The 59,474-nt window shown below is 40.6% G+C and overlaps 2 protein-coding genes across 2 annotated transcripts; one reads left to right on the top strand and one right to left on the bottom strand.

The window, feature by feature from the left end:
• The first annotated feature begins 12,791 nt into the window (after positions 1-12,791).
• LOC139459458 (uncharacterized) lies at positions 12,792-17,102 on the top strand. Its single transcript, XM_071240902.1, has 5 exons — positions 12,792-12,832; positions 13,201-13,325; positions 15,046-15,198; positions 16,736-16,782; positions 17,067-17,102. The coding sequence occupies exons 1-5, from the start codon at positions 12,792-12,794 to the stop codon at positions 17,100-17,102; spliced, it is 402 nt and encodes a 133-aa protein (XP_071097003.1).
• Positions 17,103-28,487: 11,385 nt separating this feature from the next.
• On the bottom strand, positions 28,488-56,058 carry LOC139459457 (integumentary mucin C.1-like). The gene is made up of 7 exons (XM_071240901.1): positions 55,762-56,058; positions 53,517-53,610; positions 50,075-50,929; positions 46,208-46,542; positions 30,858-30,951; positions 29,167-29,670; positions 28,488-28,844 (listed from the first exon to the last, which is right to left on the bottom strand). Exons 1-7 carry the CDS (start codon positions 56,056-56,058, stop codon positions 28,669-28,671), a joined length of 2,355 nt encoding a protein of 784 aa, XP_071097002.1. The 3' UTR covers positions 28,488-28,668.
• Between the last annotated feature and the right edge of the window lie 3,416 nt (positions 56,059-59,474).

Below are 59,474 nucleotides of genomic sequence, written 5' to 3'. Positions count from 1 at the left end.
AAGGACTGGTCTGCTTGGAGTCAGTATACTGTGTCTGGGTAGGATATGTATGCGGAATGGTATCTCAGGAGGCTGGCACTATAAAACCGGCATTAGTCCAGCCTTTTGTTCAGGTTGGACCCTACCCTTTTCGTTGAGGTTGACAATAAGCCGGTGCAAAGTAAATATTTCACCGGTTACTCCAACCTTGATTCTTTAAAATTGACCCTTGGAGCCCTTTGGAACCATTTTCGATTCAGATCCGCTTATAAAGTGAGCCGTGGTTCTGTAACAGAATATTCAACATCGACAATTCAAATATGTGTCAACGTTACGTATGTCACTTTGTCTCCTTTAACTTCACCTGTATTTGATGGTGAGAGAGGCATCCAGTAGATCCACTAATCACGAGAACTCACAAAAAACGTAATTGTGACCTTGATCTTTACTGTCAAACATTAATGCGCTCGGGTAAGTATCCGAGCGTGACCACCCAAGCAATGTAGTACGACCAACTTTAGGTAATCGCCACCTGTTGTAAGCTAAGGATTGCCACATTTGCATGTTAGTTGGGATATATTCATGAATTACTTTTAAAACCAGGTCTTTCAATACACTTCCTTCAGGGGGTCACGGGTGGCCCAGTCGTTTAACACGTTGCAATTCATATAGTTGAGTCCCTTAACCGTGCCAGTATCGAATGGTCGCGGGTTCGAATTCAAGATTCGCCCGGATTCTTAGTTTGTCAGCACGATAGGCGTACTTATGGGTTTCACCAACATGGTAGACAATTACCGACCTGCATCACTTCGGTGCCTTCCTCGAATAATAAACTGAACGTCGTGACATCACTAAAATTGTACCCACTCACTAACTCTGAAATGTGATACCTTATATATACACAACTACCAATGGAGTATTTCAATAATCTACCTGGTGTTTAATCTGGCTTTAACTGCCGTCAATGACTTTATGTCCATTGTCTCCACGGATAGGATATAATTTTACCAGTCCTCAAAGTTGCTTTCATAACAGTAAATTCATTTTAAAACGAAGTATTAAGTATTTGGGTTATGATACAAAGCGTAACAGTTTGCAATTACACAAATTATCCGGGAGCGCTGCGTGTAGTGTGATGTCCTTCGTGACCTAGGCCTGTGAGTGCATATTTGTAAAAGATTATCTATGTTGAAATATCACCCCACATAGCCCAGCATTTGACATGGGTTTGTTTGTGACTAATGATTAAGGCATTATCTCCAGGTCACAACTTTAGTCGGGAGGCAAAGTCACTCAGTAAACGTGGACAGAAGGACAACATGATTATGTTCACACGCCTGGAAACTGAAAGGATAAGTACAAAGTCACGCTATCTAGGAATAGTTGTTTTCTTTAACAAGCGGCAACATTTCAAATATTCAGAAAAAAATCAGTATTTTATAGCCGCTGTTATAGCGAAAGCGAAAGAGTCAACACTGTAGTAATTTAGCTGTTGCAGTTACTCTGAGGTGTGGAGTTATATACCTACACAGTAAGAGAAAGAGTCAACACTGACCATGACTGTTGCAGTTACTCTGAGGTGTGGAGTTATATACCTACACAGTAAGAGAAAGAGTCAACACTGACCATAGCTGTTGCAGTTACTCTGAGGTGTGGAGTTATATACTTACACAGTTAGAGAAAGAGTCAACACTGACCATAGCTGTTGCAGTTACTCTGAGGTGTGGAGTTATATACCTACACAGTAAGAGAAAGAGTCAACACTGACCATAGTTGTTGCAGTTACTCTGAGGTGTGGAGTTATATACTTACACAGTTAGAGAAAGAGTCAACACTGACCATAGCTGTTGCAGTTACTCTGAGGTGTGGAGTTATATACCTACACAGTAAGAGAAAGAGTCAACACTGACCATAGTTGTTGCAGTTACTCTGAGGTGTGAAGTTATATACCTACACAGTAAGAGAAAGAGTCAACACTGACCATAGCTGTTGCAGTTACTCTGAGGTGTGGAGTTATATACCTACACAGTAAGAGAAAGAGTCAACACTGAACATAGCTGTTGCAGTTACTCTGAGGTGTGAAGTTATATACCTACACAGTAAGAGAAAGAGTCAACACTGACCATAGCTGTTGCAGTTACTCTGAGGTGTGGAGTTATATACCTACATAGTTAGAGAAAGAGTCAACACTGACCATAGCTGTTGCAGTTACTCTGAGGTGTGGAGTTATATACCTACACAGTTAGAGAAAGAGTCAACACTGACCATAGCTGTTGCAGTTACTCTGAGGTGTGGAGTTATATACCTACACAGTTAGAGAAAGAGTCAACACTGACCATACACTACTGCCTAAAAGTTCATTCCCCTAACACGCGTTGAGAACGCGTGTAACACGCATGTGACACGGGTGCTCAACGGGTTGCACACGGGGTGAGCACCCGTTGGACACGGGTGTGCAACGGGTGTGCGTCGCGTGTGCAACCCGTTGCACACGCGTGTGCCACGCGTGTAACACGGGACCGGGTTCCAGTTGAAGTTGACAAATTTATCAAATGAATAGTGAGATAAAACAAAACAGTGAGATGTGAAATTTGAGTTAATGAGCGGCCATTGAGCTGTGCTCACCAGACCGTAAATACAAGGTCGGCCCATCTTAATTAGTGTTCGGTTGCTAGACTTTTATGGCATGAACCATTCCACTAGGGTCCAGTCTAGCCATTGTGGCTAGCCGACAGTAGAACAGTAGTGAATTTAGATGCGAGTTTATTGCTAGGGGAACCCCCGTGTTGACACGATTGTCGCGGGTTGGTAAATGTTCGCCATTAATAAAATGATTGTTTGTGGATTGCGAACATATTCATTTGCCCACACGAGTCATTCCATTTGATTGCAAATATAACGTTTTTCGTTCGCCAAATTTATGCTTTAGACAGTACAATTATGATATAGCCGTCACCACTACTAATGTCTCATTATTTCACGTAGGAATATGTCCCATTTCCCCACACCCCACTTTCTGTGATGTATTTTGAAAGAATAAAAAAAAGAAGGTTTTGTGTGGGACACTTTTATACTAATTATAAGAGGATGTTGTAAATGAATATGAACAGCCATGTTGTCTGACAGTTGATAGAATTTGAGATCTTCACAATCACCGGGTGTGACCATGTTGACAGAATCTCGTTAGGGTTTGTGATTTTTGCATTTGCCCAATGACCATGGTGAGTATTGCTGGGGATACCAAACGTAACAGTTTATTATTAGAGGTTGTGATAGGATATCTTTAGGATTTTAATCCTTCTTTGAGAGGCATTTAGAAGTTGGAGTACTACGTTAGGAGAAGATTTATGGGTGACTTTAATCCTTTCTTTCTCTGTGGGTAATCCTTTCATGTTGATTGGAGGAAGTCACTCAACCAGGTCATGACAGGTCGTGAGTTTACTCACTAACTACTGTGAGCGTTTTTGGCATGACATCTTTTCTTGTATAAACATAGAAACGATGCTCACTCACTCACTGTTAATCTTCAGCAGTTTGCTGGCAAAGTGGGGATAAACCTCAGTGTCAAAGACGATCAAATTTAGTTCGAATCCTTGTTTATATGTGACATCTCCCAAATGGGGACATTTTCATAAACTTGGCAAGTGATGATGAATTTTAATATTAATATTATTATAGTTTATGAAATTGTTAATAAAACTTTAATAAAATTGTGCTTCACTCTCACGAAAAATATATTGTCTGTAAGTAAATTTATATGTCACGTTACATCGGCATTTTTCAATGATATTGGGACTACATGAAACATGGCTGGTTTTACATTTCTGATACAGGTGCTTGACTGACTGAGTAGTTCATGATCAATAAGATATGTTTAAATCAGTCAAGTTTGCAACAATAGATGAATAAGTTGATACATTTGGACCGCAGTTACCGATTACCAACTTAAGACATAGAGACAGGGAGGAGATATATAACCAAACCTATGATCCTGTTGAGACAGTTGACAGTTAGAACGTTGGATTAAATGACAGTAACTAATTTGAACATTCCCCAGTTATATCATAAAATACATCATAACTCATAACAGTCCGAGAGAAAGCTTCCAGACTTATACTAGTATTGAAGGGACAATAGCTTTTGACAGTTTAAAAGTAAACTCACCTTAAGGTGCTTGGCAAGTCAAAACTTACCTCCCTGTATATGTTTTTTAGGTTTGACAGCAACTATGCTTGTAGATTTCATAGATAGACATGATTGGTTAGCTAGATGTTATTACAATAAGCGAAAATGGCTTAAAAGTCCACAGTTTGTTTAAAAGTACAAAAAGTGTGTTATAGATCTATCAACGTTTTCTTTTATTGAACATAATATTTGCACTATATTGCTGTAAGCTGTAAATAATCTAGCCTCCCCATGTACGTAACTTACATATATTTATGTATGACCAGAACAGCAAATAAAGTTCTGGTAGATAGGTACCTCGGAGATTTAACGTGCGCTTTCCGACTTTAGCCTATCTCGCACACGGGGAAGCACTTATACTATTAGGGTAAAAAAGCGTAATGATTAAATAAAGAAGTGCAAACACCCCCCCCCCCCCCCCCCCCCCCCCCAAAAAAAATAAAAATAAAAATTAAGTTAAGTCCTTGTAGTAGTCTCTTGGTCAGCTTCTCATCCTGGGGTCGGGATTCTGGTAGAGACTCTTGGCAAGGAGGGCGGCGGTATTGGCGACGAAGTGGTTTGAGGTCGGTACGCCACTACTCTGGAAGAAGTGGTACAAGTCTGTGTAGTTTGTGATGTCTTACTCGATGTCCTGTCCCCCCTTCTTGTGCACCATGACGAAAGGGACTCCTTGTTTGGCGTAGAGATATTCCTCTGGGGTGTTGATCTGGTCAACCTTGAGATCCGGCCGGGGCTTGTAGTGGTTGATCGGAATGTCTGATTTTTCCACTAGTAAATAAAGTTCTTTGGTATGACCTCTTTCATCCCTGCTGACGTTATCCTAATGTTCAATTTCAGTCTGCCTCACCAAGCGTAAGAAAGCATTGTACATGATAAACCACACTGATGCAATTTTATATATATATATTTGTAGATATGAAGCATTCTAGTTAATTGTGGATATACTGGGCAGACAGAATTGTGTTTATTTCCAGGCCATCCTGATCGTCGTTTACTACTATAAGGTGTATGGTTGGAGGCAAGATCAAAGGCGCCGCACAGCATTTATTAGATAACAGACGGGGTCGCCCGTTTCGCTTTGAACAACCACCCCACCTGTCTGTAGGAGTTATATAATCAGTGCGCAAATAACTGTGTCAAGTCCACTGCCGGGCTGATGCGGTGTCAGTGTCAGCGATGAACATGAATGCCCAAATTATAGACCTGTAGCACTCACAAGTTGCTTAGCCAAAATATTTGAAAAGTGTATATTCAATTCTCTGATAACAGCAAATATAACCTTAGAAAAAGATTCAACATACAAACAATCAAATGTAGAACACAGACCTATGCTTATTATCATTTCTTCTGGATATGATCAACCTGCGGAACCCTCTATCCGATGAAGTAACTAATGCTCGCTCATTAAAAGAAATCAAATCCTTAATTAATCGTTCTGTTGCAATTATTAATAATTTTGACTTCAAATATTTTCATAGCTCATGCCAAATTGTCCACTGTCGCCTTAGGCTCGGCTGCAGTGACTTAAACGCTGATAAGTTTAGACGACATGTATCAGACATACCAGACTGCACTTGTGGATATCACCTTGAAGATGCAATTCACTTTTTCTATAACTGTTAAGAAATACGATAATATCAGAAACACTGTGTATTTCTACACACATGGGTATGGTCTAAACATGATATTACATGGCATGAGTTAAGCAGTTCTACAAACATGACTCTTCTTAAATCAGTTCATGACATCATTGTCAAAAGCAAAAGGTTTGAGTAGCTTAATTTTATGCATGTAGTAAAGAAAACTGCATTACCTTATTTCACAGACACCACTTGCTTCAGTGTACTGGCTTCGTGTATTTCATTTGTGCATTTTGTATGTTTATGTTCATCACTCTCTTATATATATATATATCCAGCTGTTGTTAAGTTGTTACCTGGAGAGGTATTACATAAGCAGGTTTTGCTTGTTTACCGATCCAGATTTCTTTTGAAATAAAAATACGTTTAAGCCAACACAGCTAACCCTAAAACACATGATTGTAAACTATTCAAAAAGGAGCACTAATCTCTGGCTTCTTCTCGGGTGTCGAACTCAAACTCAAACTCATTTATTCTTAGAATAACATGACATACAATTATCTACAATTTTTATTATGTACAATTTAACAAAAATAATAAAAATAGGATACGTGGATACTAATACAATTTACCAATTGTATTGTACACATTGTTAAGGAATTTAGATAGGCCTTTTAGATTTCTTACACTGTTAGTGGTCATAATTTTCTTAAATGTTTGGAAACTTAAGATATTGCTTATTTAAGAGTTCATATCGCCGTTGGTGTAAAGCTTCACATTGGAATGAATAATGCAATTCATCTCCCACAGCGATAGAATCACGAGTGGACACTGGCTGTCTTCCCTGGGAATGTTCAGCCATCGACCAGTTTCAACTGGTAATCCTTGGTTAGAAAGTTCTGAATTTTAGTATTGGGAGAAATATTGATTTTAAGAGCAGTAGATATTTCGCAAATGAAGGTTGATTCTTCAGGTAATACGACCTTTGGATTTCCGCTTGGGCTTACTAGCTGCCGTGAGTCAATTTGCTCGTTAACGCAACCGAGCGTGACAAGAGATTTGGCTACCAGTCTGCAAGGACAGCTAAATAAACTTACGCATTTTTGAAAACTGATTGGTTACCCGTGATCTATGAAGATTTCAACAAAGGGCGCATGGTAATTAATTTCTTCAGCCTAAACAAACAGACAAATAACGGCGAAAGCTCATCGGATGTCGTTATTTGGAAATACCCCTGATTGTTACAGTTTGATAATAAAAAAAGTATCCCTGAGTGAAAGCATTTGCGGATTTCGGATTGCGTGGATGATACAATTACTACTCCCTTGTCATCCACATTTTCTGGTATAACCCTACACTTCTGTATTTGTCGTAATTCACATGCTGCTCAGTTAATGAATTTATATTATGTATACTCAGTTGTAGCACCACTCAGATTACCGGATGAAGGTTCAAATTTGGTCTTTCTTGTACCTGGGGTAATTATTTAATCTAAATCCAGGTTTGAAGTGAGGTGGAATGTGAATTATGCACGTGGCAGCCCAGCAAGAGATGTATGGTCAGTTGATTTACTTTTTTTGTAAATCAACTGATCATTCCCAGACATCCAAGGATCAACAGGAAATACGTTGATTGATTAATTACTGTTATCTTGCACAGTGGATATGTCAAAAGTAAGTGTTTACATGTGAAGGTAGGGTTACTAAACCTAGGGAATACACTCATATCATGGCGTGAAGTACAGATGTAAAAACAACATACTTTGTTCAAAGGGTAACCGATAATACACTGACTGGTTGTTCATTGTTATCTAACTCAATGTATGTTTTTAAGAACCGTGGACATTATAAAAATAGTTGTCACGTGGGCTTTCTCAGCTAACTTGGCACCTATGTGAAACAATTGAAACAAACTAAGTGATCAGTTAAGAAACAGACACGTGTTATAATATTCGATACATTTAAATAACGTTTAAAAACGATATATTTAAATATTTTAATATATTTCATATATATTCCAAATATTGTTTCCAAATAATTATTATTAAAGTATTTGATTCTCACATAGACATTTGACATCGAATGAGTATTTTTGTACAGCTGCAGACGCAATAGATATTGTTCCTTTATGTTGATATTCCCCGACACATTATAACTTTGGTAGGTTGTAATAATGATATTTGCATTTTGTTTTCATTCATTCGCTGCAGCTTTGAACAGAATCATTCTTGTTCCTTTCCGTTTGGTTGGGAAGTTTTCCGATGCGCGATAGACGTTGTTTTCACAAGTATTTTCTTTTGTAAGCGTGTATATGTTACAGTCAATGTGTAAAATATGATTCACTCAGGCAATTTATTAAATATCTAAATATTTCAGTCATTTTACAAATTGACTGAATAATCCATTCATTTATTTAACCGACTGACTAAAAATGATAAAGACGACCAAAAGAGCTTAAACACATCACAATATATTAATTATGCTAAGAAAAGAAGCCAAACAATACAGAACTGTACTTGGTGATGATATCAAACATAAACAAATATTTGGAATTCGTTATCATATTAATAAAGATGGACATATTTTTCAGTTAATTTGTAAAATAAACTGAATATTTAGGCGTTTAATACATTTCCTTAGTGAAATATGTTTACATTTTGAATGTAAACATATACACACGGTAAAATAAGCAATGTGCAGATGAAATATTTACTTTGTGTTGCAAGTCAAAATAGTGTACACGAACATCGCACAATTACCAAGCAAGTGACTTATCAAAACTGCATCACCATTACCGATGCTCCCCACAAATATACCTACATTTCAAAAACTGTATTTCATTTTTGTTGATCAGTGTGACCATATGTCCTTCTACTTTCAATAAAAATGCGCTTACGAATGGCGAGCACAGGTCGCGAACAAGTCTAGATTTCTGCTATATCATCCGGGTACTCACTGAGAAAATACAGTAATGCACAGGTAACAACTACTCCCGCGGAATTGCTTTAGATCAGTGCTCTTTTGTACGTTGAAATACTATACATTGTGAATGCCAAAATGATGTATCAAGGATCAAATAGAAGATACATTGACCGTTGCACTGGGAGTTTATTCAACAGACCGTGAAAATAACACTGCTGTATCTTATTATTTATTTTAGATGACGCAGTCAAAGCTCACTTCTCCTGGCGGCCATTATCGAACGGCCAGCTAAAACACAACCCCGCGCTTACGTCTACAGGTCTCTTCCTGTAGTACGGTAATTAGTATTCTCTCCCTCAAGTGTATCCTCAATGATATAACCCACCCTCATTAATTACATGCTGCTCTTTTCCAGCCTCACGGCTATGGAGCTGTGATAAAGAGTCCAAGTCATCATAAAGTAATTAGGGTCCAATAAAAACAATGCGCCGCCAAACCTCATACATATTATCACTGAAAGTCGTACTACAGACGGTTAATGTCAAATCACAATAAAAGCATTTCAATTGCAATAACATGTTCATGGACCATGTATTCTCTTAACACCATCGGATTTAGAAGCAATGGTCGTATAAAACAAAACACATCTATTTGATCACAACAGTATTCATGTTATTCCCACAAAATCACATAAAGAAAGGAGACATTAGGAAATACATGTGCATTATCATTTTTCGTCAGGATAACAAAATTTTCTCTCCTTGTTACCACCTCCAGGTTCAGCTTAAGATGGGTCCTCCTTTGGTCAAAAGTTTGTTCCCCCTCTAATGAGTGTGTCACGCGTTGCACACGAGTGGCGGACGGGGTGCACACCCGTGTGCAACGCGTTGCACACGGGTATCACACGCGTGACCAACCCGATGCACACTGGTTGCGTAACGCGTTGCCCATGCGTGTAAGGGGAATGAACTTCTAGGCAGTAGTGTAGCTGTTGCAGTTACTCTGAGGTGTGGAGTTATATACCTACACAGTAAGAGAATGAGTTAACAATGACTATAGCTGTTGCAGTAACTCTGGCGTGTGGAGTTATATACCTACACGGTAAGAGAAAGAGTCAACACTGACCATGACTGTTGCAGTTACTCTGGAGTTATATACCTACACAATAAGAGAAAGAGTCAACACTGACCATAGTTGTTGCAGTTACTCTGAGGTGTGGAGTTATATACCTACACAGTAAGAGAATGAGTTAACAATGACTGTAGCTGTTGCAGTAACTCTGGCGTGTTGAGTTATATACCTACACAGTAAGAGAAAGAGTCAACACTGACCATAGCTGTTGCAGTTACTCTGAGGTGTGGAGTTATATACCTACACAGTAAGAGAATGAGTTAACAATGACTATAGCTGTTGCAGTAACTCTGGCGTGTGGAGTTATATACCTACACGGTAAGAGAAAGAGTCAACACTGACTATAGTTGTTGCAGTTTCTCTGAGGAGTGGAGTTATATACCTACACAGTAAGAGAAAGAGTCAACACTGACTATAGTTGTTGCAGTTACTCTGAGGTGTGGAGTTATATACCTACACAGTAAGAGAAAGAGTCAACACTGACTATAGTTGTTGCAGTTACTCTGAGGTGTGAAGTTATATACCTACACGGTAAGAGAAAGAGTCAACACTGACTATAGTTGTTGCAGTTTCTCTGAGGAGTGGAGTTATATACCTACACAGTAAGAGAAAGAGTCAACACTGACTATAGCTGTTGCAGTAACTCTGGCGTGTAGAGTTATATACCTACACTGTAAGAGAAAGAGTCAACACTGACTATAGTTGTTGCAGTTTCTCTGAGGAGTGGAGTTATATACCTACACAGTAAGAGAAAGAGTCAACACTGACTATAGTTGTTGCAGTTGCTCTGAGGTGTGAAGTTATATACCTACACAGTAAAGAGAAAGAGTCAACACTGACCATGACTGTTGCAGTCACTCTGAGGTGTTGAGTTATATACCTACACAGTAAGAGAAAGAGTCAACACTGACCATAGCTGTTGCAGTCACTCTGAGGTGTGGAGTTATATACCTACACAGTAAGAGAAAGAATCAACACTGACCATAGTTGTTGCAGTTGCTCTGAGGTGTGGAGTTATATACCTACACAGTAAGAGAAAGAGTCAACACTGACTATAGTTGTTGCAGTTGCTCTGAGGAGTGGAGTTATATACCTACACAGTAAGAGAAAGAGTCAACACTGACTATAGTTGTTGCAGTTGCTCTGAGGTGTGAAGTTATATACCTACACAATAAGAGAAAGAGTCAACACTGACCATGGCTGTTGCAGTCACTCTGAGGTGTGGAGTTATATACCTACACAGTAAGAGAAAGAATCAACACTGACCATAGTTGTTGCAGTTGCTCTGAGGTGTGGAGTTATATACCTACACAGTAAGAGAAAGAGTCAACACAGACCATGGCTGTTGCAGTTACTCTGAGGTGTGGAGTTATATACCTACACAGTAAGAGAAAGAATCAACACTGACCATAGCTGTTGCAGTTACTCTGAGGTGTGGAGTTATATACCTACACAGTAAGAGAAAGAGTCAACACTGACCATAGTTGTTGCAGTTGCTCTGAGGTGTGGAGTTATATACCTACACAGTAAGAGAAAGAATCAACACTGACCATAGTTGTTGCAGTTGCTCTGAGGTGTGGAGTTATATACCTACACAGTAAGAGAAAGAATCAACACTGACCATAGCTGTTGCAGTTACTCTGAGGTGTGGAGTTATATACCTACACAGTAAGAGAAAGAGTCAACACTGACTATAGTTGTTGCAGTTGCTCTGAGGTGTGAAGTTATATACCTACACAATAAGAGAAAGAGTCAACACTGACGATAGTTGTTGCAGTTACTCTGAGGTGTGGAGTTATATACCTACACAATAAGAGAAAGAGTCAACACTGACCATAGCTGTTGCAGTTACTCTGAGGTGTGGAGTTATATACCTACACAGTAAGAGAAAGAGTCAACACTGACTATAGTTGTTGCAGTTGCTCTGAGGAGTGGATATATTTCTGACTATTTGCATCTTATAAGTTCATGTTGAAATGTTATGTGTCCTGTTACCAGCTGAAAATACGTTCCTCAGATCATTTGTTACATTTGTTACAAATGATTTTGATCAAGTACGTCCAATGGATTGTCAGCGACAAAGTATTGTTTTATTTGTTAATTCCAGTGGTCTGCTGTTATTTCACTTCACTTCCACCAACACATTCTGCCTGTAAGACGCTTAAACCACAAACCAGATCAATAAGTACCGACTAGGTTATGATCTGATCTAAATGAAAATTGCAAGAGGTGTGACGTCTTTAATAAACCAGACACAGAGGCTTTATGTATGAAAAACGATTCACGCATATGTAGCTATATCATGTGTTTGGTCATGAACATCATGCGGGAAATTGCATAATGAATAGAACATTTGTTCTACAGTGACTTATTTTCAGAGACATGACATCCTTTTAGCGAGCTATTGTTTTAGCGTTTTAACTTTCTCTCGTCACGTCGCCCGGGTTTGAATTCCTTGCGCCATGGTATTGCTGAAATATTGATAAAGCGGCGTAAAAACATACTCACTCACGCACTCACATCACCATTTGTTCGTGATGAAGGTCATAAACCTATATATACCTCTTTAGTGAAAATCATGAGCACAACTACGGTGCCACCAGACCAAGGATGATCTTTGAGACCAAGTTGGGATTCGAAATCATAAAACAAGAGTATCGCAGTTGTATTTCCTCAATCATGAACATGAATTCATGAGTTGAATATTGAAACTAGATAAGAGGAAAGTACAGATGTCACCATGCTGTACCTATCTTATCTTGGTGAGGTCAGGAGTCTACATACTGATTTTCACATTAGCTTCAGACTGTCTTACAAGGTAAGCATATATAAAAGTGTAATTGTAAGAGGAATATCGAAGCCATATTTCACTTTACCAGTGTAAAGTACTGCGATAGTCCAAAATAACACAACGATATTGAAAATAACACAACGATATTGTTGCAAAAATGGAAACAATTTGCATGTATTTGTGATAATTTCTTTTTGTGGTGAAATGGTGTTTAACGCCGCGTTCAAGTTTATTGCACTTCTACAGCAACGTGTGTCGGTTTGTTTTGTTTTGTTTGGATCTGGGTTGTTGTTTTGTTGTTGTTGTTTGTTTTTGTTTTTTGTTTTTTGGTGTTAAACGCCTGTTTTATATCAAGGTGTGACAGCTAAATGAGACCTGCGGAGATTCGGGTTAGTTATTGGTCCCCAGAAACATAGTCGTAAGAGGCGACTAAATGGATCGGGTAGTCTGATTAGGTGACTTGATTCATTGCATGTAATCCTATCCCAAATAGCGTGGAGCGATGATTGTTGCAATCACTGGATTGTCGCGGAGGTATAATCAACAAAAATAAACAACACACACCAAAAAAACGAACAATTGTTTTAAATCACTTGTCAACATTCTGTTTCAGCATCACATATAGTAACCTCCTCGATGAAACAGAAAAACAAATATACGGCCAAATCGACCTTGACAAAGACCATGAGGTCACTCTTCCTGAAATCGACAGCTACTTCGACAAATTTGACACGGACGGCAAGCATTCACCTTTTCACATTTGGAGTCCAAACTATTTATTGTACCTTTTTTTAACCTTAATTGACAACAGAGAAACCACGATTAACACAATCCCTTCCACACCCAAATGGTTAAGGGTTACTGGGACGGTCAGACTTTCTTTCTGTAGTTAATGAGACAATACTGAGGTGGACAGGGGTGTCATCGGACAAGAAGAAGGACACGGAAGAGGAGATAGGACAGCAGTATCTAATCTAAGTTCAGAATTGACCATTTGTCGTTACTAATAATACAAAGGTGAAGTCTTTGAAAGGCATTTAGAAGTGAGACATATGAGGAAGAGAATTTATGGACGTCAACTTCTTTAATATGAGGAACACAACGTTTCGGAGTTCATACTGACTCCTTCATCAGGTGAATCAGCATTCACCCGATGAAGGAGTGAGCATATACTCCGAAACGTTGTGGTCCTCATATCAGAGAAGCTGATATCCATACATTCACTTCCTTAATACAAAAGGTGTTTTTTGGTCTCCCAAGTATGAAAGATACTTTATCGAGATGCAGGGTCTTATTAGTCCCTCCTTCATAACCAGTAAAGGTTTTTAATGACGTTTCTATGGTTTCAGATTCTTAATTACGAAACGAGCATAATCCGTCATCACTTTTTCCAATTTTTAGCAAAAACGTTATTGTTATAACTATATGGATAAGTTTGTACTGAATGTTTCTTCTTTTATTATCCGCAGTGGATTTTCTAATCATATCAAAGCATTTTGACAGATGGTCTTCAGGTAATGTTACAGTTGGCTTCGACTCCCACTTTGCACAAAGGATATCGAGCGAGATGGCTTGTACATGACTTAATAATTTAAAATGAATTTACAATCGTTAGAAAACAGCATAGCTAAGAATAATTGACAATGTTCACCGTCATTATTTCTTTCTGAAAAACTCACCTTTTGTACGTGTTATCCAACACTGTGGGATATCGTTTATCAGATTGAAAAAAGAAGATAATTTTATGTTACTTTCAATTTAAAGTCTATTTTTAGATTTGCAAATGTTTTCAAGTGCACAGTATTTGTAAAAATGTCTTTTGAAAACGTGGTCAATATCTCCGAGTTGTATAAAATCTGATATAGGAAGGGAAGAAATTTCTTAAATACTTTGTATTTCTGGTAATTTAAGACTGTTATTATTTGAAAGCACATCTTTCAAAAAAACGTTTCTTACTTCCTTTTCGATTGTTTGGAAGTAAAATTGACAATTTTGATATGGCCATATTTGAAGATCGTGTAATGTGCTAAATGATGCCATAAACAATTTTGCTATATAATTTCTTAATCCATTGTATAATATTATATATTTACAGAAGGATTCAATGTCAATCATTTGTCATCCGCCACTCTTATAATCATTAATTATCATTTTCCGATTTCCATTCCAAATATATCGAAATAGTATGGGGTTAAGCTCCTTGAAAAATGGATAGAAAAAAGATGGGTAAAAAGGGGCATAATTTGGGATAATATTCATTATTTATCGTTAAACCCGTTTATGTAGATATCAGCCAGGTACGAGTCTTTAGTTTAATGACCAGGAAGTGACGTTTTGGCAGATACACATTGTATCAAGGATCATTTTCTATGTGGGTGATGATGCGATGACACTGTGTCGGGGAGCGTGTGAATATTTTGATTGTGTGATCAAGTAGCAGGGGTCGTGTTTTTGCAAGTTATTGGCATTATCACACTGAAGTATCTCATCATGCAGCTGGCCTTAGATTGGGCGACAGCCAAGAAGCAGATCTCGGTGTTTGACAAGAACAAGGACGGCGTCATTACTAAAGTAGATGTTAAGCTCATCTTCGATCTGCTTCACACAAACAGTGAGTTCACTTCAACATCATTCCCTTAATACAGCAGATGACAAGTTCATCATCAGTTTGACACAAGTAGTCCACCATCATCATTCCATTACAAAAACAGATGACGCAAAAAAGCGACAAAACACATTCCATATTCATAAGCAATAAGCAGACTCGGCTGCACGATTCCGACTATATCATAAGCATGCATTTATGAACCACTATGAAATAGTGATTACACCAGGTTTTCTCGAAAAGGTGGGTGTATCCTGCACCACCAATGGCACCCGTTGCAAACACATGCAAAGTCAAGTCAATTGTTTATCTGACAAACATCTCGGGAACATATGGTACAAGTCAAAATATGCCCGTGAAAATTCGGGGTAGAATAATTCTTCAGGAACCCATGCTTGCCGTAAAAGGCGACTGTGCTTGTCGTAAAAGGCGACTAACGGGATCGGGTGGTCAGGCTCGGTGACTTGGTTGATGCAGGTCATCGATCCCAATTGCGTGGATCGATGCTCATGATATCAATCACTGGACTGTCTGGTCCAGACTAGATTATTTTACATATCGCCGTCATATAGCTGGAATATTGCTGAGTGCGGCGTAAAAAAACCCAAATCAAACCAAACCAAAAAACAAGTCAAAATAGGGAATTATTTTTGTCACTGACTCGTCAAATACTGAAAATGTCCTCCAAATGACTACCATAAAACGTTTCAAAAGATTTGGTGAGGCCTTGAATATTGTGGCCTTGATCAAACAACTTCTGTGCAAGAGTCGTGTGACGCACTTTCAAAAGTGAAATATTGAGACTAAGAGCTGGAGCTCCAGGAATATTGCTCGACATGAAGGGAAAGTTGACTATTGGAAAGGTTCAAGTCATCCCTCGTCCACGGTCTAGTGGAGAGTGTTTTGTCATTCTGAATCTTTATGCATAGATCGAAATATGAAACAGATGAGGCGTTCTCACTGGTCTCCTATATTTCTAGTTTAGTTGGGAAAATCAGTCGAAGGGAATTGGCTATTTTATGGTTATTGAAGGATATTTGACCATCCATATAATTTGAAGGTAAAGTTAAACTTTCTGGCCAAAATGCCTTGTTTTGACTTTGGCAATACGAATAGAAAATCCGATGTATATGCATAAAGAAACGGATCAGCGGTGAAGAGGGCACAATTGTGTCCTTAGTGATGCCCACCCCTTGCCCAAATCCTTCCAAGACCCCTCCTTTGATACAGTTTTAATATACAAACTCATCTATAACTGGCTTGATACAAACAGCGATATTTGCATATTTTGGACGTGTCACAACACTAAATGCAGAGGTGACAAAATGGCTGACATTCATTTCACTTGAACGTGAGCCAGTATTTGACCCAGGCGATTTTTCGCAAGAGATGTAGGTGAAAACTGTGGTTTGATGTAGTAAAATAATCAGCTTGGGTCACAGACTTGCCCATAGCTATAGACTCTAGGTGGAAGATCGCAATCGACCCTATTCGCTGATATTAGCTATACTTCTTTAATGCCGCATCAAATCGTGCATTTCAGAAAATGGAAAAGTAACGTTGCAGGAATTTCAAGATAAATATGTTGAGGTAGGTAAAAGTAAACTGAAACAAACACAAACCTCCCTTTTTTACAATATTTAAACGACATATAAATATTTGAATCACTGGATCATGAAACCAGTTACGTTAAACATATGATTGTATAATTATATATATTATCTCAGCATATGTTTGATAACAAATATATGTTTCAGTTTGGAAACAAATCATGATCACTTGATTATTACAAAACCATTTGATCAGAATAAGCAAATAATTCTATGTCGATTTTTTATTTTAATTGTATAATAATAACGACTTTGCCGTTCCAGGTTCTTACCGCAGGCGTAAATATTATCGGAATATAAGCTGGACATAATTTTGATATATATTTCATAACACTCACGACATAAACATATATGTTCCATATGGTAAATATGCTTAAATTAAGGGACCAGATGCTCAGGGAACTGAACACTATGACTCGATGGAACACGATGTGTATATATTGTATATTAGTGAGTGAATGCGTCTTAAACCATAGTCATTGTGGTATATTGCACGTATTGTCCGACGACATGATAGGACTACAGGAAAATCAGCTTAAACATCCCATATTATGACCACATAGAACGTACGCATAAGCATCACACACTATGACCTCAAAACAGTGAGCGTAAGCATCGCATACTCGAACACATTACAAGCATCTCCTTCTTCGACCATATGATCGTCGGCATAAGCATCTCATACAACGGACACAGAGTCCCTTAGCTTAAGCATCACATAATGTGACCCCAATACAGTTAGCACAAGCATCGCATACTTCGACCAAAGTACCGTTATCAGGAGCATCGGATACCACGACCACATCGTCACTGAGCAGCAACATCGCAGGGACAGAGACTAAGACCACTCACCTCAATCGTCAGTCTGTGTTCACCTCATCGTTCAAGGACACATCAGAATATGGACATGGTCTCCAATGCCAAAATATGTTCTGCCAAAGGATTTGAAATCGGAAGTGCTTTATCATATGTTTCCTGGCATTTATTGGTACAGAAATGAAATCGCGTCATTTACAATCGTTTTGTATGAAATCTGCGTTGATGAAATAACCATCTACGTAGATGAAAATACCATCTACGTTGATGAAAATACCATCTACGTTGATGAAAAAAACTTCCACGTAGATGAAAATACCTTCTACGTAGATGAAAATACCTTCCACGTGGATGAAAATACCATCTACGTTGATGAAAATACCTTCTACATAGATGAAAATACCTTCTACGTAGATACAAATACCTTCCACGTAGATAAAAATTCGTTCCACATAGATTGAAATACCTTACATCTACTTACATCTACGCAGATGGTATTTTCATCTACGTAGATGTAAGTAGTATCGTCTACGAAGATGTAAGTATTATCTACGTAGATGTTTGTATAATCTACGAAGATGATAGTTTCATCTATGTTAATGATAATTGTTTAGTCTGTGGCATGAATACGCTTCCATAAGACGCACTTTGGTCAAAATAAGACATGTGTTTGTGACAGACAAGTAGAGATTGCTCCAGAGCATCAATTGTTCCCCGCAATATAATGTCATGTGCAGAGGAAGGAAGTTTGAGCTATGGGAAGAGAGAATTGGTGAAAGTACAAATTGGTTATTTGTGTAGTTATCTTTGGAAAGCACAAGAAAAGAAACAATGTCTTTAAATGGTCAGTACAAGGAAAACCCAGGCACGAAAACTGGGCCTGTTAGGCAGAACCTGATATGAACCCACTATTAGTACCAATAAAAAAAAATAATTGATTACAAGTCCTATATAGACAACACTACAAATGTCATTCTTAAACATGCTTTTGCAGCAAATATCAATATTTCTGGTCAAAATGTTGGTTAGGTTAAATAAAGCAAACTTTTTAAATAGTAAGCACAAAAAAATGTAATGAATCCTCTCTAAATAAACTTCAGTTTAAATGTAAATTATTAAGGGATTAAGGAATTCCTATTTATCTAACAGCACGTTAAGAACACAAAATTTGGTCAAGTCATCTATAAATATTGAGAATTATCTTACATATTGTAAAAACAAAGGTCATAGGTCACTTTTCTCAAAACTTCGTTTAAGTACCACAAATTAAAAATTGAAACATTGGTAGATATACAAAACCACCAACCCCATTAGAACAACGTATCTGTAACACATGTGATGTCTCAGAAGATGAGCAACATTACGCACTGTACATGTTTTGTATAAAATACAACCAAGAAAGTGAATCACAAATAATCCTCCATCATGACACAGAATTTGGTACACTTTGTTAAAAGGAACAGTTTTTAATAACAGTTATCCAGAAACAACTTCAAAGATCTGTTATCATATCAACAATTACAAACAAATTCCTTGTATGTACAACATTACCATAGTTTTGCACTGTTGGCCCAGTCGCCTAAGGCGCTGCAATTCGCTATGCAGAGTTGTGTCCCTTGGGCACGCCAGAAACCTATGACAGAATGATTTAATCCCGGTTCGCCCCGATTTTGTTGTCAGCACAAAATGCGTGCTCGTTGGTTTCACCAAAGTGGTGAACATCTAAGACCTGCATCACTTCGGGGTTTCCTCCCACATCAAGCTGACACAGAATTCTATTCAAAACGGCGTTAACCCAACTCCCTCACTCACTCTTATACGGCACCGTGTACGGCACCGTTTGGTTAACTGGGTTTGTGTTGTGATTGCTTCCAGTTTAGATTTGAAGTATGTTTAGAAGAATGTTACTATATTTAACCCAAATATCGTGAAGATATCATGCAACCGGATTATCTTTTAGGAAAATAATTGCAAACTACAGACCAACCTGTTGATTTCCTATGTATACAGAAGCAAAGAGCATATACGGATGCATAATCTCTGCCGGAAGTTACAAAAAACTGTCAAAGCAATAAACCATGCAGAACCGTAAACTGCCGGTATGAATCATACATTACATACAGTGAACTATTTGAAACAGTACTGTGCTCACCTATGCCCAGCAAGGGTCATACATGTGATTATGAAGACAACTAATTACAAATTTCTCATATCAAACCCGTTGTTTTACATTTGTTGTTTATTGAACAAAGTCATACTTTATAGAAGCCTGGTATTTAAAAGTGTTGAACTATATGTTGCAACAGCAATGTGAAGTTGAGAGATTGAGTGCGCGTGGCAGGCTTGACCTAAATTCCGTACTGGAACCTTTCTCCATGGCTGCCTTAATAACATGCGATACATTGTAAAGGTAGTGCGCAATAGAGTTGTTCGCTATATACCAACAATGCCAGTACTAATTGATCTGGTTTGTAGTAAATAAAACGTTTTACAAAAAGTGTTGGCGGAAGTGAAGTGAAATAACAGCACATCAAATATAACCATGCTTTGTCCATTGGACGTAGTTGGGTCAAAATGTGACATGTGTTTGTATCAAATGATCCGAGGAACGTAGAACCTATTTTCAGCTACTGATTACAAGACACATAAGTAACTGTAATACCTATAAACACTACCTCAGTGTTGAGTCTTTCTCTTATTGTGTAAATATATATATATATATATATATATATATATATATATATATATATATATATATATATATATATATATATATATATATATATATCTTCACATCACAAAGTAATTGCAACAGCTATAGTCAGTGTTGACTCTTTCTTTCACTATACTACAGAGTACAACCGCTATATTCACATAGTGTCTTTGTCTATGACGCTTACCGTGTAAGTATGTAAATCTATACCTCAAAGCAACTGCAGCAGGTATATTCCCACAGTGCTGACTGCTGATCATAATCCTTCAGTGTTGATTTTTTCTCTTACTGTGTAAGTATATAAACCATACACCACAGACTACTTACTGCAACAGCTATAGTCAGTGTTGACTGCATGTGTACACACCACACCAACTGCAAAAGCAATATTCCCACAGTGTGCTCCTGCGGTTATAGAATGCAATGCTTCAACGGTTCTGTGGTCACAGTATATGGAGCTGTGTGCAAAGCCTATGGTTTATGGTCCTGTGGTTGTAGTATGCAATGTTTCAGATAACGGTTCTATGGTCACAGTATATGAAGCTGGTTGCAAAGCCTATGGTTTATGGTACTGTGGTTATAGTATGCAATGCTTCAGATAACAGTTCTGTGGTCACAGTACACGGAGCTGTGTGCAAAGCTTATGGTTTATGGTCCTGTGGTTATAGTATGCAATGCTTCAGATAACGGTTCTGTGGTCACAGTACACGGAGCTGTGTGCAAAGCCTATGGTTTATGGTCCTGTGGTTGTAGTATGCAATGCTTCAGATAACGGTTCTGTGGTCACAGTACACGGAGCTGTGTGCAAAGCCTATGGTTTATGGTCCTGTGGTTGTAGTATGCAATGCTTCAGATAACGGTTCGATAGTCACAGTATATGGAGCTGTGTGCAAAGCCTATGGTTTATGGTACTGTGGTTATAGTATGCAATGCTTCAGATAACGGCTCTGTGGTCACAGTATATGGAGCTGTGTGCAAAGCTTATGGTTTATGGTCATGTGGTTGTAGTATGCAGTGTTCTGTTGGTGATCGTATGGTCGTATCGAGTAGTTGTATGATAAATGCTTCTACTATGATGTCTATACGTGTTAAGACGACATTCACTCACTAATATATTGACATAGTGTGCTCCCAGTGTTGACTTCCATGACACAGAGGGGGACACGGGTGGCCCAGTCGTGTAAGGCACCGCGATTCGCTGTGCAGAGTTGCGTGCCTTGGGCACATTGTTGGTTCGAATCCCTGTTCGCCCCGATTATGTTTCTCGGTTTGTTAGCACCATACCGTGGGTTTCACGGAAGTGGTGACCTGCATCATAGAACTTACATAACATTATGGGTTGAACCCATTAGCTACAGTACTCAAATGGTTTGGTAATAGTATTTTTCTAAGAAATATAAAAAATACGCTGAGGTTATATCTATATAGAATTATGTGTTGAACCTAACTAGCTGGTGTCATTATTATTTCAGTTAAATATTCATATGTCTTGTATATATTGTAAGCAAAAAGGCGTTTGAATTTGTCTGTTTTAAATCTATTAAATCCATTATTTTACTCACCTTAACATATTTATCTTGAAATTCCTGTAACGTTAAACAAACATGATTTTGATAAAATATAACGTTGGCACGCAACACACAACATGAAAACAAAATACATGGCCAAGGAACTTGTTATGATCAATAATAAAGAAGTAGAGCTAAGACAGATTAGCGAATAGGGTCTATTGCGGTCTTCAAGAGGGAGTTCAGCTATGGGAACCCTGTTACCCAAGTTGATAACTTGCTCAAGTTAAAGTCTACGATCAGCCATTTTGTGATGCACCTCTGCATTTAATGTTTTGACACGTCCAAAATATACAAAGACAGAAAATAACATCTTGATAATATGAATAGTTTTTTTCATAAGGATTGTTAAACGATTTCCATTATTCTTGAATTGTGTGACTCAAATTGGACGAAACAGTTCATTGTCATATATTTTCCCTTAACTGTAAGATTGATGAAAGGAAATCACTGTTTGTGTCAAACTGCTCGAAGATGGGCTTGTCATCTAATTTAGTAATTGGAGGTTGATGGAAGGAAATCATTGTGTATGTCAATCCAATTGACGATGGGCTTGCCATCTGCTGGGATAAAGAAACGATGTTGGAGGGAACTCACCGTTTGTGTCAAGGAGACCGAAGATGAGCTTATCATCTGCATTTGAAATGACGCCGTTCGTGTTCTTGTCGAACACCGAGGGCTGCACCGTGGCCGTCGCGTGATCTACTGTCAACAGCGTGATGAGATCCTTCAGTGTGATCATGTCATCACCTACAAACACACGCCCCCTGACACAGTGTGATCATGCCATCATAATATTCATTCGCCCACCACACAGTGTTAATGTACCATCACCCACAAAGGAAATAATCCTCGATACAATGTGTATCTGCCAAAAAGGCACTTTCTCATTATACTAGAAGCTCATACCCGGCTGATATCTACATATACGCGTGTCACCTGTCCATTTCAGAAAGAGTGACCTCATGGTCTTTGTCCAGATCGAGTTGGTCGTATAGTTGTTTTTCTGTTTCATCAAGGGTGATGCTATATGTGATGCTGAAAATGTTAATTTTTATATTTATACATATCAGTTTCATCAATTGTGCCAAGTGATTTAAACAGAAAATCGTTAAAATGAATTATTTAAGTGATCACAACAGCAGAAAACGTAAAATATATACAATGCGATTTGAAGAGTCAGCAATAACAGCATCTGTGCTTGAAGATATTTATACAAATGCATGACAACCAGGAAAAAAGGTGTGTTGTGTTGTGGGTATCCATTCAGAAAGCATATGTAATCAGATATGAGGCAATACTCAGAGCTGCCTCCTCAACACCTCCTCAAGCTAATTACTGGATCTAGGACTTGGCAGACAAGTTAGGACTTGTCATCCCCGCCTCCGTGGTGTAGTGGAGAGAGCTTCTGTCGGTGGAGAAAGCGTAAGGTCGGTGGCTCGGCATTAAGGGAAAAAAACAAGCACTGGTCGGCTCAGAATCAGTATACTGTGTCACACACACACACACACACACACACACACACACACACACACACACACACACACACACACACACACACACACACACACACAGACGACAGAGAGAGAGAAAGAGAGCGAGAGAGAGAACGCGAGTTCAAACTCCATTTCACGTCATCTTTGTCTTCAAAGGTGGTGGGGTAGCCTTGTGTAAGCTTTCCCTGACCACGCCGTAGGCACGGGTTCGCTTCCTCACATTAGTACTATGTGTGTCATGCCGTGATGCCGTGATGCCATTCTTGATTACTGCTGATGCTAAAAGCGGCGTCAAACCATACTCAAATAGGCACGAAAGTCGAGTTTGTAAACACGGCCTTGGACGGTACGGATACGTAACAAATTTTCACAATGCAATTGTAAGTTCTTCCCAAATTGCAAAAGTTTCGTAGTACCTTTGTACTTGCAAATTTGCAGTCAACATTCCTCCTTAACAATGACATCTATAAATATGTGCTTGGTGAGATAGTCTGGAGATAATGTAGGACATCAGCCTGCTGCCTCACGACCTGGTATCCTATGCATAGATAAGATAGGAGCTTCATGCTTTGGTGACATCTGAACTTCAGCTTTACCCAGGTTGCAGAACATGTCGGTTTAGTTATCTTGACTTATATCTAGTTTTCTGTACGTTCCCATTAATATGTGCTATCTATTTCAATATTCAGCTCATGACATTCATATTGATGACAGAGGAACACACACCTGCGACACTCATGATGGATAATGTTGGCCCCATTATCATCTTTGACGATGCCTAGTGGCACCGTAGTTATTTTCGTCTCTCTTACTAAAGAGATGACCGCCTCCGTGGTCTAGTGGTAGCGCGTCCGCCCGGAGAGCGGAAGGTCCGGGATAGGTTCGATCCCCGGCCGCGTCATACAAAAAGACGTTAAACGATGGTACTTGTTGTTACCCTGTCTGGCGCTCGGCATTAACGGGCTTAAACGAGGACTCGTCGGCTCGGAGTCAGTATACTGTGTTTGAGTGGGGTATTCATGTTAAACTGCGACATGGTAGCTCAATGAGGTAGCACTATAATTCGGTATCAGTCTTGACTAGTACGAGCACAGTCACACACACGCACACACACACGCACGCGCACACACACACACACACACACACACACACACACACACACACACACACACACACACACACGCACACACACACACACGCACACACACACAAACGCTATATAAGTGCAATAATCTTGGACGCGACGTTAAACCCAATTTCACCTCACCTGACTAAAGAGGCACGAGTCAGCGACAATCGTCACGTGCAAATGGTGATGTGGGTGCGTGAGTGGGTGAGTGAGTATGGTTTACGTATCTTAATCAATATTCCAGCAAAGTCAGGGCACAGAACAGGCTTAACACAATGAATTCAAACTCATGTGAGGAATAGAACCCGAGCCTTCGACGTGACGAGCGAACGCGTTAAACACTAGGCAATTACAGGGACAGGTCTCGCGACGAGGTGAACATGTTATTTTACAAGAAAAAGACAAATGGTCTATTTATAACATATTTGCTTAATTCTCCAAACCACTGTGCCATTGACAGAGAAATGAAATAATTTTATATTGAGAGATAAATATAGTATTTCGTCACTAACTACAGAATAAACCTCTTTGAGCACAAATCCTATTTATTACATGAAGCCTCTATTGTTTGGTTATTGACTAGTGGGGGTGGCGGTCGGTTAGCCTAGTGGTTAAAGCGTTCGCTCGTCACGCCGAAGACCCAGGTTGATTCACGACATGGGTACAATGTGTGAAGCCCATTTCTGGTTTCCTCCACCGTGATATTGCTGGAATATTGCTAAAAGCGGCGTAAAGCCATACTCAGTCAGTCAGTCAGTCAGTTATGGACAAGGCGTCACACCTCTTGAAATTTTCATTTAGATCTGATCTAGCAACCTAGCTGGGACAAGAAAGGTGGAATAGTCTATATCATGTGGGAAAGGTTACCGCCCAAGGGTAAGACATGATGTTTACTGTTGTGAAGCAGGGAGCAGAGAAGCAGGGACAAGAATGGTGGAATAGTCTATATCACGTGGGAAAGGTTACCGCCCAAGGGTAAGACATGATGTTGGCAGTTGTGAAGCAGGAAGCAGAGAAGCAGGGACTAGAGATGTGTAATAGTCTATATCATGTGGGAAAGGTTACCGCCCAAGGGTAAGACATGATGTTTACAGTTGTGAAGTAGGAAGCAGAGAAGCTGGGACTAGAGATGTGAAATAGTCTATATCATGTGGGAAAGGTTACCGCCCAAGGGTAAGACATGATGTTTACAGTTGTGAAGCAGGAAGCAGAGAAGCAGGGACTAGAGATGTGTAATAGTCTATATCATGTGGGAAAGGTTACCGCCCAAGGGTAAGACATGATGTTTACAGTTGTGAAGTAGGAAGCAGAGAAGCTGGGACTAGAGATGTGAAATAGTCTATATCATGTGGGAAAGGTTACCGCCCAAGGGTAAGACATGATGTTTACAGTTGTGAAGCAGGAAGCAGAGAAGCAGGGACTAGAGATGTGTAATAGTCTATATCATGTGGGAAAGGTTACCGCCCAAGGGTAAGACATGATGTTTACTGTTGTGAAGCAGGAAGCAGAGAAGCAGGGAAGCACTTTTTAACGAAGAGTGGACCTCAAGTTAGACAATCTGGTGCGCGCCCCTCGTCTTCTTGTCACTATCTTTCGAACCAGAAACCAATTTGAGGCATCAGCATTTCGAATGAGACTGAAAGTCTCTTAACTAAGTGCCAAATTGAGTGCGGAATGACCAGCGACACAAAGAGTGAATAAAAGCTGTTGAATGAAGGACGTCCTCTTGTGGTTGCTGGGGGAACTACGGTAAAGGTTCAAGGACCCTCGGGTACTGACACTGTACCCCCCGCAGATCCCAAATCGCCAGGACCAAAGAACGAGGGTATACTGTAGTTCAGGTGACGGTACGTCAATCCAGAAGTTGGCAACGACCAAACCGGAACCCAAACTACCTTCAAATTACCGTAATTAACATCATTTAAGTACCTTGGGCAGTACGTGTGGGAGGAAGGGAAGTGAAGTAACAGCAGAACATTGGAGTGAGTGAGTTGGGTTTAACGCCGCTTTTGTTCCAGTTATATCGCGGCGTGTCAGCTTAATGTGTGAGGAAACCCCGAAGTGATGCAGGTCTCGGACGTTTACCACTTCGGTGAAACCCACGAGTACGGGTATGGTGCTGACAAACCTAGAAACATAATCGGGGCGAACCGGGATTCGAACCCACAATCATAGGTTTCTGACGTGTCCAGGGGACGCAACTCTGCACAGCGAATCGCAGCGCCTTAGATGACTGGGGTACCCGTGCCCCCGCAGAACATTGGAAGGATCAAATAAAAATTACTTTGTCGCTGACCATTCATAAACATACTTTGGTCAAAATGTGACGTGTTTGTGACAGATGATACGAAGAACATAGAATCTATTTTCAACTTCTGATAACAGCACACTAACCTTTCAAACTATTGTATACTAAAAATGTACATGCACAGTTGCTTCGACTGCCTCGTGGACCAATTTAGCTTACGGATTAACCCCTCACGGGGTCATCACAGCGTCGTTTGGCATGAAACGGCCAACTCAAAATTCCACGGAATGGGGAATCCCACTTTCCAATTGAAACATTACAAAATATAAAAAATCAGAAACATTGATTGGCATAACAACCTACTTTTAGAAAAAGTTTTCATTGAGTTATAGAATAACAGAAAAACTGCAACAGCTGTAGTATTTAAATATGTTAACATGTCTGTATCTGTTGTCATGATCACTTTACAATGAATATGTGAAATTGACAAATGACAAGATATTGTAATTTTGGCCACAAATCGTTCACAGCAAAAAAAGTGTAGGTTTCCGTCTTCCGGAAACCTTCCGGATACCTTCCCATTTTGGATCCGGCCCGGATACCTTCTGGAAACCTTCCAAAAAAATGTCAAAATATGGGGGGTGCATTTTGTACACTTAAGTGTGAAACACATAAAAAAAATATCTTGAAAATACCAAGAAATTAGAAGGTTGCTGAAGGCATGTGGAAGGTTTCCGGAAGGTTTCCGGCTACACCTTTTTTGCTGTGGTTATCAGATGTTTTCATATGAATGAGAATAAGTCTCTTTTAATCCACACTTGTATATACTTGTAGCAACAACACATGTAAGGTTGAGGCTAACATGTGCTTTAAAATGGTTATTTTTCGAATATACACGACCAAGTGTTTTAACCAAGCTTGTCTTTTTACGGGATGTAGGTAAAGACAACTTTTAAATGTATGGTGAAACATATTTGTAGGCACGGCGTGAGATTTTCTCATGAATTTCGAAAAGTCGTCCTTATGATGCACCATCCTTACTTAGTACTCCATCTTCTAAATGCCTATCAAAGAAGCACCATATGACGTCCTTCATTCAAAAAGTGGAATTAATACCGATGCTACTTTGATGGTGAGAGTACGACCATTCCAAGATAAGGCCTTCGAATGGTTCGAAGTAATTAACATTTAAACTCCTAAAACCTGATCCAGAATAGGTTTGGAAACAATTAATAAATTGCCGAATGAATGCAAGGAATGTAATATGACACACGTTCGATATTAATCATACTATGACGAATAGAATTGTTTGCAATTAAACATCGGGCATATGCTTGTCTAACAAGGTGACAATGGCGTCTGAAGCTGCTCATAACATCACTCACTGGTTCTTCTGGCCCATATTCGGTTATGTACAGACGGTCGTTATGTGGCTGGAATATTGCTGACTTCATGTGGCTGGAATATTGCAGACTTCAGCAACAGCAACCAACAGCAAACAAGTAATGTTTTGCAATGTTTGTGACACACATATTGACTTATACCGTATCCATGGATACCGTTTTACAAGCAACCGTAGCGCTACATGTAAGTCTTTCTGAAATCATCTAGGGCAAACTTTGCTTCAAACATAGCGCTAAAATGCTGTGTGGAAGAAAAGCACATTGCACGAGTCGTAAATAAAAGCGACAAAGCCCTCTTCGCAGCCACAAGAAATTTCTGCTGTACGGAGACTGAATTGTACGATTCCAACTGTCATGAGCATGTGTGATTGAATCACTATCACACAGCGATGATGTAGGGTATTCGCGAAAAGGTGAACGTATCCTGTTCCACCGGTGGCACCCGTCACACGGAAACATATGGCACAAGTACATCTTTATGTCGATGGACGGATTAAAGGCATGTAGGTGAGGGTGCAAGAACACAGGTCTTGATGATATCATTCCATTCTGTGTTGGCAGCGCAGGGCATATCATTTAGAATCCCAGCGTTACAAACAGCATACATGTGACAGCCTTGACAAGAGTGGTATCGTCCAGTTCTTCCCTGACAGTCGGTCACACAGGCATCTGAAGAAACACGTTCATCAGTCGATCAGTATGTTACAACATTGTCATCAGGCTTAGTTATACAACATGGCATCATAGTGCCATTTTCACGTGAGAGGGTTTGGTTTAACGCCGCTTTAAACAGTTTAAACAGTATTTCAGTCAAATCACGGCGTGTCAGCCTGATTGAGGAAAGCATGAACCAATGAAGGTCTTAGACGGTTACAACTTTAGCACAGGTATGTGGCTGTGAAACCTAGATATACTCTGAGCAACAAACTTATTTGGCGTCACAGCAGTTGAACATGGTTATTTTATAGCTTCATTTTGTATTGTAACATACATGTCTCAGCTGTAGTGGTGGTTGTTGTCATTGTTGTAGAAGTAGTAGTGGTCGTTTCTGAAGTGGTTGAAGTGGCCGACGAGGGTTTGATCGTTGTTCTTGGAGCAGTAGTGTCGGCGTTGAGCGTTGATGAGTTTGGTGATGTAGTCGTGGTAGTAGACGCATACGTAGAACGTCCTCCTGTGGTAACAGTCGTTGGTGCGACACTAGTTGTTGTTGTGGGAGCAGTAGTGTCGGCGTTGAGCGTTGATGAGTTTGGTGATGTAGTCGTGGTAGTAGACGCATACGTAGAACGTCCTCCTGTGGTAACAGTCGTTGGTGCGACACCAGTTGTTGTGGGAGCAGTAGTGTCGGCGTTGAGCGTTGATGGGTTTGGTGATGTAGTCGTGGTAGTAGATGCATACGTAGAACGTCCTCCTGTGGTAACAGTCATTGGTGCGACACTAGTTGTTGTCGTAGTTGCTGCTGCAGGTGTGGTAGGTGTCATAGAAGGTTGAGTTAAGCCTGTATAATAAGAAGCGTTACATTTCTGTAAGAATTTTGTTGTTGGCTTCTTTTTAAACTCTGAGATTGTAGCCGGGTCGGATTATGTGCCCTGGCTTAAAGTACCTTAAACCTTTTTTCTCAATACAGCAAACTACGGTTATAACGAACTCAAAGGGGCTACTAATTTTAGTTTGTAATAACCGTAATCCTTTATAAGCATATACAAAGGATATTTACAACAAATGGCCGAGACTAAAAACAAAGTTCTTTACACTGATCAGTTCGTTGTAAGCGTGTTCGTTATAAACGTAGTTTACTGTAAGCTCATTCTCAAAATGCCTCTTGTTGGACCTTTCACCTTCCCTTTTTAGTGTAACATATTAAAACAGTAAACTTTGTTTATAACGACCACGCTTATAACGAACTGACGGATATAACGAACTTATTTTTGTTCCCGTTTGCTGTGCATATGCTGTATATGCTTATGACGAACTACGGTTATTACGAACTGAAATTAGCTGTCCCTTTGAGTTCGTTATAACCGTAGTTTACTGTATTAACAATATTACCTGAAGTGTTGTAGTTTGTTGTTGAACGCCGTAATATTCCAGCTATAAGACATCGGTAAATAATCCAGTCTGAATCAGACAGTCTAGTAATTGCACTTTTCCACCTCATTTCCACATGTGGGGGATAACCTTGGCTATGTACAATACAGCTCACAAATAATGACCTCTTTCCTGCGGATTTTACGCGAACTTCCTGCGATAGTAGCGAAGTATGAAATGTGTATTTCCGCAAGCATACTGCGGTAATTCCACAAACGTATCTCGATCATACAGCGATAATTCGGCGTGTAGCATTATTTCCGCGATGTACCGCGTCAATTTCGCAACCGTACTGGGGTGTAACCGCGACAGGCTTTCAAAATTATTTGGGTAATAATAATCTTGCGTCCTCTTTGGGTACTTAATTGTGAGCAATAGTGTACGACCTTTGGTGGTCACTCGAAGGATTAACGCATGGCTTAAATAACAGAAAACAATGGTCGATGATCATGATGTCAATCCCTGGATTGTCTGGTCCAGACTCGATTACTCTCAGACCGCTGTCATATAGCTGGAATATTGCTGAGTGCGGCGTTAAACAACAAACAACAAACAACCAAGGCATAGCTTATCTGTTACACATAAGTATAAACCTACCCGTGTATAAACACAGGTGACCAGTCCCCGCCTCCACGGGGACACAGATCTCCCCAGTATGACATGGTCGGCTCATGCAGGGATGCTGGTCGTTCTGAAAGACAAAGAAGATGCTTCGTTTTAAACATAATGTGTAAATAAGTTTACAAAGCAGTTCGTGACGAAGGGGATGGAATGAAATCGCGCGTGCAGATGCCTTTCGTTAATAAGAGAGGTTACATATACCATAATGTAGACAAGGTGATGTGAAGTTAAACGGGATGTTACGTCCGTTCCAGTTTATTTCACTTACATAGCGGTGTGGGTGTGTGTGTGTGTGCGTGCGTGTGTGTGGCAGCTTGTGCCAATCGGGACTGATGCCGATATATAGTGCTAGCTCACTGAGATACCTGCGACGTGTGTGTGCGTGCGTGCGTGCATGCATTCGTGCCTGCCTGCCTGCCTGCGTGCGTGCGTGCCTGCGTGCGTGCGTGCGTGCGTGTGGCAGCTTGTACAAATCTGGACTGATGCCGATATACATTGTATAGTGCTAGCTCACTGAGATACCTGCGACGTGTGTGCGTGCGTGCCTGCGAGCGTGCGTGTGGCAGCTTGTACCAGTCTTGACTGATGCCGATATATAGTGCTAGCTCACTGAGTTAGTAAGACCCACGATCACAACTACGGTGTGTGTGTGTGTGTGTGTGTGTGTGTGTGTGTGTGTGTGTGTGTGTGTGTGTGTGTGTGTGTGTGTGTGTGTGTGTGTGTGTGTGTGTGTGTCCCGACTTAAGCCTGTTTTATACTGCAAGCCCATTCAGACACATTATACAGACTTTGAGCGGACCAGTTCTTGTTTTGTCAAGAATGTTTAGATTGAACGCTCAGTTCGTGACCTCTTATGGAGGCGTTCTCGAAGAGAGGATCCATGTCGGAGTAAAAGGCTTATTGAGATTGATGTCCATTTGACTTTATATTCTACGATCAGTACATCGCTTTATGGTATGGCGATTAGGGTCAAGACCATTGCGATCAAAACGTCAGCTTGGTTCTTGGGTCGCTTTCTGGGACAGGATCGCATTCGTATAAAGCCGTCCTTATATTTAGTATTGTAACCAACGCAACACTGTATATATCTCTGGCTAAGCACATAAATATGATTTGGTTTGGTCTGGTTTGTTGTTTTACGCCGCACTCAGCAATATTCCAGCTATATGACAACGGTCTGTAAATAATCGAGTCTGGACCAGAAAATCCACTGATTGACATCATGAACAGCGATCCACGCAATTGGGATCGATGACATGACTCAACCAAGTCAGCGAGCCTGACCACACGATCCCGTTAGTCGCCTTTTACGACAAGCATAGTCGCCTTTTACGTCAAGTATGGGTTGCTGAAGACCTATTCCACCCCGGATCTTCACGGGTCACTTAAATATGAGGTAATAAGTATGTATAGCTGAATCTGAATCAAACACAGGCAAAGGAACTATTGATCACAGCAGACAATACTCGACAACCGATCTCAGACATTACTAGAAACAAAATAGATTTTGATTGGCGTGATGTGGTAAGGAATGCTCATTTAATGGTCTTCAAGGAGGAAGAGAACTGCTACCATGTTTTTCACAACATGCAACATGTCCCGCAAACAATCCTATTTTATTTAAAACCTGAGACAACTTATTTTTTCAGTATTTTCTGGACCGGATCCAAGTACCAATTGGACGGTCACGAAGTAATTTGTAGTTACCTACAATTAAATATACAGTAAACTACGGTTATAACGAACTCAAAGGGACCACTAATTTCAGTTCGTTATAACGGTAGCATGATTATAGAGAATATGCACAGCAAATGGTCGGGACCATAAAAATAAGTTCATTATATCCGTCAGTTCGTTGTAAGCGTGTTCGTTATAAACGTAGTTTACTGTAAATGAGTACATATCAATGTAATTTAACATGTGAATGAATCGACAGTGACATTGATTGGTGTCTGGCATCCCAATTGCACACAATAGCTCACTTAATAAAATTATGATGATGGGCCATATTCCCTTAAGTCCCCTAACACATATAAAAATTACAGTACCTCGCTGACACTGATTGGTATTTGACCACTTAATTCATCACCAGGATATGCATTCCCTTTTTGCGAACACCTTGTGTCTTCACTGATTTTCAGTGATTCATTCACATAATTTTCACTACTATTTTGGGTTTTACGCCCAACGGAAGCTGTTTCGGTTTGTACAATAAACTACGGTTATAACGAACTCTAAGGGACCACTAATTTTTATTCGTTTTAACCGTAGTTCGTTATAAGCAAATGTACGGAATATATACGGCAAATGGACAGGACCAAAAATAGTTCGTTATATCCGTCAGTTCGTTTTAAGCGTGTTCGTTATAAACGTAGTTTACTGTAATCGAGATTTACTATTGTCTGACGTTGACGTTTTAGATTTACAATTGAAACAACTCACAAATTCTTTGTGTTGTAAATTAACTTCGTGTCTATGCATCGGTATGATATATAGATATTATTTGCTGAGTGTGTTATATAAAAAAGCCTTTGGCTTCCATAATACATATTTTCTTATCCCCAATATATTATATTGTGTTATAGTAATAATTTCTTATCGCATAATGTTATTCTAAAAATAATCGATGTTTAAGGATTTTTGTCGCTCAATGTAGTTACTTTGAAAAGGTGTATGAATGTAGTGCTGGATCAAACCTCCCTATACTACGCCAAATGATTTACAGTCTAGGTTTTTTTCTGCTACAGAATAACACACACATTGGAAAACCCATACCAAACCTTATTGGAAACGCTGGTCAATAGTGTATTGAGAATACAGGCATTGTATGGAGTTTAAATTAGTTCTTGCAAGGTGATGCATAACTTTTCGATCTTATTTTTCTGTTTTCCAGACGGGATTATCGCATCGATAACAATATCCATTACAAAAGAATGTAGTAAGTCGAACCAACCTGTGGGATAGATGGCAAACTGACACCAGGCATGGCATGTATTTCCGAACACAAATACAATCATAAACTAACACCAACACAGATAAAACCAGCTTCAAAACACATTAAACAAAATAATCCAACGTAATCCCATTGAATGAGTGAGTGTGGTTTTACGCCGCTTTTAGCAATATTCCAGCAATATTCCACCAATATATCACGGCGGGGGACACCAGAAATGGGCTTCACACATTGTACCCATGTCGGGAATCGAACCCGGGTCTTCGGCGGGACGAGCGAACGCTTTAACCACTAGGCTACCCAACCGTCCCTAATCCCATTGAAAGCAATACGTATTTGGATATAGTCATTCAGTTTTCAGATATTTTGGAATAAGGGATAATTTAACATGAGAAACAAACGTCAACGCCAGAGAATAACCATTCTCGATTATATGAGGGATGTATTCGTCTGTTTTCATACAAGGAGTTTCAAAGATCGGATTAAATCGTTCCTTTCGTTCATTAGGCAGCAAGTGATTCTGCATGAAATTATAGTATTTATCTTTACTAAAACAATAAGTCCTCTATGAAGGTGTATGTAGTTTTTTATACATTTATGTATCTAAGCAAACCAACGTGTATGCAAAAAAAATTACTAGACTTATCACAGATTTCAATTTTTTAAAACTAGTATGTGGTCATAAAAAGATATTACTAAACAGAACGATACATTGTAAAAACGGGCTATAGATCGCCAGCAATTGAAGGTAGATCACCATACAAGAGACCATGGGAACTTATAGTACCTTTCCTACCTGCATGGACCCCAGCAGGATTACACCATCCCTTCAGCTGCTGGCGATTTTATGCAAGTTTAGCCATCAACTAAAAGTAACAATTATTCTACGATTAAAATCGTGGTAGGCCTAAATTTATTTTGAATGATGTGGAACTTACGTACCCTCTCAGGGACACGCAAGATTAACACGACCGTGACATGTAAACAAACGAGTCTTGACCAAACAATCAAGTGATTCCATGTTCATTTCAGCTTGCAAACACCAAAGTGACGTTAGTATGGACAGAACCCGTAAAGATCCGGGGTAGAATAGGTCTTCAGCAACCCATGCTTGCCGTAAAAGGCGACTATGCTTGTCGTTAGAAGCGACTAACCGGATCGGTTTGTTAGCCTCACTGATGCATGTCAGCGTATCACAATTGCGTGGATCGATGCTCATGATGTCAATCACTGGATTTTCTGGTCCAGACTCGATTATTTACAGACCGCCGTCATATAGCTGGAATATTGCTGAGTGCGACATTTAACAACAAACAAACAAACAAACAAACAAACAAACAACCGAAGGGGTGTTTAACAATCTAAACCATCGGGTCACAATGACATGTAACTAGCTTTTTAACAGGCGTTTTCAAATTATGATCTATATGTACCATATCGACAAAAGCATTCCTAACATTCAACGTTAAACAACAAACAAAGTATGGACAGTCACGTTTGAGCCATACACTCATAAAAAGTTAAAATATATCAACCTTTGTCTCATCTTACATCTGTTTTTACTAATTCCTAAATTATTTCGCATTAGATGGATGTAATAAATCAAATAATAAAGTTTACATTATCGCCTAGCAATAAATACACAGAAACAAGAAGTATGTTCTTGTAGCATGACCGTTTGACGTATTGCTTACGTTGTTACTGCAGGGATATTCCTGGAAACTTGCTTTAAATATGCCAGAAAGTAACCAGTCTCGATTATCCGACGAAACCGATTCATATGGGCGTAAAAGGAAACATAGCGGTGAAAATTACATAAGTTTGATCGCTGAAAATCAGCGATGGCACGCTTTTAGCAATATTCCAGCAATATTCCAGCAATATCACGGCGGGGGACACCAGAAATGGGCTTCACACATTGTACCCACGTCGGTAATCGAACCCGGGTCTTCTGCGTGACGAGCAAACGCTTTAACCACTAGGCTACCCGACCGCCCCGAAGTGATGTGGGAGGAAAGCCCGAAGTGATGCATGTCTCAGACGTTTACCACTTCGGTGAGACCCATGAGCACGGGCATGGTGCTGACAAACCTAGATACATAATCGGGGCGAACCGGGATTCGAACCAACAATCATAGGTTTCTGGCGTGCCCAAGGGACGCAACTCTGCACAGCGAATCGCGGTGCCTTACACGACTGGGCCACCCGTGTCCCCCTCTGTGTCATGGAAGTCAACACTAGGAGCATCCTATGTCAATATATTAGTGAGTGAATGTCGTCTTAACACGTATAGACATCATCGTAGAAGCATTTATTATACAACTACTTGATACGACCATACGATCACCAACAGAACACTGCATACTACAACCACAGGACCATAAACCATAAGCTTTTCACACAGCTCCATATACTGTGACCACAGAGCCGGTATCTGAAGCATTGCATACTACAACCACAGGACCATAAACCATAAGCTTTTCACACAGCTCCATATACTGTGACCACAGAGCCGTTATCTGACTGGGCCATCCGTGTCCCCTCGTACGTATAGGAAAACAGTTTAAGAAATATGTTCGTTTAGCAACACAGTGGTTGGAGGGGAAGGGGCAGTAGTAATGTCTCGGCCCAAACATTTCTTTTGAAGTTGACTTAGCATGATTGATAAGTGCTACAGAGCTGTATGGTGAAACTCTGGGACTATGAAACGTCCACTCCAGAGAATATACAATCTCAATCATTATCTCAATTATAAACTAGTGTCCAAAAGAAACGATACCAACTTATTTTCAATATTGTTTTTTACTAAGTGAATTGTCTAGTATGAAAACATGCCAATTCGTATTGCACATCCCAAACACAGCATAGTCGATAAAAAATACCGGGAACACGTGATCACTTCCGGGAAAAAACGTAAATTTCGTGAAAGTGACATTTCCCTCTCTAGCATGTTCTGCACGTGCATAATAACTGTATAAAACGGCTGATCAGACACGTTGATATCACAGCAACAAAAAGAACACAAGATATGCCACGTTTGACAGCCATCGAGAGAGAAAGAGCCGTTGGAATGGCCCAACAAGGAGCGTCACACGTCGACGTCGCCAGAAGGTTGGGCTGCGCACGCATCACTATCACCAGGTTGATGCAGCGGTTACGTCAGACAGGTCAGACGTCAGACAGGCCCAGGAGTGGAAGACCACGAGTAACCACGCCCCGTGAAGATCGTTACATCCGGGTATTACACCTGAGGAACCGCACCGTAACAGCGACGTCCACGGCGGCTACAGCACTGGGACACAGGATCAGTCGACAGACCGTCTACAGGAGACTACGGCAGTATGGTATCCGGCCACGTCATCCCTACCGCGGACCGCTCCTGACGCCTCGACACCGGAACAACAGACTGATCTGGGCCAGGCGAGTTCGACGTTGGCAACGGCGGGACTGGGCACGTCTTATGTTCTCTGATGAGAGCAGATTCCTCATCTTCAGAAACGATGGACGGCAGCTTGTATACCGACGAACGTTTGGCGCCTAACGGTATCCAACAGGTCCGGCCGTTTGGAGGTGGAGGGTTAATGGTTTGGGGTGGCATATGTGGTGACGTCAAAACGATGCTTGTCGTAATTCGTGGAAACCTGAATGCACAGCGTTATCTTGATGACATCCTACGGCCTGTTGTGGTGCCCTTTATTCAGCAACAGCCTCGTGGACTCCTTTTCCAACATGACAATGCAAGGCCACACACAGCAAGATTGAAACAGAACTTCCTTGCCAACGCCAACGTACAGGTTTTGCCATGGCCCGCATGTTCACCGGACATGAATCCCATCGAGCACTTATGGGACCACCTCGATCGGCAAATCCGACGTCGCCGTGTGCCTCCAGTCAACGTCCAGGACTTGGAACGATGTCTCCTCGAGGAATGGCAACGCATCACTCTCAACGTCATCAGACGTTTGACGTCATCAGTCCGTAGGCGTGTTCTGGCATGTATTGATGCTCACGGTGGAAATACCCGCTACTGACTTGACTTTGAGACGTGTGGTGTGACATTTCCCGTTGTTTCTGTGATCAGTGCTCTAACGAAATGTTCATTTTTCGACCCCACCCATCTTTAAAGGCTTGTCATATTGGTTGTACAGATTTTATTGAAATGAATTTTTTGTACAGATGTTGTGAAAGGATTTCTCAAAAGCATAACACCAATCCTAAACTTCTGCATTGTTTAGTTTTTCTTTTATGTCGTTGCAAACAGGTGGTATCGTTTCTTTTGGACACTAGTTTAGTAAGGAACGCAGTCGGATCACATTTGGAACGCAAGCGGAACGCAATGCTATTTCGGAAGGTATGAGCCATGTCACCAAGCATAATCACCGATCCTCTGAAGTTGGCTCTAAAGATTGATACTGAATTTATTCTTCCCAGTAATTCCCATGCGGTATAATGTACAAAAAGGCAAGTGTACATACCAGTGTATTTGGAACCAATACATCTGAATATAAATGATGTGGACTGACAGAGAAGGATGCTGGTGAGGTGTCCCTGGTCTCACTGCTGAGGTAACACAAGCCCGTCCTTGTAGCCCAGGTGCAGGACATGCAGGAGACGGAGTACCAGCACAGAGACTGACACGAGGTGAAGCTGGAGACCCCAGTCTCCATGTATACACCAGACACAAGTTGTCCAGAGAAGGTCTTCTGTGTGTGTCCATGTGTTGAAGCCAACAGGGTACAAGCAATGAGCGACACGATACCACAACCGTAGGACACCATGTCTGTTGTCTTCTGAGAACACGCCCTGGATATTAATCTATGGTTATGAAGCGAATTGTGTCATGGCATGCCTCAGTACGGTTTCTGACAACGACTAACGGAATTTTCCAGAATATGTCGATATGGGTCGGTGTCCTTCTCTCAGAACTGAGACAAAGGGTTACCACTCAAAATTTACATTAACGTTATTGTGTTCAGTTGTCTGTAATCTGATAACAGAACGCATCCTTTGTCTAAACTTGGTCTGTGGCGATCCCCATTGTCTCAACTCTGTTTTCTACCAACATACTTTATGGGACTGTAATGTAATATATCTACAAGGGCGAGATTGAAATGACATGCTTTCTGCATCAGGCATCCAGGCGTGCCGATGTGAATGTAATCTGACAATGCTAGAAAACATCAGTCTAGAAGCCAGGGATCACTCATGCTACAACTGCACCCTAGGGATAGAGTAGTGTCTCATCATTCACAGTTTAATTGCCCCTAGAGTACTGGGTATTATAAATCTGATACACCGCGTACATTCTGAACAATGTATGCACGAAACCTTTGTTATAGTTCATTATATCCTGAATAATAAAGAGGTAATGAGTAGTTCATACAAGATCCAGCTTTTGTTTCAACCTGTTAACACAGGGGGTACTAAACAACCCTAATTACGATACGACAATATGAGAAAATGTTAAACAATAATCACTGTCTATTTCACACAGGACCCGAGAAGAACCTCCTCTACGTAATCCAAAACAGGAAAAAGAAGGGCACATCCCCAGGATTAGACCTAACTTCTTACCAAATAATTAAAAAACTCCCCCTAAAACTACTCCAGGCACTACTCAAACTATACAATCTCATCTACCTAAACGGACAGGTTCCTACTCCCTGGAAACAGGCCCTAGTCATACCAATCCCTAAACCTAATAAACCAGCTAATCAAGCTAACTCATATAGACCAATATCCCTAACTTCAAACTTATGTAAAGTAATGGAATCAATGGCTAAAAATAGATTACAACATTACCTAACACAAAAAAACATCATAAACCCAGATCAAAGCGGTTTCACTCCTGGCCGCTCAACCCTAGATAACCTCGCCCGACTAGAGCAAGATATTAAGATATAAATAAACAATATACCACAGGCATCTTCTTAGACTTCTCTAAAGCTTTCGACATGGTATGTCACGACGGGCTAATTCAAAAACTTCAAATAATATGACTCAAAGGTCAGATAATAAACTACATCCAGGACTTCCTAAATAATCGTAAAATAACCGTGGGTATAGACCAAACACTATCGGACCAATGTCCCCTAGAAAATGGCACTCCCCAGGGCAGTATCCTCAGCCCCACCCTCTTCAATATAATGATAAACGATCTATTCGAGGGCCTATCCCCTAAAGTAAACACATCGAAATTCGCGGATGACGGAGCCCTCTGGATCCGCACTAAAAGCATTAAAATGGTCCAAAAATCTCTTAATAAAATACAACAATGGGCTGACAAATGGGGCTTCTCCCTTAACTCAGAAAAACAACAGGAATAGTATTCAAACATAAAAACATGAAACCCGCCACCCCAATCCTCCAGCTAAACAACCAAACAATCAAATTTCAAAAACAAACCAAATTCTTAGGACTTATTTTCGATGAACATCTCACCTGGGAGGCTCACATCCAAAACCTAACAACTAAATGCAGTAAAGACCTAAACACCCTAAGATGCCTAACTGGCTCTAACTGGGGAGCCTCCAAAGGTACCCTCCTCTCTCTCTACATATCACTAATTAGATCAAAACTAGACTACGGCTGCGCCATATACAACACCCTAAACAACTCTCTATCTAAAAAACTTGACTCAATACAATATCAGGCCCTCAAACTAATTACACGCACCCAACATGGCACCTCCTACACTTCACTTCAGGCCTTAACAGGAGAAATGCCACTAAGTCTACGCAGGGAACAGCTAAGCTTAAATTTCTGGGCCGCGTCCCAATCAAACCCTCTCATCCAAAACTTAATAAACCAAAATATCAGCCCCAAAAACCAAGCTCTAGCTCGTAAACACCCCTTACTTACCCCAATATCCCAAAGAATAACAAACTACCTCAATGAACACCAAATTAAAAATCTTAAACAAAACTGCAAACAATCAAATATCTTCACCCCTAAACTTAAAATACCGAAAGTAGACACAACACTAGCTAGCCAAATAAATAAACAAACCGACCCAAACATAGCTAAACCACCACACTAGCATACATACACGAACATTGGCCAAATTGGTGTCACATTTACACGTACGGATCCTCAGATACGACCTCCAAACACACAGGTTTCGGAGTCCATACCACACAACCAACTAAAACCACACAATCCTTCCGACTCCCAAATAACCAATCAATATTCACGGTAGAACTAATGGGCATGGCCTCAGCCCTCCATAATCAAGAATCCAAAAAACACAAAAAAATCCTAATACTTACCGGCTCCCTAAGTGGACTGCAAGCCCTCCAAAACAAAAATACCAAAAACCGACCTAAATTCATAAATCAAATACTTAAAAGCTCCAACGACCTAACTAAGGCAGGCAAACAAATAACCTTCTTGTGGATACCCGCCCACGTAGGAATATACGGTAATGAAAACGCCGATAAAGCAGCTAAACTATCCCTCAAAATCCCAGAAATAAGCTTAATCTTACCAATCTCAAAATCAGAAATTAAAAGCGTAAACAAGCAAAAAATCACCAAAAAATGGCATAACCTTTATCTAAACTCAAATAGCCAAATCAAAAATGTACTCAGCAAACCACTAACCAAACCAAAAATTCTCCATCCATCAAAAAAAATCGACAGAGTAATCACTAAACTCCAAACAGGACACACCAACCTAAATAACCATCTAAAAAAAATTAAAAAACATACTACAGGTAACTGCCCACACTGCAAACAACTAGAAACCCCAGAACACGCACTCATCCACTGCACACACTACCTAACACATCGAACCGCATTACAAACCACCCTCAATCTAAACAAGGCTCTCACTCTAGAAGCAATACTAAACCCACAAAATAAACTAGAAAACTTCAAGGCCTTAGGCGTATTCTTAATCAAAACGGAACTAATAAAACGCATCTAAAAACACTATAATCTACCAAGTCAAAATTACATAAACAAACAAACATCCACCATACCCAGCTCCCCTAGTTCTCCTCCCCAACCCCATCTGCATCTATTCCAAATCTCAAAATTCCAAAATTCTATATAAGTAACCCCTAAAGCCCCCTCTTGGGTTGCACACACCACTTTCGCCCCTTTCGGAAACACATCAGTCGGAAAGCGCACGTTAAATCTCCAAACCGGAGAACCGGGTTATAATTAGTCTTGAGCAGCCAATGCTTGCATCGTGATCTGGTGGTCGGGCTCGCTGACATGGTTGATGCGTGTCATCGTATCCCAATTGTGTAGGGGTGGTGGGATAGCCTTGTGGTTAAAGCGTTTTCTCGTCACCCGAAGGCCCGGGTTCGAGTCCCCACATGGGTACAATATGAGAAGCCCATTTCTGGTGTCCCCCACCGTGCAATTGCTGGAATATTGCTAAAAGCGGCGTAAACGATACTCACCCACTTAAATTGTGTAGATCATTATGGCAAGCACTGGACTACCTGGTCCAAACTCGATTATTTACAGACCGTCGTCATATACCTGGAATATTGCGTAGGTCGACTAAAGCGACGAACATGGGCCGCTGAAGAACAATTCCAACCCGGATCTTCACTGACTTGATTTAAATTGCAATCAAATGTAACAAAAATGCACTAACTACACTTGACAACAAGTAACAATAATACAACTGCAATATATATAATGGATGTAACAAAACACTACGTGCACTCAGTTATAAATAGAACCTATTTTCCGTGACAAACAGACACACTTATACTTTGCAGCGATCTCCCGGGGAATGGTATCGAATGTTTCGCAATATTGATGCAGGTGAAACAACAAATCATCGATCTGGTCTAGACTCGGGACAATTTCAATTTGTTCATAACGTTTGTTGCTAAAACGCCCTTGAGTAAGTTAGGTAGTGAGTTAACGCCTCTTTGAACAATATTTTAGTGTATGAGACACCTGCTTCTATTCTTTGTCACGGCACATATTTAAAAAAAAAACACAGCAGTGCTTCAACATCTCAGTTTGTTTACTGTAAGATAATTAAATTTTGTACAATCAATCATTTTGGAGCGGGCTTGCAGTGAAACGGTTGTGAGTGACCATCTTTTAAGGTCAAGGTCATAGTGAAGATGTACTCGTCACCAAAGTTGTCTGTCCAGCATATATGTTTTTCAATCTTTTGCTTCAGTGTTAATTGTACATGAAAACGTATGTATATATGATGGCTATCTTACGATGATAGTAGCACGTCAAGGCGAGCAAATTTCGAAGAGGGACATATACTAATACTATCCTTGTTACATTGAATTCCACCTCATCATCATAGTTGCCTTATATAGTGGATAGCCCTTGGGTATGTTCACGACACAAATGTCACTAATATTGAAGGTCAAATTCACTCTCACTGTGATAAGTTCCCAAAACGTATTATTTTCACCACTCAAGAGAGCCCTAATCGTTAAATGGAATCTATTACATATCATCATAGAATGGAGGAAAAAGTGTTAAATTCTTGATCGGCCTTCAGTGAAGTTCAAGATAACTGGAATAGTCATTCTTAAGGTTGTTCTGATTACTTGTGTCCAGAACCAACCGGTTGTGTTTGGTGTGGCACGTTAGGAGACAGTAAATAGAAGCACCGATATGTCCAACTAGACGTGACCGCCTCCGTGGTCTAGTGGTAGAGCGTCCGCCCGGAGAGCGGAAGGTCCAGGGTTTGATCCCCGGCCGCGTCATACCAAAAGACGTTAAAAGATGGTACTTGTTGTTACCCTGTCTGGCGCTCGGCATTAAGGGGCTAAAACAAGGACTGGTCGGCTCGGAGTCAGTATACTGTGTCTGAGTGGGGTATTCATGTTAAACTGCGGCATGGTATCTCAGTGGGCTAGCACTATAAATCGGCATCAGTCCACACACACACACACACACACACACACACACTTGCATGCACGTCGCTATATAAGTGCAATAATCTTAGACGCGAGGTTAAACCCCATTTCACCTCACCTCCAACTAGACGTAATCAAGCACGTGATGAGATGGTCAAGGTCGTTCAACGAGAATTGAATATAACTTTCTGATAATAGTAGACAGAGAACCTTCTGGTGTAATATGTGCTACTTTGGGTTCTGTTTTCAGGTATTTTAAACATTGAAGCAATATCACCACAGGGGACATCAGAAATATGCGTCAGACATGGTACATCCTGCCGCTAAGGGAAATGAGAGCACTACCATTGTACTTATGCATATGAATTATAGTTTACGATGTAAACTATACGTTGGAGCGCTGTCCTTCACTGAATTATTTGAGTGAATGGCAGCACAATCTAGAACAACATACTATTGTTATAAGATCTAACAGCAGGCAGCGAAACCTTTTCGTGCCACACAAGTTCGTAAGGTTGGTTTTAACGTCGCTGTGAACAATATCTCATTAACAGCATACTGAAGCTCACCCGTAAAGATCCGGGTCTTTAGCAACCCAGGCTTGCTGTAAAAGGCGACTATGCTTATCGCAAGGGGCAACTAACGGGATCGGGTGGCAAGTCTCACCGACATAGTTGATACATGTTATCGTGTCCCAGTTTCGTGGGTAGATGCCCGACCCGTGAAGATCCGGGGTAGAATAGGTCTTCAGCAACCCATGCTTGCCGTAAAAGGCGACTATGCTTGTCGTAAAAGGCGACTAACGGGATCGGGTGGTCAGGCTCGCTGACTTGGTTGATGCATGTCATCGATCCCAACTGCGTGGATTAAGCTGCTTAATATGTGAGGCAGACAAGTTATTAAACGTCCCAGGTCAATTATTAGTGAGTGAGTGAGGTTTTACGCCGCATTTAGCTCATTTCTAGCAGTATCTCAACGGAGTACAGAAATAGGCTCCACAAATTGTAACCAGTTTTGAGGACCTTTCGCTTTAAGTGCTTGGCTCGAAATAATCCCCAAACAAAAATCATCAACCTATCCAATGACATACTGCGTTGAATGTTAGGTATGCTGTTTTCGATTTGGTACATATAGATCATAATTTGAAAATGCCTGTTAAAAATATTTGTGATCTATAAAAGTGGCTGGTTACATGTCATTGTGACCGGATGGTTTAGACTGTTAAATACCCTATTGTTTGTTTGTTTGTTTTTGGGTTTGTTTGTTGTTAAACGCCACCCTCAGCAATATTCAAACTATATGACGGCGGTCTGTAAATAATCGAGTCTGGACCAGACAATCCAGTCATTGACATCATGAGCATTGATCCACGCAATTGCTATACGATGACATGCATCAATAAATTCAGCGAGCCTGACCACCCGATCCCGTTAGTCGCCTTTTACGGCAATCATGGGTTGCTGAAGACCTATGCTAACCTGGGTATTCACAAGTTTAACTATAATAAATACTTTAACACTTGAACACTTGAACTCGTGAACACCTGACTCAGACAACAAAGCAAACAGTCAGAACAGAATAGTGCAGCAGCACGTTAAATGCTCTTGAGAAAGATACAAGTGTGCATATTGTGAACAAGATTGATTTTCCTTGTTATAATAAATACCATAAAAATAAACAACGTGACAGTATTGATGCCATTGAGTGCTGCTGTACAGGAGCCTGAATGTTTCATCTGCTGCTTACATGTAAAGCGATTAATGCACAAACTCCAAAGAGGAACTTTCTCAGAAGTTCTGCACATATTTTTACACGAATTGCACTTGGACAATTCGTTTAAATTTTTTATTTTTTTTCGTCAATATACACAATAATTTAATGATATCAAAACTAGATACCGATGATAATATAAATATTATTCAGATAAAATAGCAATTGTTCCCTTCATCGGTCATCAAACACACTCTTCAACCGACTCCAAACACAAAATATCTAAAATGATTATTAACAGCTCTCGGATAATACTAAGACATCAGAGGTCACATAATGTTAACACACAAAGATCGATGCGTTTTAAGTGAGCTGTTTCTCATAAACAATCATACTTTTATAGATTGCAAACAGCATGATTCCATTTGGCACTACCAGTTTCTACTCTTGTTTTGACACTGTTACTTACCTACACCTTGGTGATTGTATGAAAGCATTAAGGGCTTTAAAAGCAGTGAGTGAGTGAGTATGGTTTTACGCCGCTTTTAGCAATATTCCAGCAATATCACGGCGGGGGACACCAGAAATGGGCTTCACACATTGTACCCATGTCGGGAATCGAACCCGGGTCTTCGGCATGACGAGCCAACGCTTTAACCACTAGGCTACCCAACCGCCCGGCATTAAAAGCAAGTGCACAATATGACATATTATTGCAGTGCTTACTGTACGTCCTGAAGAGTTACGATTTAGTTAAAGTGAAGGTGTCTGACAGAAACGAAATTTCTAATATCATAGACGAGTACATACCAGTCCAAATGGATTCATGACATCCGAATACATATAATGTGGACTGACAGAGAAGGAGGCTGGTGAGGTGTCCCTGGTCTCACTGCTGAGGTAACACAAGCCCGTCCTTGTAGCCCAGGTGCAGGACATGCAGGAGACGGAGTACCAGCACAGAGACTGACACGAGGTGAAGCTGGAGACCCCAGTCTCCATGTATACACCAGACACAAGTTGTCCAGAGAAGGTCTTCTTTGCGTGTCCTTGTGTTAAAGCCAACAGGGTACAAGCAATGAGCGACACGATACCACAACCGTAGGACACCATGTCTGCTGTCTTCTGTGAACATGCCACGGAGACTGACTGGAACGTATGTTAATGAAGAGAATATATTATTGAACGTCTTCCTCGTGGGATGTCAACCTGGGTGGATGAACTGTTTTGATCATCATCAAATAACCTGGTCTTTTGTATATACGATGAGAAAGACTACTTCGTGTTAATGTTTGTTTTGCAGTTTCCGGCGGAGAGAAAAAATACCTAACAAAGCACATTTGTGTTTAAGCATCAGAGAATCAGTCAATGAAAATGTTGGGGTTTTTTTTACGTTCTGGGATCTTTTTCGAAAATAGAAAATTGTCCAAGAAAATGCTTGAAAGAAAAAAATTGTGCTTTGAATGATGTCTGCCAGAAAAAATACATTGTCGTAGGATCTTGTGTTTTTGAAATATGACCGGTCCCTTACATAAACACATAAGTTTTGTATACTCTTAAAACACAGACGGGGATACTCGGAAGTAACTTCCAATTCTCATAAAGAATATAAAGAACGAATAGGGAACGCATTAAATCCGGTAGTGAAGTATTACAGTAGATGTTATGACAGCCAACGATCTTGATGGACGATATGGGTAAGATGGGAAATTTCAAAGCTGACTTTTTTTGGATCATTAGTGCGTAGTACTGCCACAATTTGTCAAACATAAATTCACTCGACGAGTCATACAATGCATGAGTCTCCCAAATGGCGATTTGAGGGAGTCTGTCCTAATCGTCATGCAGCGCCTGGTCAAATTGAGCCAACGTTGTCGGTGGCCTTAGACGTTGACGCACACGTCTTCCTGTAATGTACCAGACGTGTAGTTTGGGGTAAACGTCTGGGTTCATTACTGGCAATGGCATTCTTTGGCTGTTACGAAAACGTACAACTTTATGAATAACAACTTCTGGTTTATTGTGTGTGTGTGTGTGTGTGTGTGTGTGTGTGTGTGTGTGTGTGTGTGTGTGTGTGTGTGTGTGGCGACGTTTCGATGTAGATCTTTATGCCGTTATCAAGCTGGAGTAGGTTCGTGATCCCCTGCTTTTTTTAAAGAGTATAACTGCAAATGGAACAACGTCTTCCAATAGACAAATTGTCATCGGATGAGGAGATTTATTAGAACTATAATGGCACTGATGTGCGAGAAGTAAACTTTTCAGTCATGGTCAGTTAATTGAGTGAGTGAGTGGGGTTTAATGTAGCTTTTAACATTATTCTAGCTATAATTATATCGCGGCGTGTCAGCTTAATGTGGGAGGAAAGCCCGAAGTGATGCAGGTCTCAGACGTTATCACTTCGGTAAAACCCACGAGCACGGGTATGGTGCTGATAAACCTAGAAACATCATCGGGGCGAACCGGGACTCGAACCAACAATCATATGCTTCTGGCGTGCCCAAGGGACGCAACTTTGCACGGCGAATCGCGGCGCCTTAGACGACTGGGCCACCCGTGCCCCCTGGTGAGTTAATTGACAATTGATCCACAAGGATAACGTAATATGAGTAAAGCGCGTGCTGTAACAAGCGGTGTACAACAAGAACACAGTTTCTTGGCCTGTATTAATAATTACTTCATTTAAAGTTACAGTCGTCTTTTTTACGGAGATGGTGTATCTCATGAAGCGCGATATTTACAGTTGTGTAGGTATTTTATGATTGATAGAGCTGTCGATGATACATAAATAAGATATGTACTAATGGCTGGTTAGACTCGGTACTCAGCTTGACTACTGGTGGTTTACAGACATGAAATAAAAAATACCAACACTTATAGCTAAATACACTGAGCATTTTACTGTATGCATGTACTTTGTTCATGATAGCTCAGAATTAGGCATTAGCATGGATTTTCGGGGTAGAGGCGATTAAATTGATGGGTTGGTCCGACTTGGTGACTTTGATCATTGCATGCCATTTACATTGTACTGTCAATAACTGGTTTGGCAGGTGCATTTAGTCAGACGAACAGGTCACTCACTCACTCACTCGCCCACTCAAAAAGTGATTTATTTGTAACTTTAGATTCACTATCACTTGATTGTCTCGTCAACACTCGATTGTTTACAGGCAATCGTCGTGTGGCAGGAGGACTGCTGTGCAGCGTTTGGATCATAGACCCGTGAAGATCCGGGGTAGAATAGGTCTTCAGCAACTCATGCTTGCTGTAAAAGGCGACTATGCTTGTCGCAAGAGGCAACTAACGGGATCGGGTGGCAAGTCTCACCAACTTGGTTGATACATATTATCGTGTCCCAGTTGCGTGGGTAGATGCCCGACCCGTGAAGATCCGGGGTAGAATAGGTCTTCACCAACCCATGCTTGCCGTAAAAGGCGACTATACTTATCGGAAGAGGCGGCTAACGGGATCGGGTGGTCAGGCTCGCTGACTTGGTTGATTCATGTCATCGATCCCAATTGCGTGGATCGATGTTCATGATATTAATTACTGGATTGTCTGGTTAAGACTCGAATATTTACAGACCGCCGTCATATAGCTGGAATACTGCTGAGTGCGGCGTTAAACAACAAACCAAACCAAAACCAAAACCGACTACATCATGTCTTTCTGCATCACTATCAAATAGTGATGATAAGTGTTTGCGAAAAGGTGAGCGTATCCTGCCCCACCGGTGGCTCCCGTCACAAACACATGCAAAGGCAAGTCATTGTTTACCTGAAAAACCATGGTACAAGTCAGAATAGGGAATTGTATCGGACATCATTGTAGTCACTGATATGTCCAATTTCGGAATGTCCTCCACTTATCTACCATAAAAAAACGTTTTGAAAGCTTTACTGAGGCCTGGGGTGTTGTAACCTTGATACAAACTCTTTTTGAACAAGAGTCGCATGACGTTTCCAACCTTTCAAATCTTGCGAAGTACAACAGAGCATACTCATTCTTCGAAAATTTCAAAGGTTGGAGTCATCTCTCTTGATCTCGTGGAGAGTTTTTTTGTCACTCTATTTTGCATTGATCGAAATACGGAACAGAAGAGGCAGTCTCACCGGTCTCTTTTATTTCCAGATCAGGTGGGTAAATCAATTGGAAGGAACTGGCTGTTCTATTGTTATTAAACGATATCAGATCATCGATATGCATTCTCATGATATTTAGATAAAGATCGAAGTCAACAGAATCGTTGAGACGTAAACTGTCAATACTAAGTGTAATTTAAACGTGTCTTTCTTTTACCAGTTACAACTATTGTTGGAAAGGCACAAGCCCGTTCCGTTTGGCGCATTGCCTGAGCTAAAGGCACGTAGGTGAGGGTTTAAGAACACATGTTTTAATGAGATCATTCCATTCTGTTCCAGGAGAGCAGGACATATCTGTCAGAATCCCTTTGTCACAAACAGCAAACATGTCGCAGCCTTTGCAAGAGGGATAATGTCCTGTTCTTCCGAGACAGTCGGATACACACGCATCTGTAGAAACATGTAAAATGAGAAAATATATAAAGTCAGCAGCAATTTTATCAGAATTTCACGAATATGCTTTTGTTTGTACATAGGATTGTTCCACAAATAGCCAAAGGATCGGAATTATCTGCATTGTAAAACAGCATACCATTCTCCGCAGCTGCAGTGGTCGTTGCCAATGGTGTTGAAGAGGTATCTTCTCCAGTAGTAGAGGCATTTGTAGTAGTTGTCGCATCAGCTTGTGCTGTACTGACAGTTGTAGTCGTGTTGGTCCTACCATCCCCTGCTGCAGACGCAGTTGTAATCGTGTTGGTCGTACCAGCCCCTGCTGCAGACGCAGTTGTAATCGTGTTGGTCGTACCAGCCCTTTCTGTAGACACAGTTGCAATTGTGTTGGTCGTACCAGCCCTTGTGGTAGACACAGTTGCACTTGTGATGTTCGTACCAGCCCTTGCTGTGGAGACAGTTGCAGTTGTGTTGGTCGTACCAGCCCTTGCTGTGGAGACAGTTGCAGTTGTGTTGTTCGCACCAGCCCTTGCGGTAGACACAGTTGCAATTGTGTTGGTCGTACCAGCCCTTGTGGTAGACACAGTTGCACTTGTGATGTTCGTACCAGCCCTTGCTGTGGAGACAGTTGCAGTTGTGTTGGTCGTACCATCCCTTGCTGTGGAGACAGTGGCAGTTGTGTTGGTCGTACCAGCCCTTGCTGTGGAGACAGTTGCAACTGTGTTGGTCGTACCAGCCCTTGCTGTGGAGACAGTTGCTGTTGTGTTGGTCGTACCAGCCCTTGCGGTTGCTACATCAGTAGTATAGGCATGTGTTGGGATGTTTGACGTCATTGTTGTCGTGGCTGCTGTATTCATTGTAGATGATGTTGGATATGCTGATGCTGATGTTGGAGAGGCAGTGACATCAGTAGCAGACACAGTTGTCGTGGTAGTGTCCGTGCCAGCCCTAGTACTCGAGTCAGTTGCAGTAGTTGCTGTAGCATCAGTCACATCACCTTACAATAACAAAAGGAAAAAAAACAATATGTTTTCTTAACCTGGCAAACACTGCTCTTGGAAGAACCAGCATCCAAGCTAAGTATGTAGAATATCAATACAGTCCTATGATATAATGTGCTAATCATAGAGAATTAAATGGCATAAACCAATTTCATTCATAATTCCATAAACATTAAAAATAAAACAAAAAAATAATCGGAAAAAGATAAAAATAAACCTGGATGTCATTCCACAGAGCGATCTGAGCACTACGCCGATCGTAAGCCTCTGTTAAAGTAAGTAAGGGAGTTGGCGCTAAGATCGCTGAGTAGAACAGGGCTCTGATGATAAACCCTACACTGTATGTACACATACTTATTTCTTACACACCTGTGGGTGAGAAACCCATTTGAGATAACTGGTATCAAACATAGGTGTGAGATCGAATTCCAGGCCCGTGATTGGCTACTCCATGGTGATGACCTGGGGTCAGATGAAGACGGACTACTTTCCTGAGTGTAAGTCATTCATAAGTAGCTCGTGCTTCAGTCGAATGTTCACCAACGTCTGTATTGAACAACATGACCGTGTAATTAATAATAAAAATAAACAAACTCGTCTTCGTCTGCGAGTTTGTTTGTTATTATTATCAGTTACATTATCTGTTGTTATGGCAACATTATCGTTTTTTCAGAGTGTAAACCCCCTGGATGCCACCGCGACACATATGTCCCTTCTCTTCAACCCTCACTTTCGCTCGTTAGATACGTTTTGAAACAACTCGTTGTAAGTTCAATGGTATCTGACAGACACTCGTGTAGTAATCTCTATTTATCATCCAAAACTAGATTCCACGGGAGATACCGCGTGGGTGAGATCAAGCGATATCTTCTAGGAGATATACCTACAATGAAAATGCATCACAATGCTTTGCAGAACATGGTGACGTAATCTGTTTCCATGACGTCAAAATCAAATGTCATCAGGAATCTCTGGAATTACCAATGGTACTGGAGTATGACTGAACAGCCGCTTTTTAGTCTGCAGACAAGACGCTTTTTACGGCTGCAGACAAGACGCTTTTTACGGCTGCAGACAAGCCAGCTATTTGACCTGTTAATTTGAAGTTTTCACGAATTCAAGGCTAACGTGTTAAAGAAAATTAATGTGACAGTTGTGGCCCAGAAAACAGTGGTTCATGTTCTGAAATGAATCTCATCAAGTTTAATAAGTTGCAGTGATCAAGTTTGCTTTGACTTCAGTGATGTCGAGACATTGTTTTCGCCTTTCGATGGTAGCTAGAGAATCTAGGAGTGTTTTATGACGGACTTTTAAATCCTCTCCTGCCAAATCCTTTCGGTGGTGGTAAACGGAGATGGCAATGAATATAGATCACAAAAAAAGGTTTGTAAACATTATGTTGTCATGAATAGATTTTCTTCAAACATGGTTCATAATGTTTTATTTTACTGTCATTGTCGGTTGTTTCAATGAGGAAATAGCCTGTTCCGATTCTGGTCGTCATAGAATGTCCCTAACAGCTTCATAAACATTTCATTTGAATGGAAATGATATGCCTTCGTTAAATATTGTAGTGTCATCAACGTAGCGAACATGGTTGGCATAGAACGCCCAAAACATCCGATGTCAAACTACAGTAGTTTCTCTATTCGACGCTAAGCCGTCTATTAATTTCGCGAGAGCCCTTGCCTCTGCGTGTATTAGAGACCTGTCTTGTATTTGAGACCCAGCGTGTAATAGAGGAAATATAGATACGTTTTACAGTTCATAAAGGGGTGATCGATCGATCATTGTTTATGAATCCATTTGAAGGTTATCGATGTATTCATATACACGGGTTTTGTGTGAAAAGGTTTATTATATTTGAAAGGGGTTTCTGTAGCAGAAAGGAAACCTATTTTTAAACAGTCAGAATCAAGCATTCATCAATGCCATGGCAGAATACTGAAAGGTTGGAAGAATGATTTTGGATATTAATTCGCCCTGAGCCCTGATAACATTTTAGCACCAGAACAGTATTTGGATACGTGCTGTGAAGAAATGTACAAACATATGAGTGCATTATTGGTTTACGTCATTATGAAATTGTTGAGAAGAATGCAATGTCATTTATTGACCCTGAAATATGGATACTCGGCACTTCATGTTAGAACATGAACATATTTTGAATCACTCAGGATAAACTTGGGTTTTCTCTATAAGATATCATGCTAATTTTAAATACAATTTCAGATATTTTACTGGCTATTTAACTGTTCTAGTCAACATGTTATTATGACATAAATTTCTTACTTTTTCCAGTCACAAAACAGCTGAAATACTGCAGCATGACTTTCAATTTTAATTCACTCACTCACTCACTCACTCACTCACTCACTCACTCACTCACTCACTCACTCACTCACTCACTCACAGGGTCGTCCTCACACTCAATCAATCAATGATTCTTAAACTATCAATGGACAGCTGATGTTATCACTGATTTTCAGTTATTCATTTAGAAATCTGTCCATGCTATTTGACCGTTTACGCCCAATAATCGAGACTGGTTATTCTCTGGCTTGACGTTTTATATTCACATACCCTTGTACAGACACGTGTGGCCAGTCCCTGCCTTCACTGGGACGCAGATCTCTTCCGTAGAGCATGGTCTGCTGATACACGGATGCTTCCCATTCTGAAACACATATAATATTTAGTTTTATTAAAACATGTCTCGTTTAAATTATTTAGTATACAATAACTAAAAGATAGAAGGCTCCTTACACGTTATTAAGTTTAAGATCCGGGGTAGAATAGGTCTTCAGCAACCCATGCTTGCCGTAAAAGGCGACTATGCTTGTCGTAAGAAGCGACTAATGGGATCGGGTTGTCAAGCTCACTGACTTGGTTGACGCATGTCAACGTATCCCATTTGCGTGGATCGATGTTCATGATGTCAATCACTGGATTACATGGTCCCGACTCGATGATTTACAGACCGCCGTCATACAGCTGGAATATTGCTGAGGGCGGCGTTAAACAACAAACAAACAATATTAAGTTTAACTATGATACACATTCCACTGAAAGTCAACAAGGATTAGAAAAAGTATTTTCATGATAACTCAACGACGTTTAGGTAAAGTTGACAAAACGTTTATGGATAACAACTTCTTTGTTATTACAGTATCATAAAGATGTTTTTTATCCATAGATTCTCGTCTACTTTGTCTTCCGTCAACTTCAAAGAAATAAAAATCAAACAAGACGTTTAGGTATAAGTTTTAAAGATAGGTAGGTGTCATTCCTATCGCTGACTATACGTGTAATTCTAGTCCTGCACAATGACCGTGGAATATATTTATTTTATGAAAAAATAATAATCTAGAAATGCATACAAAAGCAAGTCTAGCCAGCTCAAGCTAACTCTATTCCAATCAGCATAGGGAATTTTTTTATTTTTAGAGTCAAGAAGGATATTGTGTAATATAAGATTTCAGAGACTAAATGTTAGTCTAGTGTAATTCCTCGGAATGTACATGTGTAGTGTACATGGAGTAAGGTATGGGTGAGTGGGTAAAGGTTGTTCAGTTGATTTGATGGGGTCGTGTGAAAATCCAATCCAGGACAATGTTAACATACTCGAGTTTTCACGACCCGTTGAGCATGAATCGGTTTTGAGAAAAAAACATGTAACATTCGCTGCGTCTCTAATGGTTTGGTATTATTGCAGTTCTCCTTTGTTTACTTTTTTATATAAATATAATCAATCTATCCCATTGTGAATCACGTTGGGAGCAAATTACTTCTGTTGCAATGGACCGTTCACAAACTATTTCTCCTTCAAGAAAGTAACACGGTGATGTAATCGTTGAATGTAGGCTTGTTAACTAAAGGTCAACTAGTAGCATTATGAAGGCTTGTTTACTAGTGGTCGGCAGGAGGTGAACTAGTGGCATTATGAAGGTTTGTTTCCTAGTGGTCAGCAAGAGGTCAACTAGCGGCATTATGAAGGTTTGTTTACTGGTAGTCAGCAAGAGGTCAACTAGCGGCATTATGAAGGTTTGTTTACTAGTGGTCAGCAGGAGGTCAACTAGCGGCATTATGACGGCTTCTTTACTAGTTGTCGGCAGGAGGTCAACTAGTGGCATTATGAAGGTTTGTTTACTAGTGGTCAGCAAGAGGTCACGGTAATGAAATTGATGAGCGGTACTGTTTTGTTCTCGTTTCATTTACATCCCTTGTCAATGAACCGTGTCTACGCCCTTACTGGTCGCGGTGGTGCCACGATGAGTTTGCCTCAAATGTGGCGCTCCCGGATCAACACCGGTTAACTAGTGGTCTACTAGTGGCATTATAAACCCTTTTGTTAACTAGTCGTCAACTAGTTGTGAATTATTAGTCAGGGGGCACGGGTGGACCAGTCGTCTAAGACGCCGCGATTCGCTGTGCAGAGTTGCGTCCCTTTGGCATGCCAGGAACCTATGATAGTGGGTTCGAATCCCGGTTCGCCCCGATTATGTTTCTAGGTTTGTCAGCACCATACCCGTGCTCGTGGGTTTCAACGAAGTGGTAAACGTCTGAAACCTGCAACACTTCGGGATTTCCTCCCACATTAAGCTGACACACCCAAGCTTAAACCCAACTCACTCACTCACTCACCCAATTAGTGGTCAAATGGTGGTCATCTGGTGGCATCTGGGGTAGGAATACTTACTGGGTACGAAATGGACGTACGGCCGTTCTGTATCCTCAGGTCTGTTTTTACTGAGGTTGAAACATGTATGGGATCACTAAAAAAAATATTGTAGGGAAAACAATGACTGACAATCGAGAAACACATAACCTGTGGCACCAGGGCGTCCGAGTAGATGTGATGTGGACTGACAGAGAAGGATGCTGGTGAGGCGTCCCTTGTCTCACTGCTGAGGTAACACAAGCCCGTCCTTGTAGCCCAGGTGCAGGACATGCAGGAGACGGAGTACCAGCACAGAGACTGACACGAGGTGAAGCTGGAGACCCCAGTCTCCATGTATACACCAGACACAAGTTGTCCAGAGAAGGTCTTCTGTGTGTGTCCTTGTGTTGAAGCCACCAGTGTACAAGCAATGAGCGACACGATACTACACCCGTAGGACACCATTTCTGTTGTCTTCTGTGAACGGACCACGAATGATACATCATTCCTATCGTTAATGCAGTTGGTAACAACTTCCACGACGTCTTCAGAGGAAGATCTTTACGTGCTTTCAAGAGAGCTATGTCTTTCCGTGGGATGAAGATGATAAAAACCCAATCATCTTCACATCATCTTGAGTTAAAGGAACTTATCACAATATGTTCATAAAAAGCACTGTTTTCTTCATTTTCAAGTATATAAGGAAGTTCTTTATCTTCTCAAGAACTATCAACTGTTTGACCGATTTCGGGAGATTTTAATGCACCAGGACATAGTACCTACACAATGTACTGTATGTCTTTTAGCTTTGCAAACTCTCCTTTGGGTAAACAAATATTGATTACAAAATATACATCAACTTTTATTGGCAAATCAAGGAGTTCTGAAAGCAACTGTTTAATCGTTACACCAGTTTGCTTTACAGGACAGTGTCGTCGGATTTACGCTTCACTGCGTGGAATAAGAACTGTCAATTTGACATGTCCACAAGCATCCGTATCGTGGGTATACTAGTACTTATGGTAAAGTGGTTGAGTAGAATAGGTACGTTACAGTGTAACAATCCAATCATTAAATTCAGACGCAGGAACTCGGTGCTACTATTTCATCCCAAAAGGAAGCTTTTGCAGACAGGTATTCCCAGTACGACTGTAATGATCCATTTACTGTAACCAGACCACGTTCCCTGAGTAGACATACTCAGTGGAGTGAACAGACCAGGAAATGGATCGTGTTTAACGGTCTGCAATGGCGAAACTAAAGCTGAGGATATCGCTATCAAAGTTGGCCATGAAAGGAGAATGTGATCCTCCCTGACGTACACAGCTGGTGTACTGAAGACACGTGGGCTAGTCAAGTGCAAATGGAAAATGGAAAATGGAAACACAGACGTTGCGAACAAACGACGCTGATATGGAATACATAGCAACGAGTGCACTTGGTCTAATGAAATGAAATATAAACTTTCTCCCGAACATTTTTACTTTACCTTATAGACAAACACACACACAAACACATACAAACACACACACACACATGCAAACACTCACATGCACACACAGACAAACAGCACAAAGCTCATTTAACGACTTCGCTCATATATATATATATATATATATATATATATATATATATATATATATATATATATATATATATATATATATATATATGTGTGTGTGTGTGTGTGTGTGTGTGTGTGTGTACTGAACCGCAAAAGAAACGACACCCCAAGTAACATAAAAAGTTGTCATTTAAATATCTGGTTACAAAGCAGATGGCATGAAAACCGATCGCCCAAACGCATCACGGCAACGGCCATGCTAACCCGACGCACTTGAGTTCCGTGCAAATTGAAATACACATGCATTCCCCCATTTCTTGCCCTAAGGCTATAAAAATCCACCCAAGATCGGATAACATTTATTCGTTATTGAATTGCTACCACATGCCAAGATTGAGAAGAAATCAGCGACAACAAGCCCTTGGACGATTGCAAGCCCGAAAAACCGCCCGGCAAGTAGCCAATGCATTTCAAGTCCACGTGAGGACCATATACAGGCTCCAGCTACGGTACCAGACCACCAACACTACAGATGACCGACCACGTAGTTGAAGACTAAGGATCATCACCAGACGTCAGGCGACAGCATCTTCAAGATTGCCTTGTTACTGGTGCGGAAACTGCTCGACAGACCGTGGAGACACACCAGCGATACATTAGTGTGGACACCGTGCGTCGACGATTGGCGAGCAGACATCTCCACTGTCACAGGCCACACCGAGGACCCATTCTGACACCACGTCATCCCCGGGACCGTCTTCAGTGGCAAACACAGCATCTTATATAAGAGGTGACTACGTTGTGAAGAGAACCGGGGTAGACGTATACCCAGCACCCCATTGCTAGTCGTACGTTATATAAGAGGTGACTACGTTGTGAAGAGAACCGGGGTAGACGTATACCCAGCACCCCATTGCTAGTCGTTATATAAGAGGTGACTACGTTGTGAAGAGAACCGGGGTAGACGTATACCCAGCACCCCATTGCTAGTCGTTATATAAGAGGTGACTACGTTGTGAAGAGAACCGGGGTAGACGTATACCCAGCACCCCATTGCTAGTCGTTATATAAGAGGTGACTACGTTGTGAAGAGAACCGGGGTAGACGTATACCCAGCACCCCATTGCTAGTCGTTATATAAGAGATGACTACGTTGGGACTCGGGGTTTTAATGTATTCCTATCAACCTATGTTGTTCGGGTGGTGAGGATCGGTGACAAGGTGTCAGCGTACCCAGACAGCATGGATCGTTGGACATAATACCAATCAATAGAGTGTCTGTTCCAGACTTGATCATCAATCATTTACAGGCCTCCATCATGAACATCTAAATCTGGAATGTTGCTAAGCGCGACGTTAAACAACAAACAATTAACCTTTCATATGACCAGTCAGAGTGTCGCCTGACAGATCAGGAAAGTGACAGTAGTTATGCAACATCGAAACAGTTACGTGGTATTCCAAACGACAGTTATGGGCTGTTCGACTAATGCGGTCTAAATCATCGTCTATCTCACGGGAATTGGATATTAAACATATGAACGGAAGAGATTTTGAATACCCCGTGGAAACTACTGCCATACAATCTTGGCCATCTGTTAGATATTCCATAATATAATTTTTGTTCAGATTTCATATTGTGAATCAAGAACTTTGTCAAATTTATTTTCAAAGCGTAGGTGAAATAGAAGTCGCCAGTTTGAAACCAGTGCCGTATAGCTCGAGATAGCTGTCTGCTGATTGGTTAATGTCGGCACTTGTTAGTTATGTCATTGATAGGTCAAAGTTCGTGAAAGGTCGTTCTGACATAACCGGTAAATGATTTCTTGGTACGTTAGGCCTCCGTTCGAAATACAGTGGCTAAGGTCATCTAAGGAGGTCATTTCGGGAGAACATCTATTTTTAGACTTCGCCCACATACACTAAACGCCGTTGAATTAGTAGAAAGACACATTTACAGAAACCAGGTTGGTCCTCTCGATGGAATTTCAAATTTTAAAGCCCTAAACTTCAGACCCTAACAAAAGGAATTTTGCATTTAATAAAAAGATGCGTGTTTTAACAACACCTTATTACAGATAGGACATACAACTGAATTGTTTTGTCCTGACCCACAGGGCAGGGCCTTCTTACAAAAGCGTTTGAATAAATAGCACATCGAGATATGTAAGTCACTATAATCATTTAACACCTCCACAACCTCTTCCTATGTAACATTAATTTTCTCTTGAGGTTACCACCTTTTCTGGAGGTCAAAATGCATTTACAGTGAGGATAATTTCTTTTTTATCTTTGCTCGTGAAAGACCCTCAATAAC

The sequence above is a fragment of the Haliotis cracherodii genome, unplaced genomic scaffold (assembly GCF_022045235.1).
Source record: "Haliotis cracherodii isolate W230 unplaced genomic scaffold, xgHalCrac1.p SCAF_13, whole genome shotgun sequence".
NCBI classification, from domain to species: Eukaryota; Metazoa; Mollusca; class Gastropoda; order Lepetellida; family Haliotidae; genus Haliotis; species Haliotis cracherodii.
This window is presented reverse-complemented; position numbering and strand designations above follow the sequence as displayed.

Coding starts and splice junctions, on each gene's coding strand:
- LOC139459458 (XM_071240902.1), top strand. CDS start 12,792: ATGGTGTTTAACGCCGCGTTCAAGTTTATTGCACTTCTACA. Junction 12,833..13,200: donor AAGTTTATTGCACTTCTACA/GCAACGTGTGTC, acceptor ATTCTGTTTCAG/CATCACATATAGTAACCTCC. Junction 15,199..16,735: donor CGATCTGCTTCACACAAACA/GTGAGTTCACTT, acceptor CGTGCATTTCAG/AAAATGGAAAAGTAACGTTG.
- LOC139459457 (XM_071240901.1), bottom strand. CDS start 56,058: ATGGTGTCCTACGGGTGTAGTATCGTGTCGCTCATTGCTTGTACACTG. Junction 53,611..55,761: donor CGGACGCCCTGGTGCCACAG/GTTATGTGTTTC, acceptor TATGTGTTTCAG/AATGGGAAGCATCCGTGTAT. Junction 46,543..50,074: donor CACTGCAGCTGCGGAGAATG/GTATGCTGTTTT, acceptor CGTTCCAGTCAG/TCTCCGTGGCATGTTCACAG.